Genomic DNA, 59122 nt, shown 5'->3' on the forward strand with positions numbered 1-59122 from the left:
TCAGTGACTGACATGACAAGGGAAAAATGTATGATGCACAACCCAATTTTGAACTAACACCTTGTGTATTCTACTATTCTAACTCTCAACAGTAAGTTGCGACCCCAACTGAGATCTTAAAAATATATATACATTGTTTTTTTCCATTCTTATGCCCAGAGCCGGCTCTGTGTGTCTTGAGTATAATTTAAAATGTTGAGACAAGAAGAAGGGGAGACGTGTGGCTAAGATATGGTGTCTCTCTCCAGTCCAGAATGCATGCTCTCAGAGCTTCAGAATGCGCTAAACTGTCTCCCGTCAATTCTTGTGCATTCATTTTTTCATTGTGTGAATTGTTTGCCCTTTGTTTATTTTTATCACTTCCCCATTATTGTCACCAGTAGGCCTAGTAAATGTATTGTTAATCCCCATCATTTGGTTACATTAATTTCTGTTAATGCGCGTATTAATTACAGAGTTCACAATCTGCTACACTTGTGAGAATCAAGTTTTGGTTTATTTCATAACCATCATTTACGAGTTTTGTCAATTTTTGCATGGTCTTTTGTTTGGAGTGCTCCTTGTGAGCAACGGACATATGTCTGGTTTCTCTGTCCTGATAACGCTGTGGAAGCACACACCTGAGCATGCATAGAAATAGGCCTACTTGGCCTGCTATGTGCAAATGCAGGAAAGTGCCCATTTGGGGATGTCTGATTTCTGTTTGTCTTAACTCACCACTAATAAGCTAAGCTTTTCAGTTTCTTCACCTCACACAGTAAGTCAACAACGTTTATTTTTTCAACATCCATTGCAAATGATAATAGGTTCTCACAATATCTGAAAAAATATTTTTCCAAAATCTCCCGGCCTCGATAATAACCAAGCCTCAGAATGAAAGAACAAAATATCATGATCTGATGATCCCATATATCCAAAAGAAATGTCATAAAACCAGCTGTCTGTCCCGACCTCACTGGACTGGGAAACTCTGTGGTTAAAGAAGGATTTTTAAGCTTTGAGACAATTTAGACATGGATTGTGTATGTGTGCCATTCAGAGGGTGAATGGGCAAGACAAAAGTTTGAAGTGTGGGGTATGGTAGTAGGTACCAGGCGCACCGGTTTGAGTGTGTCAAGAACTGCAACTTTGCTGGGTTTTCACAACAGTTTCCCCTGTGTATCAAGAATGGTCTACCACCCAAAGGACATCAGTTAACTTGACACAACTGTGGGAAGAATTGGAGTCGAAATGGGCCAGCATCCCTGTGGAACGCTTTCGACAAATTATAGAGTCCATGCACCGAAGAATTGTGGCTGTTCTGAGGGCTAAAGGAGGTGCAACTTAATATTAGGAAGGTGTTCTTAATGTTTTGTACACTCAGTGTATGTTTTATTTTTTGGGGTGTCAGTTTCAATTCACCCCAGAATAATTTCTTACAGTGTGGCTGTGTGGTTGAGTGGGTAAAATGTTTATGAAATGTACCATCTTACTGCCTCTCCTGTTTCTGATCTGTCAAAATAAAGCATAAATAATTAAAGGTGGTATTCTACAAAAAAATATTCTCCATAGACCCTCATCATCAATCAACATTTAGGCTATAAACCATTTGTATTTTGATTGTATGAGAAACACCGTTTTTGTGTTTTCATGCAATGAAACTCCAAAAAGGGCATTCACAAAGCTTTCTTAAAAACACTTTTGGTCAGAGTACTGCATTTCTGTTTTAAAACACATTCTGTGTGTAATCCCACTTACATTGGGTTTACATTCAAACACCCTCCCAAGATCTCAGTTTAGGGTCCCTACTTTTCATGATTTCAATACACGGACGGCTACAGATTTTTTTTACAATATTTTATTTTGACTGGAATTGGGTTGGGTCATTGTTAATAATAAGTGCAGCATTTAATGCAGTTCAAAATAGTTTTTGCTAAATACTTAACTCATGCAGCTTTCCTCTCTTAATTTAAAATAATAATATCTCAAAGAGTGACCTTTTTTTGTTAGAGAACATGCCCCCCAAAAGGTCTGTGCACAACCTTTACTATTGACATCACTTCCTTCATTGCCAAAGCTTTGATCCTACTGACTGGAACCAATCAAGGCTAGTCCTTCCTTTTCTGGAACAAATCTGAGATGGTCTTCCAGATAATACAACAATCTACCCCACAATCAACTCCCATTAGCATTGAACTAGCTAGCTCACAAAAAGCAGAGGACACACCACCGGTGCGTTCAGTTAGATTAAACGTTTGCTATATTGCGTGGCTGTTTATAATGAAAGACACGTTTCCCAAAAACGATCTTCAACGTTCTTGAACAGACTTTCGACAGGCCAACATTTGCTCGGTTTGATGGGTGTGGCGGGGTGTGGCTTGAGGCAATTAGTGACGTATTTAAAGGGAAGCAGCCATTCCGAAAGCGTTCCCCAACCCCTCCCCGTTTTTCTAACTGGTCATTCAGGACAGCACCGTTTCCGTTAAATTGAACGTTGCACCCCGATTTTTCGTAGCCTACTGAACGCAGCACTGGGTCACAATGACTTAATCGCTGCCGCTACAGTAAAAAAAAAACCCAGAACCTATAGGCGGACGAACATCAAGGGTAAGGAATATTTTGTTATTGTACTGATGGTAACGGTCAATGTTGTTTACATAGGACAAATTTCGTAACATTATCTGTGACTGTATTTGAGGTTTACTGTAAATTAGCCTACACATTGTTGCCGGTAAGCGATATAGATAAACATTTTAACTTTCGCCTGTCTATAGCCCATGTAACCTGAGCCTCCTGCACTAGCTTGCACTGCTACTGAAGTGTTAATATTTAGTTAGGCAAACACCACATATCTCAATGAGTTTTATGCCCACACATTGTCTAGGCTTTATTCTTTTGTTTAAAGGCAAGAAATATGAAAAGTGGTGGGGATTTCTCAAGTTTGGATAATTATATCACCTATTCCCGCATCTCCTACCCCTCTTCTCAAAAAGAAAATAGGAGAAAATTAGTTGTGAAATGGCTTCACAGGCCATATGAATACCTGGTTAACTGTATGAGTGCCTATTTATTATGTGAGGCAGAGAATTCACACCATAGATTAGCCTTATACTGTATAGCCTATGACTAACGCCTTGAGTTTGTCGATATCCTGTCTAGAGGGAATGTTATTTTTTTAAATGTATATCTTATATTGTAGACTATCTTATAATAGTGTAACGACAATTATTGACAATTACCTTGAACCCCCCAAAAAGTATTGTCATAATCGGGTTTCGGTAGGCCTAGGTTGTTGGGCCATTAACCGAAAGGTACACTAGTTCGAATCCCCGAGCCGGCAAGGTGGAACAGTCTGCCTTTCTGCCCTTGAGCAAGGCAGTCAACCCCCAACAACAACTGCTCCTGGGCACTGATGACGTCGATTAAGGCAGCTCCCCGCATCTCTCTGATTTAGAGGGGTTGGGTTAAATGCGGAAGGCACATTTCGATTGAATGCATTCCGTTGTGCAACTGACTAGGTACCCCTTTCCCTTTCTTGTGGCGGGGTGCGGCTTGAAGCAATGAGTGATGTATTTAAAGGCAAAGCCCATTCTGACAGTTGTTCCCCAACCCACAACCCAACCCCTCCCCATTTTTCAACTGGTCGTTCAGAACAGCACTATTTCCGTTTTAATTGAACGTTGCATACTGTTTTTTTGTACTGAACGCAGCCCGGATCCACAAGAATACAGCTGCCCTAAAAAACACCCATCGACATCCACTATAGAACCAAGGCTGTCGGATGGACATCACTAGGGACAAGCCATGTACACATTGTGACTTATTTCATTACACCGTACGTCATCTTCACGCAATCTTGTTCCGCTACGGAGAGCATAAGATTGACATTTTAGTCATTTAGCAGACACTCTTATCCAGAGCAACACACTACTGTGTGTGCATACATTTTCGTTATTGTTTGTACTGGTCCCCCGTGGGAATCGAACCCATAACCCTAGCATTGCAAGTGCCATGATCTACCAACTGAGCCACACGGGACTGAGCTTCACAATGCAGAACATGATGGAGGAGAGCCTAGTCTCTCGTCAGTGATCACATTTGTTTTGGGAGATTGCAAAATGAAACCTTTTCATTTAAGATAGGAGAAACATTGTTTGAAGTGATTTCTAAAACATGCTTCACTTAGTTACTTTTTCCTCAACTTCTTTCTCTAACTTTCTGCCAAGTCACACTAGCCTACAGAGCGGCAAGGTAGCTAAAAGCTATAAGCTGTGTTGAAGATCCTGTAGCTAGTGACCGCCACCTAATAATTATCATTAAAAACAAACGCCATTAACATTACCAAAAAGTAAAACGTCAGACAACAGTCATATAATATACAGTGCATTCGGAAAGTATTCAGGCCATTTCACTTTTTCCATATTTTGTTACGTTTCAGGCTTATTCTAAAATGGATTAAATAAACAACCTACAGACACAATACCCCTGTCACGTCCTGACCAGTAAGGGGTCTTTTGTCATTGTAGTATGGTCAGGGCGTGGCAGGGGGTGTTTGTTTTGTGTGTTTGGGTTTTTTTGTTCTAGGGTTTTTTTGTTCCAAAACATTTTCTATGTTTTGTTTTCCAGGTTTGGCCTAGTGTGGTTTCCAATCAGAGGCAGGTGTCTTTCGTTGTCTCTGATTGGAAGCCATACTTAGTCAGCCTGTTTTCCTTTGGGTTTTGTGAGTGGTTGTTTTTCATATAGTCCTTGTCCTTACGGAACTGTTGTTTGGCGTTAGTTTATTTTTGTTTAAGTGTTCTCTTAAAATAAATAAAAGAAAATGAGCACGATACCCGCTGCGCCTCGGTCTGTCTTTTATGACGCCCCTGACAACTCCATAATGGCAAAGCGAAAACAGTTTTGTAGAAAGTTTTGCAAACTTATTACAAATAAAAAATAAAGTAAGCTTATTTACATAAGTATTCAGACCCTTTGCTATGAGACTCAAAATTGTGCTCAGGTGCATGCTGTTTCCATTGATCATCCTTGAGATGTTTCTACAACTTGATTTGAGTCCACCTGTGGTAAATTGAATTGATTGGACATGATTTGGAAAGGCACACATCTGTCTATATAAGGTCCCACAGTTGACAGTGCATGTCAGAACAAAAAACCAAGCCATGAGGTCGAAGGAATTGTCTGTGGAGCTCCATGACAGGATTGTGTCGAGGCACAGATCTGGGGAAGAGTACCACAAAAATGCAGCATTGAAGGTCCCCAAGAACACAGTGGCCTCCATCATTCTTAAATGGAAGAAGTTTGGAACCACCAGCCTTGGTCAGGGTAATGATCAAGAACCCGATGGTCACTCTGAGAGAGCTCCAGAGTTCCTCTGTGGAGATGGGAGAACCTTCCAGATGGACAACCATCTCTGCAGGACTCCACCAACCAGGCCTTTATGGTAGAGTGGCCAGATCGATGCCACTCCTCAGTAAAAGGCACATGACAGCCCGCTTGGAGTTTGCCAGAAGGCACCTAAAGGACTCTCAGACCATGAGAAACATGATTCTCTGGTCTGATGAAACCAAGATTGAACTATTTGGCCTGAATGACAAGCCTCACATCTGGAGGAAACCTGGCATCATCTCTATGGTGAAGCATGGTGTTGGCAGCATCATGATGTGGGGATGTTTTTCAGAGGCAGGGACTGGGAGACTAGTCAGGATTGAGGGAAAGATGAACGGAGCCAAGTACAGAGAGATCCCTAATGAAAACCTGCACCAGAGAGTTCAGGACCTCAAACTGGGGGCGAATGTTCACCTTCCAACAGGACAACGACCCTAAGCACACAGCCAAGTCAATGCAGGAGTGGCTTCGGGACAAGTCTCTGAATGTCCTTGAGTGGCCCAGCCAGAGCCCGGACTTGAACCCGATCCAACATCTCTGGAGAGACCTGAATATAGCTGTGCAGAGACTCTCTCCATCCAACCTGAGAGCTTGAGAGGATCTGTGGAGAGGACTGGGAGAAACTCCACAAATACAGGTGTACCAAGCTTGGAGCGTCATATCCAAAAAGACTCAAGGCTGTAATCGCTGCCAAAGGTGCATCAAGAAAGTACTGAGTAAAGGGTCTGAATACTTATGTAAATGTGATATTTCAGTAAATTTTTATGAAATGTGTAACATTTCTAAAAACCTATTTTTGCTTTGTCATTATGGGATATTGTGTGTAGATTGATGATTCTTTTTTTCATAAGCATTTTAGAATAAGGCTATAACATATCAAAATGTGGAAAAAATCAAGGGGTCTGAATACTTTCCGAATGCACTGTAATTTGCTTAACAGCCAAAGTGTATTATTTAACATTACTATTAATATAGTGTTCACTTATAGGAATGGGTAATTGTTTACACATTGCTACTTATTCGATAAAGCCATCACCGAAAACCACATTGTCATCTTGTTCTGAGGTTTGGTAATTCCTGTTCTTTTGACGGACTCTAGCTGCACTAAAGACGACTCAAAGTTTATAAAAAATTATATGTATGCGGCATCCGTTTCTCAACAGAGCCTTCAACTGCAACATTGCGATACGACTCCGTTGCGACGGTCCCCCTTGAAATTAATGACATCCGGCGCCATGCAACGGACTGCTCAGATATAATGTGAATTAAGCATAAGGCACATTTTGTTATTGTATTATGATTGATGGTAAAGGTCCATGTTGTTTACATAGCGCATATTTCGTTAGAATGAGTAGTTACATGCACACAATAATGCAATTATTGTGAATAGTCAGATTAATTTGATAGTTTGATTTAAATGTTTATATCTGTTGCAAGAACAGCAATTGACCTAATAATCCTGTTTACACGGACACATCTGAAATAGGCTACTTGATGGGGAAATCGAAATAAACGTTCTACCACAGCGACCATGTTATTTTAAGAGATATAGATAAAGATTTTTACTTTCGCCTGTCTATAGCCCATGTAACCTGAGCCTTCGGCACTCTGGTACTGCTACTAAAGAGTGCTGATATTGAGTTAGGCATATACCACATAACTAAATTAGTTGACTGCCCACACTTAGCCTTTATTATTTTGTTTAAAGGGTAGAAATATGAAAGTGGTGGAGATTACTCTAGTTTGGATAATGATATCACCTATTCCCCATTTCCTACCCCTCTGCTTCTCCACCCCATGGCTTCACAGGGTATATGATTAACTGGTTAGCAGAATTAGTGCTTATTTATGCGAGGCAGAGAATTCACACCATAGATTAGCCTTATACTGTATAGCCTAATACTAACGCCTTTGAGTTTGTCAATATCCTGTCCAGAGGGGATGGTTTATGGTTGTTGTTTTTTTGGGAAAGACCAATCATAGTATGTGTTTTGAAGTTGAACAAGGATAACAGACTGCTTTAAGATCAGAAAATAGGCTCAGTAGTTTTGATTATGCAGTTGAATAATATTTACCAGTTGTAGCTTATAGTATATTTCCGGTTTCCATTGTACAAGTTATTGTTAAAAGATTTGTCCTACGTAAGTCTGACGTTATTGCATTATTGTTAACATTTAAGACCTATTGTTACAAGTTCACTCCACTATTCTCTCAAAGGGACCCTAGAGTCTAATATTTTCTAGTGTTTTTCCCTGGTCCTTATGAATAACTAATGAACCCATATTGAACAGGATGTGTTATCCTGGGGACTGACTGGGGACTGGGTGTTATCTAGCGCTGGCACAATTGTCATATTATAGTGTAACCGGCATCCATGGACAATAACTGTGAAAAAATAAATAAACGTCTAATCATCTTAAAACATTTATTTTAAGAGAAAGGGAGATTCAACGTTATATTCAAGTAGCTATAGTTTACCCAATAGCAGTTTTACATTTTTTACATGAAATGGGTAAAGTTGGTAGTCCTTTTACTCATGAACTCTTCAAAAAAACAATGAGCAAACACATAATAATATGATTATTGTGGATAGTCAGATTAATATAATTCATATAATAAAAATCAGGCTACCTGATGGGACTTTTGGTAAATGCAGAAAATCCGCAAACAAAATAAAAATTCTACCACAGTGACCATGTTATTTTTGCAAAACCTTTTTCATTCTTAGTTGGGACATATAAGGTTTGTATGTGAAAACTATTTCTAAGATGCATGCTTTCAGTTTTTCCGAACTCACTTCACTCATAAAAGGGAGACTTTGCTAACGGTGCTGGCATATGTGTAGATCAAATACACAGCTGGAATGCCAATTAAGCTGTTTACATGTCCTAATAATTTGAAAGATTGCTTAGAAAACTACATGTTTTAATCGGCTTATGCTTACTTCGATTTTGACATTATGCCAATTAAGATAAGCAAGGTAAGGTGCCCACATGACTATTTCAATACTGGGCCTACTGCTACAAATCAGTTTAACAACTAATTATTAGTCTGCATGTAAACATACTCAATGCTGTGTAATACAATTAGAGATGTTAGTAGTACTGTTTAGACTCCACAGTGAAATGCTCAGAATCTGTGACTTTCAGACAAAGTTGTATGCTGACCAACCCTGGTTAAAGATTATAGTTTTTTACTGGCATGGTGGTCTATTTAAAACAGTGCAGCTGTTTTTAATTGAACCTTTATTTTAAAACAGAGTCATGCTGAGACCAAGTTCTCTGTTTCAGAGCAGTCTTGTAATTACAAAAATATTGATGGAATCTCCAGAGTAAGCCATCCCTTAGACCAGGTCTGGATGCTCTAAATCCACACAACAGATAAATTCATATTTTGGCTTATAGAAACATCTATAACAAAAATGTCAAATATTTGGGCTTGAAAGTGCTAAAATATTAGTGTTATTGGAAGTACTAAAATATTTTGCTGTAGCTCTCTTGAGACATGTTTTGATAGAGTTGTTTAGTGCTAAAGACTATATACACATTAATGGGATGCTGGCCCATGTTGACTACAATGCTTCCAACAGTTGTGTCAAGTTGGCTGAATATCCTTTGGGTGGTGGACACTTCTTGATACACACGGGAAACTGTTGAGCATGAAAAATCCAGCAGCGTTGCAGTTCTGGACACAAACCGGTGCATCTGGCACCTACTACCATACCCCGTTCAAAGGCATTTCAATATTTTGTCTTGGCCGTTCACCCTCTGAATGGCACACATACACAATTAATGTCTCAATTGTATCAAGGCTTTATAAATCCTTCTTTAACCTGTCTCCTCCCCTTCATCTACACTGATTGAAGTGGATTTAACAAGTGACATCAATAAGGGATCATAGCTTTCTCTTGGATTCACCTTGTCATGGAAAGAGCAGGTATCCTTAATGTTTTGTACACTTAGTGTATATGTCAACAATCCTTCGTCCAAAGGACCCTAATATGGATTACATTTCGGGAAAATCTCCGATATCATGGTTTTTCTTTGTCCTGATTTCATATGGAATCATTCAAGAACAAAATGAAAATTATTGTCAAACAATGACCATCTAGTTTGCTAATCTTCTTTCTAGAATATGATAAATCTGTTAATTCTTCAGTTGTTTCCTTATACATGCTATTAGGGCTGGGCAATATGGCCAAAATATATCACAGTATTTTCCAAAAAATGTACAGTATGACGGTATTTTATGTTTTTTAATAATAAAAGTTCTAAATTTGCTTTATGAGTAGTGCGTGACCCTAGGGTGGCAACACATACATTCTAATGGATTTCAATGGGTCTTTCTCCATTCTGATTGTTTTATACTGTTCAATTCAACTTCAACCCCAAAAAAGTCATAATTTTCATTAATTTCTGCATTTGAGATCATTTCCACACTGCCACGTAGGGCTGCACAATATGGGCAAGCAATCTGGGCCTTATGTTTAACCAAATGTTGCAATTTGACTTGCGATTTAGAGCAAAACACTTGGGTTAAGTGTTGGAATCATGGAAATAGAATGTCTATTCTAATTATATAGTTAGAATATAATAGTGGGCATTCAGTGTTTGACATGACAACGAATCAAAATGCCAGGGAGGAGTTATTGTGACAGGGTAGAAACTAAAGTGTTGATAGGTGTTTCCTAGGGGACCCTATAATCTTTGGCTACTTTGAATGTTTTCTCTGAGCTACTTCATGTAGCTAACATATTCTTGCTTTGCATATTCCTCTTTAATTTAGAAGATACTGTTGCACAAACAACATGCTGATTTAGGTCTGCACCATCACTGGTATTATCAGGCTGTATTGCTAATTACGCTTGCTCTTACTCAGAACATTTATAAGCTAGCTAGCGATTAGCATTAGCGGCTAACAAGATTTAGGAACAACTTCCTAAGAAAAGACAAACTAGCTGTTTGCAGATGTAAGAAACACAAGCTAATAGTGATTTATATTAAGAAGCAAAGTGACAACTTCATCGTTGTCATCAACATTGTTGCATATTCTGTATTGACCATGCAAGTGTCTCGTGGTCGAGGAACAACAAATGCACTCCTTGAGTGACAGGAGCCGGGGCTAGGTCTGTGTGGAAAGCAGCATGGAGAGAGAGTGGCGAGAGTGGAGGGAGAGGACTCAAGTAGCGAAGTAAACTATAAAAATTAACGTTACACACTGCGTATCACATTTAACAAACCAAACATTCAAATACCGTTATAGAAGGTAAAGTAAAAACCCAAACCAGTCCATGCATCAATACCGGTATATCGCAAAAAAAATGGTATACCACCCAGCCCTACAAGCTATACACAAACACTTGAACTGGACTGACCACCTGCTCTGTTTCTCCGCATCTTAGCACACATGCACTCACGGAAACACCCAGACATCCACACACACACACACATATATATAAACTCAGCAAAAAAAGAAACGTCCTCTCACTGTCAATTGCGTTTATTTTCAGCAAACTCAACATGTGTAAATATTTGTATGACCATAACAAGATTCAACAACTGAGACAAACTGAACAAGTTCCACAGACATGTGACTAACAGAAATGGAATAGTGTTTCCCTGAACAAAGGGGGGGCAAAATCAAAAGTAACAGTCAGTATCTGGTGTGGCCACCAGCTGCATTAAGTACTGCAGTGCATCTCCTCATCATGGACTGCACCAGATTTGCCAGTTCTTGCTGTGAGATATTACCCCACTCTTCCACTAAGGCACCTGCAAGTTCCGGGACATTTCTGGGGGGAATGGCCCTAGCCCTCACCCTCCGATCCAACAGGTCCCAGACGTGCTCAATGGGATTGAGATCCCGGCTCTTCGCTGGCCATGCCAGAACACTGACATTCCTGTCTTGCAGGAAATCACGCACAGAACGAGCACTATGGCTGGTGGCATTGTCATGCTGGAGGGTCATGTCAGGATGAGCCTGCAGGAAGGGTACCACATGAGGGAGGAGGATGTCTTCCCTGTAACACACAGCGTTGAGATTGCCTGCAATGACAACAAGCTCAGTCCGATGATGCTGTGACACACCGCCCCAGACCATGACGGACCCTCCACCTCCAAATCGATCCCGCTCCAGAGTGCAGGCCTCGGTGTAACGCTCATTCCTTCGACGATAAACACAAATCTGACCATCACCCCTGGTGAGACAAAACCGCGACTCGTCAGTGAAGAGCACTTTTTGTCAGTCCTGTCCGGTCCAGCGACGGTGGGTGTACCGGTGATGTCTGGTGAGGACCTGCCTTACAACAGGCCTACAAGCCCTCAGTCCTGCCTCTCTCAGCCTATTGCGGACAGTCTGAGCACTGATGGCGGGATTGTGCGTTCCTGGTGTAACTCGGGCAGTTGTTGTTGCCATCCTGTACCTGTCCCGCAGGTGTGATGTTCGGATGTACCAATCCTGTGCAGGTGTTGTTACACAACGTCTTTCACTGCGAGGACGATCAGCTGTCCGTCCTGTCTCCCTATAGCACTGTCTTAGGCGTCTCACAGTGCGGACATTGCAATTTATTGCCCTAGCCACATCTGCAGTCCTCATGCCTCCTCGCAGCATGCCTAAGGCACGTTCACGCAGATGAGCAGGGACCATGGGCATCTTTCTTTTGGTGTTTTTCAGAGTCAGTAGAAAGGCCTCTTTAGTGTCCTAAGTTTTCATAACTGTAACCTTAATTGCCTACCGTCTGTAAGCTGTTGGTGTCTTAATGACCGTTCCACAGATGCATGTTCATTAATTGTTTATAGTTCATTGAACAATCATGGGAAACAGTGTTTAAACACTTTACAATGAAGATCTGTGAAGTTATTTGGATAGACTGACAAGTATCAGAATAAAGTTTTTTGTTTCTGGCCATTTTGAGCCTGTAATCAAACCCACAAGTGCTGATGCTCCAGATACTCAACTAGTCTAAAGAAGGACAGTTTTATTGCTTCTTTAATTTTTATTTATTTTTATTTATTTCACCTTTATTTAATCAGGGCAACAGTTTTCAGCTGTGCTAACATAATTGCAAAAGGAATTTCTAATGATCAATTAGCCTTTTAAAATGAGAAACTTGGATTAGCTAACACAACGTGCCATTGGAACACAGGAGTGATGGTTGCTGATAATGGGCCTCTGTACACATATGTAGATATTTGATACAAATCTGCCGTTTTCAGCTATAATAGTCATTTACAACATTAACAATGTCTACACTGTATTTCTGATCAATTTGATGTTATATAAATGGACATAAAATTAGATTTTCTTTAAAAAACAAGGACATTTCTAAGTGACCCCAAACTTTTGAACGGTAATGTATATAAATAAAATTTAAATATAGGACAAAACACACATCACGACAAGAGAGACAACACAAGACTACATAAAGAGAGAGCTAAGACAACAACATAGCAAGGCAGCAACACATGACAACACAACATGACAGCAGCACAACATGGCAGCAGCACAACATGGTAGCAGCGCAAAACATGGTACAAGCATTATTGGGCACAGATAACAGCACAAAGGACAAGAAGGTAGAGATAACAGTACATCACGCAAAGCAGCCACAACTGTCAGTAAGAGTGTCCATGACTGAGTCTTTGAATGAAGAGATTGAGATAAAACTGTCCAGTTTGAGTGTTTGTTGCAGCTCTTTCCAGTCGCAAGCTGCAGCGAACTGAAAAGATGAGTGAACCAGGGATGTGTGTGTTTGGGGACCTTTAACAGAATGTGACTGGCAGAACAGGTGTTGTATGTGGAGGATGAGGGCTGCAGTAGATATCTCAGATAGGGGGAGTGAGGTCTAAGAGGGTTTTATTAGAAAGCATCAACCAGTGGGTCTTGCAACGGGTATACAGAGGAGTATAGAGTGCAGTGATGTGTCCTATAAGGAGTGTGGTGGAAAATCTGATGGCCGAATTGTAAATAACATTTAGCCGCTCAAGAGCACCCTCACCCTTTACTTATAAATTATGTCTCCGTAATCTAGCATGGGTAGGATGGTCATCTGAATTAGGGTTAGTTTGGCAGCTGGGGTGAAAGAGGAGCGATTACGATAGAGGAATCCAAGTCTAGATTTAACTTTAGCCTGCAGCTTTGATATGTGCTGAGAGAAGGACAGTGTGCCGTCTAGCCATACTCACAAGTACTTGTATGAGGTGACTACCTCAAGCGCTAAACCCTCAGAGGTATTAATCACATCTGTGGGGAGAGAGGCATTCTTATTACCAAACCACATGACCTTTGTTTTGGAGGTGTTCAGAACAAGATTAAGGGTAGAGAAAGCTTGTTGGACACTAAGAAAGCTTTGTTGTAGAGCATTTAACACAAAATCCGGGGAGGAGCCAGCTGAGTATAAGACTATCATCTGCATAGAAATGGATGAGAGAGCTTCCTACTGCCTGAGCTATGTTGTTGATGTAAATTGAGAAGAGCATGGGGCCTAGGGTTGAGCCTTGGTGTACTCCCTTTGCCGACAGGCAGTGGCTGAGACAGCAGATGTTCTGACTTTATACACTGCAGTTTTTGATAGAAATAGTTAGTAAACCAGGCCAAAGACCCCTCAGAGACACCAAAACTCCTTAGCTGGCCCACGAGAATGGAATGGTCTACCATATCAAAAGCTTTGGCCAAGTCAATAAAAATAGCAGCACAACATTGATTAGAATCAAGGGCAGTGGTAACATCATTGAGGACCTTTAAGGTTGCAGTGATACATCCATAACCTGAGCGGAAACCAGATTGCATACCAGAGAGAATAACGTAGACATCAAGAAAGCCAGTCAGTTGATTATTGACAAGTTTTTCCAACACCTTTGATAAACAGGGCCAAATAGAAGGCCTATAACAGTTAGGATCAGCTTAACCTCTATGGGCATTGCGGGATGAATTCGCCACCTGAATTCAGTGGCACGATTTTTGAATCGTTTGAAATACTATTACTTCAATTTCTCAAACATATGACTATTTTACAGCTATTTAAAGACAAGACTCTCCTTAATCTAACCACACTGTCCGATTTCAAAAAGGCTTTACAACGAAAGCAAAACATTAGATTATGTCAGGAGAGTGCCCAGCCAGAAATAATCAGACACCCATTTTTCAAGCTAGCATATAATGTCACAAAAACCCAAACCACAGCTAAATGCAGCACTAACCTTTTATGATCTTCATCAGATGACACACCTAGGACATTATGTTATACAATACATGCATGTCTGTTCAATCAAGTTCATATTTATATCCAAAAACAGCTTTTTACATTAGCATGTGACGTTCAGAAAAAGCAAACTTCCGGGGAATTTACTAACAGTTTGCTAAATTACTCACGATAAACGTTCACAAAAAGCATAACAATTATTTTAAGAATTATAGATACATTACTCCTCTATGCACTCGATATGTCCGATTTTAAAATAGCTTTTCGGATGAAGCACATTTTGCAATATTCTAAGTACATAGCCCAGCCATCACGGCTAGCTATTTAGACACCCGGCAAGATTAGCCTTCACCAAAATCCTATTTCCTATAAGAAAAATGTTCTTACCTTTCCTGTTCTTCGTCAGAATGCACTCCCAGGACTTCTACTTCAATAACAAATGTAGGTTTGGTCCCAAATAATCCATCGTTATATCCAAATATCCTCTGTTTTGTTCGTGCGTTCTAGACACTATACGAATGGTAAATAACGGTCGTGCGCATGGCGTGACAAAAAATGTCGAAATATTCCATTACCGTACTTCGAACCATGTCAACCGCTGTTTAAAACCAATTTTTATGCCATTTATCTCGTAGAAAAGCGATAATATTCCGACCGGGAATCTGCAATAAGCTAAACAGCCGAATGAAATTTCTCCACGGGGGCGAATCGTGCACGCGCCTCATTCAATGGTCCTCTGATCGGCCACTTGGATAAGGCGATAATCTGTTTCAGCCAGAGGCTGCCTCGTCATCGTTCAGGTTTTTCCCGGGTTCTGAGAGCCTATTGGAGCCCTGGGAATTGTCACGTTACAGCTAAGATCCTTACTCTTCAATAAACAGATGCAAGACGCACGACTCCTTGTCAGACAGGCCACTTCCTGCATGAAACCTTGTCAGGTTTTTGCCTGCCATAGGAGTTCTGTTATACTCACAGACACCATTCAAACAGTTTTAGAAACTTTAGGGTGTTTTCTATCCAAACCTGAACAATAATATGCATATTCTAGCTTCTGAGTTGGTGTAGGAGGCAGTTAAAAATGGGCACATATTTTTTCCAAAATTCTCAATACTGCTCCCTAGCCCAAACAGGTTAATCTCCCACTTTAAATAAAGGACAAACTGTGGCTGCCTTCAAAGCAATGGCAACCTCCCCAGAAAGGAGAGACAGTTTAAAAGATTGAAGATAGGCTTGGCGATGATAGGGGCAGCAACCTTAAAGAAGAAAGGGTCTTAACCATCTGATCCAGATGTTTTTTTGGGGTCATGTTTCAGGAGCTCCTTTAGTACATCGGACTCAGTGGCCACCTGCAGGGAGAAACTTTGTTGTGGGCAGGGGAAAAAGCGGGAGAAGCGTCAGGGCTAGTCGCAGTAGAAGGGGTGGGAGATGAGGAAATGTTGGATGGGCAAGGAGGCATGGCTGAGTCAAATAGGAATCCTGACTTAATGAAGTGGTGATTAAAGTGCTCAGCCATGTGCTTCTCATCAGTAACAACCACATCATCAACATTAAGGGACATGGGCAGCTGTGTGGAGGAGGGTTTATTCTCCAGGTCTTTAACCGTTTTCCAGAACATCTTGGGGTTAGACCCACAAAGAGAGAACTGCTCCTTAAAGTAACTAACTTTGGCTTTGCGGATAGCCTAAGTGCACTTATTTCTCAATTGTCTGAACGAGTTCCAGTCAGCCTGAGCATGCGTGTGCCGAGCCTTTCGCCAAATGCAATTCTTGAGGTGGAGTAACTCTGCAAGATCACAGTCGAACCAGGTGCTGAACTTTTTTTTAAATCAAATTTTCTTTATGGAGGCATGTTTGTTAACAATACCACTGAAAATATCAAAAAAGAAAGTCCAAGCTTCTTCGACAGAGGAGATCAAGCTGATTCTATACCATTTTACAGATCCCACATTTGACAGTGCATGTCAGAGCAAAAACCAAGCCATGAGGTTGAAGGAATTGTCCGTAGAGCTCCGAGACAGGATTGTGTCAAGGCACAGATCTGGGGAAGAGTACCAAAAAATGTCTGCAGCATTGAAGCTCCCCAAGAAAACAGTGGACTCCATCATTTTGAGATTAGAGAACCTTCCAGAAGGACAACCATTCTGCAGCACTCCACCAATTAGGTCCTCGCTTTGAGGACAATACAGTGCCACCGACACGGCCCGCTACCAAATCCTGCGGACTCTCCACCGCAGCCAACGTGAATAAAACATTTAAACGTGTTAACCCTGCCAGCCCAGACGGCATCCCTTGCCGCGTCCTCAGAGCATGCGCAGACCAGCTGGCTGGTGTGTTTACGGACATATTCAATCAATCCCTATCCCAGTCTGCTGTTCCCACATGCTTCAATAGGGCCACCATTGTTCCTGTTCCCAAGAAGGCTAAGGTAACTGAGCTAAACGACTATCGCCCCGTAGCACTCACTTCCGTCATCATGAAGTGCTTTGAGGGACTAGTCAAGGATCATATCACCTCCACCCTACCTGACACCCTAGACCCACTCCAATTTTCTTTCTGCCCCAATAGGTCCACAGACGACGCAATCGCAATCACACTGCACACTGCCCTAACCCATCTGGACAAGAGGAATACCTATGTAAGAATGCTGTTCATTGACTACAGCTCAGTATTTAACACCATGGTACCCTCCAAACTCGTCATTAAGCTCGAGACCCTGGGTCTCGACCCCTCCCTGTGCAACTGGGTCCTGGACTTTCTGACGGGCCGCCTCCAGGTGGTGAGGGTAGGAAACAACATCTCCACCCCGCTCATCCTCAACACTGGGGCCCCGACAAGGGTGCGTTCTCAGCCCTCTCCTGTACTCCCTGTTCACCCATGACTGCGTGGCCATGCACTCCTCCAACTCAATCATCAAGTTTGCAGACGACACTACAGTGGTAGCCTTGATTACCAACAACGACGAGACGGCCTCCAGGGAGGAGGTGAGGGCCCTCGGAGTGTGGTGTCAGGAAAATAACCTCACACTCAACGTCAACAAAACAAAGGAGGTGATCGTAGACTTCAGGAAACAGCAGAGGGAGCACCCCCCTTTCCACATCGCCGGAACAGTAGTGGAGAAGGTGGAAAGTTTTAAGTTCCTCGGCGTACACATCATGGACAAACTGAAATGGTCCACCCACACAGACAGCCTGGTGAAGAAGGCGCAACAGCGCCTCTTCAACCTCAGGAGGCTGTAGAAATTTGGTTTGTCACCAAAAACACTCACAAACTTTTACAGATGCACAATCGAGAGCATCCTGCTGGGTTGTATCACCGCCTGGTACGGCAACTGCTCCGCCCACAACCGCAAGGCTCTCCAGAGGGTAGTGAGGTCTACACAAGACATAATCCATTTTAGAATAAGACTCTAATGTCACAAAATGTGGAAAAAGTCAAGGGATCTGAATACTTTCACGAATGCACTGTACATTTGAGTTGTCAACAAACGCAAATTTAAAGTGAAATAAACAAATATGTTAACTTTGATTCAATGTCATCACATTGAATGGTATTGTTGAAATGACATTGATTCAACCAGTTTGTGCCCAGTGGGTTTCTATTCTGAGTTGTATTGTTTTACTTAGGCACTAAAGTGCAGACAGAGTAGAATCATGTTAATTCCTGTGAGTAAGAACTTTCCAAAGAAAGGCATCCTTCTATGGAACTCCTGTCAAAAAAATCTGTCTGTTGTGTGTGGCATTTCCTGGAGTTAAAAGTGCAATATGGAGAAACTGTCATTTCCTGGTTGCTAAAATTCTAATAGTTCACCTTATTTCAGTTTCTGTGACAAAACAAGTGTAGAGAATCATTGTACCATGTAAACCGCTGCAAAATATTTTGTCAATAACCCAAAATATAGTATTTTATTTTTAGCTGTTTAAAGCTGGTATAAAAAACGAAAGTAAAAGATAAAAAACTGAACTTAAAAACATGATGCATAGAAATAGTGCACATAGAACAGATCTACCGCTTCATAGACTTTAATGAGAAAATCTATAACTCACGTTTCTATGTGAATTTGGTCTGTCACCCAAAAAGTTACATATTGCAGCTTTAAGCTGAAACGTAGCACACTCTGACATAATGGGCTTTATATAGTAAATTGCACATTATATGGTTGGACTATTTGTGTCTAAAGGGATACTTTGGGATTTTGGCAATGGATCCCTTTATCTACTTCCCCAGAGTCAAATGAACTCATGGATACCATTTTTCTCTGCATCCAGTATGAAGGAAGTTCATTTTGCGAGCCAATGCTAACTAGCGTTAGCGCAATGGCTAGAAGTCTATGGTATTTATTAGCATACTAGCAGTTACCATATACTTCCAGTCATTGCACTAATGCTAGTTAGCAATTGCGCTAATGCTAGTTAGCAACTTCCTTCAAATTGCACGCAGAGACATGCAAATGGTATCCACAAGTTCATCTGACTCTGGGGAAGTAGATAATATCCTCTCTAGGCTAGGCGGGACGAATTCGTCCCACCTACGTAACAGCCACTGGCAGCCTGTGGCGCGATTTTCAAAACCTTAAAAATCCTATTACTTCAATTTCTCAAACATATGACTATTTTACAGCCATTTAAAGACAAGACTCTCGTTAATCTAACCACACTGTCCGATTACAAAAAGGCTTTACAACGAAAGCAAAACATTAGATTATGTCAGCAGAGTACCAAGCCAGAAATAATCAGACACCCATTTTTCAAGCCAGCATATAATGTCACCAAAACCCAGAAGACAGCTAAATGCAGCACTCACCTTTGATGATCTTCATCAGATGACAACCCTAGGACATTATGTTATACAATACATGCATGTTTTGTTCAATCAAGTTCATATTTATATCAAAAACCAGCTTTTTACATTAGCATGTGACGTTCAGAACTAGCATACCCCCCGCAAACTTCCGGGGAATTCGCTAACATTTTACTAAATTACTCACGATAAACGTTCACAAAAAGCATAACAATTATTTAAAGAATTATAGATACAGACCTCCTCTATGCACTCGATATGTCCGATTTTAAAATAGCTTTTTGGTGAAAGCACATTTTGCAATATTCTAAGTACATAGCCCAGGCATCACGGGCTCGCTATTTAGACACCCGGCAAGTTTAGCACTCACCATAATCATATTTACTATTATAAAAGTTTGATTACCTTTTGTTGTCTTCGTCAGAATGCACACCCAGGACTGCTACTTCAATAACAAATGTTGGTTTGGTCCAAAATAATCCATCGTTATATCCGAATAGCGGCGTTTTGTTCGTGCGTTCCAGACACTATCCGAAATAGTAAAGAAGTGTCGCGCGCATGGCGCAATTCGTGACAATAAAATTCTAAATATTCCATTACCGTACTTCGAAGCATGTCAACCGCTGTTTAAAATCAATTTTTACGACATTTTTCTCGTAGAAAAGCGATAATATTCCGACAGGGAATCTCCTTTTCGGCAAACAGAGGAAAAAATCCCAAAGGCGGGGGCGGTCGGGGTCACGCGCATAAGCCAGTGTCCCTTGATCGGCCACTTGAGAAAGGCGATAATGTGTTTCAGCCTGGGGCTGGAATGACGACATTCTGTTTTTTCCCGGGCTCTGAGCGCCTATGGACTACGTGGGAAGTGTCACGTTAGAGCAGAGATCCTTAGTAAATGATAGAGATGGAAAAGAAGTTCAAGAAATGGTCAGACAGGCCACTTCCTGTAAAGGAATCTCTCAGGTTTTGACCTGCCATTTGAGTTCTGTTATACTCACAGACACCATTCAAACAGTTTTAGAAAATTTAGGGTGTTTTCTATCCATATGTAATAAGTATATGCATATTCTAGTTACTGGGTAGGAGTGGTAACCAGATTAAATCGGGTATGTTTTTTTATCCAGCCGTGTCAATACTGCCCCCTATCCTAAACAGGTTAAAGTGCTTCATTGCCAAAATGCTGGAGGGAAAAAATATGGATAGATTTCAGAGTGATACCCGTAATAAGCAGATTGCTGAAGATGACCAGAAAGAGAGAGGGAGGGAGGAAAAGAGAGCGAGAGAGAGGACATAGAGAGAAACTGGGACAAAGAGGCACAACTTTGGGACTTCTAACTGCACAAAGTAGGCCCCCCACGCCCACTGGAGCCTAAGGGGCCATAAACGTACACTTCACACCTCTGTTGCCAGGCCAGGTTGCTAGGATTGCCTTTCAACTGTGGGGTCAGCCAATCACAGCCAGTCATCTGGGGTCACAGATACCCAATTCCTGCCACTTTCTCTCAGTCTTCAGCAAGCAGTGGCAGAGTGAGGAGCTCTCTTATAAACCTCTGCCCTGCACATAAACAGCTGGGCCACAACCAACTGACCTTTTTCCTGAAGCCCTGGACTCTGATAACACACGCTAGTGTTAGTGCGTGCGTCCATGATATAGTACGTGGACTTTGCTAGGTGTGGGTGTATTGAAAACTACTTGTTTATGTTTAGGCCAGCCAGTAGGTCTACGGGGGTGTAGTCATTATGGAAATAATTTACCGTTTAAGAACCAAATGGAAGCAAACAAAGCAAAACAAGTTTCTATTGGACAAATTCAGGTAGGTCCATCCCCGTTTCATTCTGCTTGCTTCCGCTTTAAGAAACGTTTTTCAACAGAATTGGCAGAATGAATACACCCCAGGCGTGGTCATATAGGCCTCAAGATGGCTGCTGTGTTGTGATGGCTGCCCCCATGGCCTTTTTTTGTTTACATAGCATAGTCACATAGTATACTAGCCTTAAGCTACCTGCTATTGTATATTGTCATTCTGTGTGCCGTCTTAGTCCTTTGGTCAATGGTAGCCCTTTGCCCTGGTAGCCATCGCTGTTAGCCTTGCTAATTGTAGCTTCCCTGTATGCCTTGTACTGTGCCTAGTCTACAAGCCCCTAGCCTAGCATGCTAGCCCACTGCTATATTGTTTATACGGAGTGCTAAGTTTAACATAGAGGACTCATCTTTATATCTGTACCATTATAGCATTTGTGACAGCATGGACAGCGCCAATGAGGCTACAACCCATAGGAATCCCAACCCAGTTGACTTCTTTGACTACTTTAAAATGGTGGACGCCCTCAATGGCGCTTCTTATGCTAAAATGGCCTTTTGGTCACTAGAGGCCTATATCTTTCTCTATGCCTATTCTACATTTACATTTAAGTCATTTAGCAGACGCTCTTATCCAGAGCGACTTACAAATTGGTGCATTCACCTTATAATATCCAGTGGAACAACCACTTTACAATAGTGCATCTAAATCTTTTACGGGGGGGTTAGAAGGATTACTTTATCCTATCCCAGGTATTCCTTAAAGAGGTGGGGTTTCAGGTGTCTCCGGAAGGTGGTGATTGACTCCGCTGTCCTGGCGTCGTGAGGGAGCTTGTTCCACCATTGGGGTGCCAGAGCAGCGAACAGTTTTGACTGGGCTGAGCGGGAACTGTGCTTCCTCAGAGGTAGGGAGGCGAGCAGGCCAGAGGTGGATGAACGCAGTGCCCTTGTTTGGGTGTAGGGCCTGATCAGAGCCTGAAGGTACGGAGGTGCCGTTCCCCTCACAGCTCCGTAGGCAAGCACCATGGTCTTGTAGCGGATGCGAGCTTCGACTGGAAGCCAGTGGAGAGAGCGGAGGAGCGGGGTGACGTGAGAGAACTTGGGAAGGTTGAACACCAGACGGGCTGCGGCGTTCTGGATGAGTTGTAAGGGTTTAATGGCACAGGCAGGGAGCCCAGCCAACAACGAGTTGCAGTAATCCAGACGGGAGATGACAAGTGCCTGGATTAGGACCTGCGCCGCTTCCTGTGTGAGGCAGGGTCGTACTCTGCGAATGTTGTAGAGCATGAACCTACAGGATCGGGTCACCGCCTTGATGTTAGTGGAGAACGACAGGGTGTTGTCCAGGGTCACGCCGAGGCTCTTAGCACTCTGGGAGGAGGACACAAGGGAGTTGTCAACCGTGATGGCGAGATCATGGAACGGGTAGTCCTTCCCCGGGAGGAAGAGCAGCTCCGTCATGCATACTCTCTATCTTCTGTTCTATTATAGATACCACCAGCACTACCACCATTACCAGTCCCCTCTTGCTATGTTGGTGTGTGTGTGTGAAATAAAATGTTTTCTATGCATCCGTCTCCTACTGGTCATTGGCATGCCTTCTAACAGAGGCGCTTGGACGATTGTACCTACAGTTGAAGTTGGAGGTTTACATACACTTAGGTTGGAGTCATTAAAACTCGTTTTTCAACCGCTCCACAAATTTCTTCTTAACCGCTCTTGGGTAGAGGGCAGTATTTTCACGTCCGGATGAAAAGTGTGCCCAAAGTAAACTGCCTGTTATTCAGGCCCAGAAGCTAGGATATGCATATAATTGGTAGATTTGGATAGAAAACACTCTAACGTAAAAATGTTAAAATTATGTCTGTGAGTATAACAGAACTGATATGGCAGGCAAAACCCCGAGGACAAACCACCCCCCAAAATAAAATTCGGCCAGCCACAGTTTGATGGCTGTCACTTTTACTATAAGGCGAAATCCTCCCAGATTGCAGTTCCCAGGGCTTCCACTAGATGTCAACAGTCTTTGGAAAGAGTTTCATGCTGGTTTTTGGAAAAATGAGTTTTTCTGGGTGGCTCCCATCTTGGCTGTAGTGTTTCCAAGCACGTGGAAGAGAGTGCGTTCTTTGGTATTTTTCTCCGGTAAAGACAATATCGATTCTCCGTCTTAAATTTTATCGTTTGATTATAAACGTTGTTTGACTTGTTTGGAAAAGTTTATTAGTAAGGTTTGGGATTCATTTTGTATGCATTTTGATGGAGGGAAACTGGGTGGATTATTGAGTGAAGCGCAGCAGCTAAACTGAGTTTTTATGGATATAAAGAAGGACATTATCGAACAAAAGGACAGTTTGTGATGTATCTGGGACTTTTTGGAGTGCCAACAGAAGAAGATCATCAAAGATAAGGCATTTATTATAATGCTATTTTTGACATTCGTTGCGCACCTGCCTGGTTGAAATATGTTCTTTTCATGCTTTTGTATGCGGGGCGCTGTCCTCATATAATCGCATGGTGTGCTTTCGCCGTAAAGCCTTTTTGAAATCTGACACAGCGGCTGGAGTAACAAAAAGTTAAGCTTTATTTTGATGTATTACGCTTGTGATTTTATTAAAGTTAAATATTTATAATTCTGTTGCTTGAATTTCACGCTATGCAATTTCGCCGGATGTTGGCCAGGTGGGACGCTACCGTCCCACCTGCCCATAAGAAGTTAACAAACTATAGTTTTGGCAAGTCTGTTAGGAAATTATGTCATGGCTTTAGAAGCTTCTGATAGGCTAATTAACATAATTTGAGTCAATTGGAGGTGTACCTGTGGATGTATTTCAAGGCCTACCTTCAAACTCAGTGCCTCTTTGCTTGAAATCACGGGAAATTCAAAAGAAATCAGCCAAGACATCAGAAAAAAATTGTGGACCTCCACAAGTCTGGTTCATCCTTGGGAGCAATTTCCAAATGTCTGAAGCTACCACGTTCATCTGTACAAACAATAGTACGCAAGTATAAACACCATGGGACCACGCAGCCGTCATACCGCTCAAGAAGGAGACGCATTTTGTCTCCTAGAGATTAACGTACTTTTGTGCGAAAAGTGCAAATCAATCCCAGAACAATAGCAAACGACCTTGTGAAGATGCTGGGAGAAACAGGTAGAAAATGATCTATATCCACAGTAAAACGAGTCCTCTATCGACATAACCTGAATGGCCGCTCAGCAAGGAAGAAACCACTGCTCCAAAACCGCCATAAAAAAGCCAGACTACGGTTTGCAACTGTATATGGGGACAACGATCATACTTTTTGGAGAAATGTCCTCTGGTCTGATGCAACAAAAATAGAACTGTTTGGCCATAATGACCATCGTTATGTTTGGAGCAAAAAGGGGGAGGCTTGCAATCCAAAGAACACCATCCCAACTGTGAAGCACAGGGGTGGCAGCATCATGTTGGGGTGTGCTTTGCTGCAGGAGGGATTGGTGCACTTCATAAAATAGATAGCATCTTGAGGCAGGTAAAATGTGGATATATTGAAGCAACATCTCAGGACATCAGTCATGAAGTTAAACCTTTGTCGCAAATGGGTCTTCCAAATGGACAATGATCACAAGCGTACTTCCAAAGTTGTGGCAAAATGGCTTAATAAGGACAGCAAGGTCAAGGTATTGGAGTGGCCATCACAAAGCCCTGACCTCAATCCTATAGAAAATGTGTGGGCAAAACTGAAAAAGCGTGTGCGAGCAAGGAGGCCTACAAACCTGACTCAGTTACACCATCTGTCAGGAGGAATGGGACAAAATTCACCCAAGTTATTGTGGGAAGCTTGTGGAAGGCTGCCCGACATGTTTGACCCAAGTTAAACAATCTAAAGGCAATGCTACCAAATACTAATTGAGTGTATGTAAACTTCTGACCCGCTGGGAATGTGATGAAAGAAATAAAAGCTGAAATAAATTATTCTCTCTACTATTATTCTGACATTTCACATTCTTAAAATAAATTGGTGATCCTAACTGACCTAAAACAGGGATTTTTACTAGGATTAAATGTCAGGAATTGTGAAAAACTGAGTTTAAATGTATTTGTCTAAGGTGTATGTAAACTTCCGACTTCAACTGTAATTTTACTCTTTCGGAGATCACCACCAGTTGGTGGAGCTCCTTTTTAAATCAGGGATAGTAAATTATGAGTCATTGTAGGCATGAGAGGCATACACTTATAAGGCCTTCATGATGCTACTAGCATAGCTCCATAAACAATGCATTCGGAAAGTATTCAGACCCCTTGACATTTTCCCTATTTTGTTATGGTACAGCCTTATTATAGAATGTATTGAATATATTTTTTCTCATCAATCTACACACTACCCGATAATGACAAAGCGAAAACATTTTTTTTTTAATTTTATTTTTTAGAAATGCTTGCATAAGTATTCACACCCTTTGCTATGAGACTTGAAATTGAGCTCAGGTGCATGCTGTTTCCATTCATCATCCTTGAGATGTTTCTACAACTTGATTGGAGTCCACCTGTGGTAAATAGAATTGATTGGATATGATTTGGAAAGGCACACACCTGTCTATATAAGGTCCCACAGTTGACAGTGCATGGTAGAGCAAAAACCATGCAAAATTGTCCATAGAGCTCCGAGACAGGATTGTGTCGAGGCACAGATCTGGGGAAGGTTTCCAAAATGTTTCTGCAGCATTGAAGGTCCCTGAGAAAACAGTGGCTTCCATCATTCTTAAATGGAATTTGTTTGGAATCGCCAAGACTCTTTCTAGAGCTGGCCGCCTGGCCAAACTGAGCAATCAGGGGAGAAGGGCCTTGGTCAGGGAGGTGACCAAGAACCCGATGGTCACTCTGAGAGAGCTCCAGAGTTCCTCTGTGGAGATGGGAGAATCTTCCAGAAGGACAACCATCTCTGCAGCACTCCACCAATCAGGCCTTCATGGTAGAGTGGCCAGACGGAAGCAACTCCTCAGTAAAAGGCACATGACAGCACGCTTGGAGTTTGCCAAAAGGCACCTAAAGGATTCTCAGACCATGAGAAACAAGATTCCCTGGTCTGATGAAGCCAAGATTGAACTCTTTGGCCTGAATGCCAAGCATCACATCTGGAGAACCTGGCACCATCCCTATGGTGAAGCATGGTGTTGGCAGCATCATGCTGTGGGGATGTTTTTCAGTGGCAGGGACTGGGTACTCCAGAGCACTCAGGACCTCAGACTGGGGGCGAAGGTTCACCTTCGAACAGGACAACAACCCTAAGCACACAGCCAAGACAACGCAGGAGTGGCTTCCGGACGTCTCTGAATGTTCTTGCCTAGCCAGAGCCCGGACTTGAAACCGATTGAACATCTGGACACCTGAAAATAGCTGGAGTATCTGCAGAGAAGAATGGGAGAAACTCGCCAAATACAGGTGTGCCAAGCTTGTAGCGTCATACCCAAGGAGATTCAAGGCTGTAATCGCTGCCAAAGGTGCTTCAACAAAGTACTGAGTAAAGGGTCTGAATACTGTTTATTGAAATGTGCCATCTTTTTAATCACATTCATGTTCTTAGTATCTCATGTGAGCTGCACTGAAATTCAGTGTTCTGCATTTTAAACTTGTAGTGTACCTGCGTATAAGGCCCTTAGTTGACTTTAAAATGCTGTATTCTATACCCATTTGAAGAGAAACAAGTTATTGTGTTTGTTAAGATTACAGATTCTCTGAGGGGACCCCATTTAAATTTCAGGGGACACCACATGGGTCCCCGGACCCAAGTTTGGGTACCACTGTGACCTCTATTTGCTTGCTTCCTCTCTCTGTGTCTTCTTTGCCTCCTCCTGCTTTGCAGCCTGCCTCAGCATCACCACTGTCTGCCTCACCACTGTCTGTGTCACTACTCTCTGTAAAACCATTTTTTTAAATAGATTTTTATATACTTGAGAATAATATTGAATTGTCTTTATATTTAAATTGTCTTTATATTTCAATAAATGTTAGGTCCCACATGCTGTCCCGAAACATAATGGCACGAAAGTGCATTCTATCAGTGTAAAAGGCCCTTAGTTGACTCTGATAATGTGTTTTTCTTCACATGGGTATAGAATACAACATTTTAGTGTGTTATATAAGATTAAAATTCTCTCCGGGGTCCCTATATATATTTCAGGGGACCCCTCAAGTTAGGAAACCCTGTACTACTAACCTCTCTCTCTCTGCTTGCATCCTCTCTCTGTGTCTTCTTTGCCTCCTGCATTGCAGCCTGCCTCACCACTGTCTGTCTCACTACTCTCTGTAGCTAGGTTTCCATCCAATTGGTGACAGATTTTCATGAGAATATTGTAAAATCTGCATTAAAACAATATGCACATTTTCCCACCGGAGATGTGTTTCCATCAAATTGACTTGCACATAAAAGGCTGTGTGTGATGACGTACTGCACATAAAAATACCGTTTTACGGTTAAATTCCCATGTAACGAATAAAAAATACAAGTTAAATAGGTTTCCATTGCATTTTCAACTCTACTGATGGTTTTCGGGAAAAAAATGGTGCTATATAGCGAGTGTGCCCACTCTGGTATTGGCTCGTGTGCTCTAGCCAACAGCGCGGCAGGGCGTAGATAAAGTACTCTATCTGCATGTTGTTAGCTAGAGCGCATGTATAGCCGTAATGAGATTATTATGGAAAAAAGAGTGAGATGGGTATAGAATACAACATTTTAATGTGTTTGATAAGTTAAAAAATTCTCAAAGATGGCACCAGAGAAGAAGGCTGACGTTTTATGCGTTCCTATCCAATTGTGTTTTAGCGTTGTTTGTAACTTATTTTTTTACTTATTTTTGTACATAATGTTGCTGTTACCTATGGCCGAAAAATAACTTCTGGACATCAGAACTGCGAGTACTCACCACAAACTGTCAGAATCCTTTTTTTCCTTTAACGAGTCCGACGAAAATTACTTACTGCTTTCCCAGGAACAGGCTCAGATCCCCGTCGTTTGCGTGAAGAGAAGGCGGAGAAAAAGGGGCCGGAGGGCGGGCTGCATTCTGAGTTTGTAGGTGATCGAATATACCCCCCACTGCCTTCCATTCTACTAGCAAACGTGCAATCTTTGGAAAATAAAATCGATGACCTACGCGGAAGATTAAACTACCAATGGAACATTCAAAACTGTAATATCTTATGCTTCAAGCAGTCATGGCTGAACGACGACATTATCAACATACAGCTGGCTGGTTATACGCTGTATCGGCAGGATAGAACAGCGGCGTCTGGTAAGACAAGGGGCGGAGGACAATGTATTTTTGTAAATAACAGCTGGTGCACGATATCTAAGGAAGCCTCGAGGTTTTGCTCGACTGAGTTAGAGCATCCCATGATAAGCTGTAGACCACACTATCTACCTAGAGAGTTTTCATCTGTATTTTTTCGTAGCTGTCTACATATCATCACAGACTGATGCTGGCACTAAGGCCGCACTCAATGAGCTGTATTCCACCATAAGCAAACAGGAAAATGCTCAACCAGAGGCGTTGTTCCTCGTGGCCTGGGACTTTAATGCAGAGAAACTTAAATCGGTCTTACCGAATGTCTATCAGCATGTTAAATGTGCAACCAGAGGGAAAAAACTCCACACACAGAGATGCATGCAAAGCTCTCCCTCGCCTTCCATTTGGCAAATCTGACCATAATTATATCCTCCTGATTCCTGCTTACAAGCAAAAAATTCAAGCAGGAAGCACCAGTGACTCGATCAATAAAAAAAGTGGTCAGATGAAGCAGATGCTACACTACAGGACTGTTTTGCTAGCACAGACTGGAAGATGTTCCGGGATTCCTCCGATGGCATTGAGGAGTACACCACATCAGTCATTGGCTTCATCAATAAGTACATCGATGACGTCGTCCCCACAGTGACCGTACGCACATACCAGAAGCCGTGGATTACAGGCAACATCCGCACTGAGCTAAAGGCTAGAGCTGCCGCTTTCAAGGAACGGGACTCTAACCCGGAAGCTTATAAGAAATCCTGCTATGCCCTCAGACGAACCATCAGACAGGCAAAGCGTCAATACAGGACTAAGATTGAATTGTACTACACCGGCTCTGATGCTCGTCAGATGTGGCAGGGCTCGCAAACCATTAAATTGCAAAGGGAAGCACAGCCGAGAGCTACCCAGTGACTCAAGCCTACCAGACGAGCTAAACTACTTCTATGCTCGCTTTGAGGAAAATAACACTGAAACATGCATGAGAGCACCAGCTGTTCCGGACAACTGTGTGATCACTCTCCGCAGCCGATGTGAGTAAGGCCTGTAAACAGGTCAACATTCACAAGGCCGCAGGGCCAGATGGATTACCAGGACGTGTACTGCGAGCATGCGCTGACCAACTGGCAAGTGTCTTCACTGACATTTTCAACTTCTCTCTTTCCGAGTCTGTAATACCAACATATTTTAAGCAGACCACCATAGTCCCTGTGCCCACAAACACTAAGGTAACCTGCCTAAATGACTACCGACCTGTAGCACTCACGTCTGTAGCCATGAAGTGCTTTGAAAGGCTGGTCATGGCTCACATCAACGCCATTATCCCAGAAACCCTAGACTCCAATTTGCATATCGCCCTAACAGATCCACAGATGATGCAATATCTATTGCACTCCACACTGCCCTTTCCCACCTGGACAAAAGGAACACCTATGTGAGAATGCGATTCATTGACTACAGCTCAGCATTCAACACCATAGTGCCCTCAAAGCTCATCAATAAGCTAAGGACCCTGGGACTAAACACCTCCCTCTGCAACTGGATCCTGGACTTCCTGACGGGCGGCCCCCAGGTGGTAAGAGTAGGTAACAACACATCCGCCACGCTGATCCTCAACACAGGGGCCCCTGAGGGGTGTATGCTCAGTCCCCTCCTGTACTCCCTGTTCACTCATGACTGCACGGCCAGTCACGTCTCCAACACCATCATTAAGTTTGCCCATGACACAACAGTGGTAGGCCTGATCACCGACAACGATGAGACAGCCTATAGGGAGGAGGTCAGAGACCTGGTCATGTGGTGCCAGGACAACAACCTCTCCCTCAACATGGTCAAGACAAAGGAGATGATTGTGGACTACAGGAAAAAGAGGACCGAGCACGCCCCCATTCTCATTGACAGGGCTGTAGTGGAGCAGGTTGAGAGCTTCAAGTTCCTTGGTGTCCACATCACCAACAAACTAACATGATCCAAGCACACCAAGACAGTCGTGAAGAGGGCACGACAAAACCTATTCCCCCTGATGAGACAAAGTATTTGGCATGGGTCCTCATATGCTCAAAAGGTTCTACAGCTGCATGATCGAGAGCATCTTGACTGATTGCATCACTGCCTGGTATGGCAACTGCTCAGCCTCCGACCGCAAGGCACTACAGAGGGTAGTGCGTACGGCCCAGTACATCACTGGGGCAAAGCTTCCTACCATCCAGGACCTCTGTACCGGCGGTGTCAGAGGAAGGCCTTAAATATTTTCAAAGACTCCAGCCACCCTAGTCACAGACTGTTCTCTCTGTTACCGCACGGCAAGCGGTACCGTAGTGCCAAGTTTAGGTCCAGGAGGCTTCTAAACAGCTTCTACCCCCAAGCCACTCCTGAACATCTAATCACATGGCTACCCAGACTATTTGCATTGCCCCCCCCCCCCCCCCCCCCCTCTGTTCCAGTACCCTCCTGTATATAGTCTCGCTATTGTTATTTTACTGCTGCTCTTTAATTACTTGTTACTTTTATTTCTCTCTGTTTTTAAACTGCATTGTTGGTTAGGGGCTCATAAGCAAGCATTTCACTAAGGTCTACACCTGTTGTATTTGGCGCATTTGACAAATAAAATTTGATTCGATTAAAAAAAAAAAAGTTATATGTCAAATGGCAGCCAAGCATCGATGATCATGTCACCAGAATAAGACCCTCAATGTTTATTTGAAACGAGCATCTAGCTCATCACCTAGCACTTTCACCACCTTGTAAAGTTAATCATAACTTATTTCATCTTTAGCCTTATAAGACGTCTCGTAGTGGGAAGACCACACATGTCATCACGTGACTCCAAGTTTACTTAGATATGATGGTTATTATATCAATATTTGCACATTAAAAGCATTTCCACTGACGTTTCTCGCATAATTAGTTTCACCCACACAAAAAGATACTACCTTGTCTGGCTATTTTGTTTTGTCAACATTTGTAAAGTTTACCAAAATGTACTATTTCTATCAGACATGTCATTACATTTTTTTTTCTGTCATGTACTTTATTCGCATAAAACGATTGGATTGAAACAGAATACATTTGCTTTACTATCCAGGTTATGAGAATTTATTTATCCTATCTTTTGTTAAGATTATAGCTATCTTAATTTCAGTCAACTGCTCCTGCTTAGGTCAGGCTCCTTTTAACGTTAGGCTCTAACTTCATCCTTCTAGCCAGCTAGTTATAGCTAATGTTAGCTAGCTATCTGGCTAACAGTAGCTAGAGCCCTTGAACAAGCTAGCTAGTTAGCTAGCCACTTGACTGAAATATCAACCATTTTTTGTTGTTGAGGGATGTTTGTTGACAAGGCAGGAGTCGATGGACATTTTGCCTGGGCTGAGGTAGTTTGTTTCACGTCTCAGCCTGTGCCGTGGGCAGTTTTCAGTTTGTGAATGAATGCGCTGCTAACAATGCAAATCTGGGGGGTATCAGGCAAACATTTGTATTTGTATTTACTATGGATCCCCATTACTCTTCCTGGGTTCCAGCAAAATTAAGGCAGTTTATACAATTTTAAAAACATTAGAATGCATTCACCGATTTCACAACAGACTGTGTGCCCTCAGGCCCCTACTCTATCACTACCACATATCTACAGTACTAAACCCAAGTGTATGTTTAGTGCGTATCGTGTGTGTGTGTATGCATGTGTCTGTGCCAATGTTTACGTTGCTTCACAGTTCCCGCTGTTCCATAAGGTGGTTTTTATCTGTTTTTTTTAATCAAATTTTACTGCTTTCGTCAGTTACTTGATGTGGAATAGAGTTCCTTGTAGTCATGGCTCTATGTAGTACTGTGTGCCTCCCGTAGTCTGTTCTGGACTTGGGGACTGTGAAGAGATGTCCAAGCAGTAGTTTAGACAGACAGCTCGGTGCATTCAACATGTCAATACCTCTCATAAATAAAAGTAGTAATGAAGTCAATCACCTCCACTTTCAGCCAGGTGTAACGGTCGTCGTATATACTGGACCAAGGCGCAGTGGGTTGAGTGCTCATCTTAACTTTATTAGAAAACGTAACAAACAAAACAATCACATGAACAGTGTTGCAGGCTAACACACAGCAGTACAACAACAACTTCCCACAAAAGGACAGGTGAAAACAGGGCTACTTAAGTATGACTCTCAATCAGCAACAACGATGTACAGCTGTTCCTGATTGAGAGTCATACCAGGCCAACAAAAAAATACACAACATAGAAAAACATAGAAATACAAAACAAGAACATTACCCAAAAACCCCAGAACACATAAATCAAACACCCCTCTTACATAAATACATATCCCATTAAACCCTGAACCACATAAAACAAATACCCCCTGCCACGTCCTGACCAAACTACAATAACCAATAACCCCTTATACTGGTCAGGACGTGACACCAGGAGAGATTGACATGCATATTATTAATATTAATTAGCTCTCTGTGTACATCCAAGGGCCAGCCTTGCTGCCCTGTTCTGAGCCAATTGCAATTTTCCTAAGTCCTTTTTTGTGGCACCTGACCACATGACTGAACAGTAGTCAAGGTGAGACAAACTAGGGCCTGTAGGACCTGCCGTGTTGATAGTGTTGTTAAGAAGGCAGAGCATAGCTTTATTAAAGACAGACTTCTCCCCATCTTAGCTACTACTGCATCAATATGTTTTGACCATGACAGTTTACAATCTAGTGTTACTCCAAGCAGTTTAGTCATCTCAACTTGCTCAATTTCCACATTATTTATTACAAGATTTAGTTGAGGTTTAGGGTTTAGTGAGTGTTTTGTTCCAAATACAATGCTTTTAGTTTTAGAAATATTTAGGGCTAACTTATTCCTTGCCACCCACTCTGAAACTAACTGCAGCTCTTTGAGTGTTGCAGTCATTTCAGTCGCTGTAGTATAACGAGCATAACGGAATCATGATTCCATTCGTTCACAGAGGCAGGCGTAATTAGAACTCAGATCAATAATATTAGCATTCTGACTGTTGATAAACGCTCAGAACACAATAATATGTGGGTAAACGATAATTAACTAAATAAAAAGGTGAGTAAATGCAATTTCACAAATAAAAGGGGCATAAATGGCATTTACTCTTCCATTAAGTCCCTGGCTGCAACTACCAAACACTTGCTCTGTCTAATTTGTAGACATACTGTATCAACTGTATTAAATTGTACCATTTTTCAATTACACAAATGAACACCCATCAAAATAAAGTTATTTCTTCTCTTTCTTGTGATGTACAGTAAGTGTCGAGACTGTGTGTTAAATCTTAGATGAAGCTTTAGCGTTCTTATAGATTCAACTGAAAGCCAATGTATCCCATGAAACCCATTTCAGCCATTACCGGGGTGTTTTTGACAGATCATTACTTTGACATTTCCGAGGTCGTAACGTTAACGGGAAAAAACAACAGTCACAAGCAAAAGTATGAAAGAGTCGCAGGAGTAAAATGAAAGTAATCAATCCAGCGAGATTTAACTGACAACTGGATTTGGCACCCCTAAACACAGGAAAAGACAGATCCTCAGGTGGGCAAGGCATGCATGTTGCTTTTATCATGCCTCAGTTTATTGATACATCACACCAGTTTAATGAGTTTGGTTGTTGTACAGTCAAATCTTTAACGTTATCAAACTAGTCTGGAAGCTGGCCATATTTGTATTGAGTGCGCTGAGAGTCGGGAAGCAAGTACAGGGAGAGAGTGTTTTAAAAAATAAACAAAACACTACACACGAAACTCAAACAACGCACCGACATGAAACAGAGTCAATAACACCTGATAAAAGAACCAAGGGGAGTGACAGATATAGGGAAGATAATCAAGGAGGTGATGGAGTCCAGGTGAGTGTCATGAGGCGCTGGTGCACATGACGATGGTGTCCGGTATGCGGGATAATCAGCAGCCTGATGACCGAGAGGCCGGAGAGGGAGTATACGTGACAATATTCAACATATAGGTCAGAATCCTCAAGGAAAGTGACAAGGGGATTTAAATGGAGGCTTAAAGGCAAAATCCTTAATTTGTTGAAAAAAAAATCTGCCCTGCCACTTAGTTTGCTCCAGCAAAGGGATGAGGATGGAGAAATGTCACCGCACTTAAATTCATAAATGGAGCTATGGTTGTAATAACTGGCATGTAAGGACTAAACATATTTTTAAGCTATACATTGTTTATTTACAAATGCATTGTTTGCAAACAATCCCAATGTCAGCTCTGTGCCAGCAGGAGCCATGATTCCTGTGACAGAGTTCCGGCAGTTCTCAGAGCAGCAGCCACAGTTCCGGGTTCTGAAGCCCTGGTGGGATGTGTTCACAGACTACCTCTCTGTGGTCATGCTAATGATCGGAGTGTTCGGATGCACCCTACAGGTCAGTAGCATCAGACAGCTTCAAAATCGCTTCCATAAAAGTATCTATGAACAAGCAATTGTTTCTATGAGGTGCATACACATTCTAAACATTTTGTAGCATAGCCTATACCCAGAGGGCAGAACTGGTTGAAGTTATGTTATGTTTCAGATTTCTGGTTGTAATTATGTAATTTTAAGTTTTACTCTTGTAGTTCACATAGTCTGTCTTATGTTCTGTGTATAGTATAGTCATGTTTTTATAGCATATATTATGTTTACTTTATCTGCTAGTACCACCTAGATATTTATTTTATTATATTTGTATTTTATTTCACCTTTATTTAACCAGGTAGGCAAGTTGAGAACAAGTTCTCATTTACAATTGCGACCTGGCCAAGATAAAGCAAAGTAGTTCGACAACATACAAAAACACAGAGTTACACATGGAGTAAAACAACATACAATCAATGATACAGTAGACAAAAATAAGACTATATACAATGTGAGCAAATGATGTGAGATAAGGGAGGTAAAGGCAAAAAAGGCCATGGTGGCAAAGTAAATAAAGTGTAGCAAGTAAAACACTGGAATGGTAGATTTATAATTTGAAGAAAGTTCAAAGTTAAAATATAAATAATATGGTGCGAAGGAGCAAAATAATAAATTAAATAAATAAATACAGTAGGGGAAGAGGTAGTAGTTTGGGCTAAATTATAGATGGGCTATGTAGAAAGAAAGAAAGATAGATAGATATAATTAGAGATATATTGAAATGCTTAAATCAAGTCTTTAAAGTGACTTGCTGAATAGCAGATATTAAAATAAATGGTAAATAAAAAGTAATTAGGGTGACAGCTCTAGACCTTTTATTGTGGCCGGTCCTGCAGTGGCAAACAAGCCAATGTTGGGTTCATGTTAATCTCACCCACCAGCTGGCTCTCTCTGGCGAGACATCTGGTTTCAGATCGCCTCAGAACGGGACTTAAATGGCAGTCAATGGCAGGCACGGAGAAAACATCTGCAGGTTTTAATTGGCTGATCTTTCACTCCAGCACCATTTAGCACCTCCCCCTCTTTGTGGATTTCAATGTTCGAGCATAGCAAGTAATGTGCTAAACAAGGAAGTGAGTTCGGGAAATCAGAAAGTTTTCAAATATAAACTATATATGCCCGAACTAAGAATTAATTGGGCACTGCAAAAATAAATTACGTCCCATCAATTCAAGCCTGGGGAGGAGGTTAGGTTCATATAAGCAGCAGTCTGGCTGGAGTTTACCAGCGGAAAGGGAAGACATTTCTGCACTCCACACAAACACACAGAAACACACACAGACTGCCCCGCGCACCAAAAATGCCCCCCCCCACCTGCCCCACCTCCTCTTCATAACCACATGGGGAACACATGGGAAACACACACTGCACCTCGCACCAAAAATGGCACCCCGCCTGCCCCACCCCCTCTTCATAAACAAATGGCATTTGTCCAAAATGGCACCCTATTCCCTATAGTGCACTGGTCAATAAGTAATGCAATAAATACAGAATAGGAGGCCATTTGGGATGTAGTCATGATTCCAGCGGCCCATAACCTGTCACTTCTCTTCACCACTCTGACCAATTGGAGATGGTGGAGCTCGATCTGCTGATTCTGGGGTGCGTCCCAAATTAACCCTATTCCCTAAGTAGTGGCCTACTTTTGACCAGTGCCCATAGGGGCTCCATCTATATATAAACCCCTGTAGATTAGGACAAATCATTTTTAGAGACCACCAAACACCATTGATAGGAACTTTGTTAGGGTAGAAATATCCCCCGTTGTCCCCTTAAGCTGAGGGGAAGGATCTCTACAAAAAGACAGAATGAGTGTTTAGAAAAGGTGCTTTCACTGTTTGTTAATTTTGGGCAATTTCAAAACAAGCCTGGCCTCAGAGCCACATGAAACATACTATATCTATTTCTGGGCACCTCAAAGACATATGATATGCACTAAAGTTTAGTTAGAAAACAACAGTAGGGAGGTTGGTCAGGGAGGATGAAAGGCCTATCAATTGAAAGGTTGCGTGTTCGAGCCACGTCAGGGACAACTAGTATTTAAGCTTCCCCTAACCCTTATTCTAACTTTAACCCAATTCACCTAACCTGCTACGTAAATTATCTTAACCTTTGGTGTTTAGGAGAACTAATGACAATGTAAATTCTCGCCGAAACTCTCCTTTGTTGTTAAGACACAACAAGCAACCTGGTCTCAGAGAAAAATGTATAATACTATACGTTCTCCAAGATGTATGTTATATTAACTCATCCAATTCGTATGTTATTGTATGACTGGTTAAGACGTTTGAGACTATACGTCCTCTAATTTGTATGATATTGTACGATCACTATTCTATTCATAATGTAACCAAACGTAATATTTCATACTAAATGGAGGGAACAGATTCACTTACCACACACATCCTGCGAATTGCCCTGCGACCAGTGGTGGAAAAAGTACCTAATTGTCATACTTGAGTAAAAGTAAAGATTCCTTAATAGAAAATGACTCAAGTAAAAGCGAAAGTCACCCAGTAAAATCTTACTTGAGTAAAAGTAAAAAAGTATTTGGTTTTAAATATAGTTAAGTATCAAAAGTAAATGTAATTGCTGAAATATACTTAAGTATCAAAAGTATAAACTATTTTACATTTCTTATATTAAGCAAACCAGACAAAATGATTTGTAAGTCGCTCTGGATAAGAGCGTCTGCTAAATGATGTAAATGTAAATGTAATGATTTTATTTTTTTATTTTTTATTTACTGTCAGCCAGGGGCACACTCCAAAACTCAGACATAATTTACAAACACAGCATTCATGTTTAGTGAGTCCACCAGATCAGATGCACTAAGTATGACCAGGGAATTAGACTATTTTCCTGTCCTGCCAAGCATTCATAATGTAACGAGTATTTTTGGGTGTCAAGGAAAATGTATGGAGTAGAAAGTACATTATTTTCTTTGGAATGTAGTGGAGAAAAAGTAAAAGTTGACAAAAATATAAATAGTAAAGTAAAGTACAGATACTCAAAAAAATTACTTAAGCAGTACTTTAAAGTATTTTTACTTAAGTACATTACACCACTGCCTGGGACCAGGTTGTCAAAATGCCCCCCATGTGATAACTTCCATTAGTTTATATTGGCGAACTGTAGCCTTCAAATAAGACAGTGTACTAGCTCTAATTAATACATTTCCTGCCTTTATGGGACTGTGTGTCTGAGTTTAGATTAGTGAAGGTTAACATTGGCTCTGCCAAAGGGACATTTTAACAGAGAGAAGCCAATGAATAGCTCTACACACTAGCTACCATATATAGGGAGAGAAGGAGGGAGGGCAGAGAGAGACAGAGCAGGAGAATGAGTGAGAGTAAGCGAGGGGAGAGGGAGAGGGAAAGGGATATAGATATAGAGCGTGAGAGTGAGAGAAAGCGAGCAAGAGGAGAGATTGAGAGAGAGAGAGAGTATATATAGAGAGAAATAATTCTGCTGCTCCTCTTTCCAGAGATTTTACTCAGCAGGTCTGACTGTGTTTCTCCTTTCCTGCCCTGTACTGCTGCAGCACAACCATGAGCCTAATTTCCTCTGTCCCATAAACCACGTCACTGATCTGGATCTATGTAAAACCTTTCGAAGCTGAAGAAGAAAAAAAAGATATTTTGTTTTTCTCACTGTAATTTCATCACCACAATGTGGCTCCATGATTCATCTATGATTTCAATAGAAAAAAATATCTATATGTTTTAAGTGTTATAAAAGATGCAATGGCAGGTCAAAGCATAACAAATAATTTTTTGGGTACAGTATTGCATTGCATTAGATTTAGTGTCTCCCTCTTCAGTCTGCGGTTGGCTAAAGCACTAATTGGTTATTTCCTGTCTGAGTCACATCTCTACCAGTGACGTCAGAGCAGAAAATGAGACATGGCCTGGTTTCCTGATAACAATGGAACTTAGGCTTACGAGTGTTTTAACGATGCATCATTCCTACAACAGCTGAAGATGTAACATGCGTTTCCCAAACACCACGTAGAGAGAACATTCGCTAAATGTGTTGTTAGACCATGTGTCGATACTGATAAGATCAAAAGAAAAGCATCCCTGCTCTCGGATCAGCTTTCTCCATTCAAATTTGACCATAGAGAATTATCATTAGAATTACGCCACAATACTGATGACGGATCAGCTCCTAGAGATATTACCACATATGGCTTAAAATATTGAGGCGGCTTATAATGCTTACCCAATAAGAATGCGCTAAATTACCGATCGGGGACATCCTCGTGCACATGTTACACATGCAATACACTGAGTCATAAATTACAGACAGTAGCCTATTGTCAAAATAGAACTCAATTGATTGAATATACTGTAGAATTTATTTCAATATGATTGAAATATATAGGCCCATGTAATCTATTTATCTTCCTCTATGGGATCGGTGTCCCCTCCACAGGACGGTTGAGCTAACGTAGGCTAATGTGATTATCATGAGGTTGTAAGTAACAAGAACATTTCCCAGGACATAGACATATCTGATATGGGTAGAAAGCTTAAATTCGTGTTAATCTAACTGCACTGTCTAATTTACAGCAGCTATTACAGTGAAAGAATACCATGCAATTGTTTGAGGCGAGTGCATAGTTATGAACTTGAAAATGTATTAATAAACCAATTAGGCACATTTGGGCAGTCTAGATACAACATTTTGAACAGAAATTCAATGGTTCATTGAATCAGTCTAAAACGTTTCACATACACTGCTCCCATCTAGTGGCCAAAATCTAAATTGCGCCTAACCTGGACTAGTACATTATGGCCTTTCTCTTGCATTTCAAAATGATGGGACAAAATAAATATAAAAACACATGTATTATCTTTCACCAGATCTAGTGTGTTATATTCTCCTACATTAATTTCACATTTCCTCAAACTTCAAAGCGTTTCCTTTCAAATGGTATCAAGAATATGTATATCCTTGCTTCAGGTCCTGAGCTACAGGCAGTTAGATTTGGGTACATGTATGTCATTTTAGACGAAAATTTAAAAAAGGGGTCCGATCCTTAATTAATGCAGTCATCTAGGCTTTCATTTGAAGCATATTTGTATCCTTCATTTTGTTATAATTGAAGTAATCAGCATCATTTTCAGACAGATAGGATCAAGATGTTTATGTTTAGCGGAGATCTTCTGTGAATAAAGTGACAAAAAAGCATCTAACAATGCACTTAGCTGTAAATAACAAGTGTTTTCAAGTGCAACTTTAATAACTATGGTTTTGGGAAACAGCTCAGAGGTTTAATTATCCTCCGACAAAAGGTTCAGTGATAATACAAACAACGGGGGGAATATCTGATAATCTGGCCTGGTTTCCCAAAAATTCATCATAATGATGAATTTTTGGGTAACCAGGCCAGATTATCAGATATTCCCCCCGTTGTTTGTATTATCACTGAATCTAACTAACTTAATGTAATAGACTAGTTTCAAGTTCCAAGTTTTGATGTTGCTGTGTTGCTAGCTTGATTCTTCACAGAAAACCGGGAACATTCACAGAACTTTAGCTAAGGTTCCCATTAAGTTTTAGTTAGGGGTTTATCTAACATTAGGATGATAACATCCCAATAACATTCAAGGAATGTTTTTGATAACAAGATGTATTTTTCATTCAGATAAAAAAAAAATGAAGTAACATCTGTAACAACATCTGTAACAAGCACCACAGAACATTCCCCAAACATGCTCATTAGGTTTCGAGGTAATGTAATAACACAATGCACCAGTAATGTTTTAGAACATACTGCTGCATCAAAATGTGAGAGCAACTTTCTGTCGACATCAGTCAAATGTTTTATACAAACATTGTATAATCATCAGCACAACTGGACAGTTTTGTGTTATGAGAACATTTGTCTTGACCTAACGAATGTTCTGGGAACTTTCACAGAAACAATTTTGGTTTGTGGAGTTATTGTTTGTTCTTTGTTTTCTTTCAGGTGAGGCAGGACAAAATAATCTGCCTTCCCCAAAAAATGACCATGTACAACCAAACAATACTCTTACCAAATAAAACTGCTGTGCAGCCAGATGTCCCCGAGATGATGGGCCGGAAAACGAACCTGGACTTCCAGCAGTATAGCTTCATCAACCAGATGTGCTATGAGAAAGCTCTGCACTGGTACGCCAAGTACTTCCCTTACCTAGTCCTCATACACACCCTCATCTTCATGGTGTGTAGCAATTTCTGGTTCAAGTTCCCAGGTTCCAGCTCTAAGATAGAGCATTTCATCTCCATCTTGGGAAAGTGCTTCGACTCCCCCTGGACTACCAGAGCTCTGTCCGAGGTATCTGGAGAGAACCCAGAGGAGAAGGTATTGTTGGTATGTGTTTGTATGTACTGTATTTATGTATGTCTTGTATGTATTTACTGTGTGTGGGTGTGTGAATGCGTAAAATTATGTTTTGTCCAGGACTAGGCTCAATCTATATCCCGGAAAACAGCCCTATATTGTATATATTTGAAATAAAATGCATTAATCCATTCATTCATGAATTAATTCAAGGACACCAAGAAGAGTAGAGCGATCCTCAATGTGTCTATAGAGGGGAACCTGGACAACCTGGAGAAGACCCAGTCCCTCAAATCCGTCCCAGAGAAGATCGTAGTGGACAAGCCCACAGCCAGCGCCCTGGATAAGAAGGAAGGAGAACAGGCCAAAGCTCTATTTGAGAAGGTGAAGAAGTTCCGCCTGCACGTCGAAGAGGGGGACATCCTCTATGTTATGTATGTTCGCCAGACTGTTCTCAAGGTGTTCAAGTTCCTCCTCATCATCGCGTATAACAGTGCTTTAGTCTCTGAGGTGCAGATCACAGTGAAGTGCAGTGTGGACATACAGGACATGACGGGATATAAGCATTTCTCCTGTAATCACACCATGGCCCACCTGTTCTCTAAGTTGTCGTACTGTTACCTGTGCTTCGTGGCTGTGTACGGATTCACCTGCCTCTACACTTCCTACTGGCTCTTCTACCGCTCGCTGAAGGAGTACTCCTTTGAATACGTGCGGCAAGAAACGGGAATCGATGACATCCCAGACGTAAAGAATGACTTTGCCTTCATGCTGCACATGATCGACCAGTATGATCCACTGTATTCCAAGAGGTGTGAAACTTTTTCTTAAATTAGACAATTGTAAATTCTTTCAAGTGATTCAGCTCTTTGTTCTTATTGATAAGTATGTAATGCCTCCAATTGTAAAACAAACCATTCATCTGCCAATGTATGGCTGCCCTCTGCTCCAACCCTTCGAAGGGGTTATTGTGTTACTATTTTTCCTTTAGTTTATTTAGCACATTTTACAAATTTACTTTTTAAATACTCTGCATTGTTGGTTAAGGGCTTGTAAGTAAGCTTTTCATGGTAAGGTCTACACTTGTTTTATTCAGAGCATGTGACAAGTATAATTTTGATTTCAATAAAGCAGAAGACAAGTTTCCATTGCACATCCTTTTACATCGTTTTTTTGGACAATAAAGTAATCTTCTTATTCTCTCTTTCTGTCTCTCTCTCAGGTTCGCAGTGTTCCTGTCTGAGGTCAGCGAGAACAAACTGAAACAGCTGAACCTGAACCATGAATGGACGCCAGAGAAGCTGCGTCAGAGACTGCTGACCAACCACAACGACAGACTGGAGCTGCAGCTGTTCATGCTGTCTGGGCTCCCGGACACCATCTTTGAGGTGACTGAGCTCCAGTCCCTGAAGCTAGAGATCATCAACAATGTAACCATCCCAGCTTCCATCACCCAGCTGGAAAACCTCCAGGAGCTGTCTCTGTATCAGTGTTCCTTAAAGATCCACACCACAGCCACTTCCTTCCTTAAGGAGAAACTCAAGGTATGCCATTCTGGTAGTCTTTTGGTGTGGCATGTTTTTTTTTATGTCTCTTGACTTTGTATTCTGTATTCTGTTTTTGTCTCCTACAGTATGTGGGTCAGCATTCCGGGCTCAAATCACCCAGTTTATAATGTAGTACCGTAATTTCTGGACTATTAAGTGCACCTGAATATAAGCCGCACCCACTGAATATAAAAATATATTATTTTGAACATAAATAAGCCGCACATGTCTATAAGCCGCAGGTGCCTACCGGTACATTGAAACAAATGAACTTTACACAGGCTTTAACGAAACACGGCTTGTAACAAAAATAAATAGGCTTTAACGAAACACGGCTTGTAACAAAAATAAATAGGCTTTAACGAAACACGGCTTGTAACAAAAAATACAAAAATAGCAGTAAGCTTTAGTTGTCTTTTTGCACTGAGTCAATTGCTCACGCTGCTGTTTCCAACGTCTTATCATCGACTCATTAAGACCAAGCTCCCGTGCAGCAGCTCTATTTCCTTTTCCAACAGCCAGATCAATCGCCTTCAACTTGAAAGCTGCATCATATGCATTTCTCCGTGTCTTTGCCATGATGAGGGTGACAAAATGACTACCGTAATCAGAATGATGGGAAGTTTGAGAGCGCTCGATTTAATCTAAACAGTAAACAAAAAAGTTGTTTGACCTTAACCCGTTTGGCAATTTCATTGGTCTAATGAAAGCTTCATGCCGCCCAAAAACTGAGCACGTCACAGAATGTGTTTTAAAAAAAATAAAAAAATTAATTGAAAGCGGGAAAAGTCCATATATTAGCCGCGTCATTGTTTAAGCCGCGAGGTTCAAAGCCTGGGAAAAAAGTTGCGGCTTATAGTCCGGAATTTACGCTATATACTATAGTTATTACTGTAGTGTTTTGCGGACTGTAGTGTTTTTGATGACATTACTGTAGTATTTACTGTAGTGTTTTTGGAGTCAAGTATTGTTATGAACCCAATTACTAGCCTATGGATATTGATGCACTCGCTTTGTCTAGAGGTCCTATGCCTAGTTACAGAGCCTTCAAAAGTTATTCACACCCCTTGTCATTTTCCACATTTTGTTGTGCTACAAAGTGGGATTAAAATGTATTTAATTGTCATATTTTGTCAACGGTCTACACGAAATAAGTGATAGAAGAAAAATTCCAACAATTTGTAAAAAAAAAAGTTAACATTTGCCCATTATTCTTTTCAAAATTCAAACTCTGACAAAATGGTTGCTTATCATTGTTAGTCAACCACTTTCAGGTCTTGCCATTGATTTGTAAGCAGATGTAAGTCAAAACTGTAACTCGGCCACTGATGAACGTTCACTGTCTTCTTAGTAAGCAACTACAGTGTAGATTTGGCCTTGTGTTTTAGGTTATTGTCCTGCGAAAGGTCAATTAATCTCCCAGTGTCTGGTGGAAAGAAGACTGAACCAGGTTTTCCTTTATGATTTTGTCTGTGCTTAGCTCCATTCTGTTTTTTTATCCTGAAATCTCCCCAGTCTTTAACGATTACAAGCATACCCATAACATGATACAGCCACCGCTATGCTTGAAAACATGGAGATTGGTACTCAGTAATGTCTTGCATTGGATATGCCCCAAACATAACACTTTGTATTCAGCACAAAAACTGAATTGCTTTGCCACATTTTTTGCAGTATTACTTTAGTGCCTTGTTGCAAACAGGATGCATGTTTTGGAATATTTGTATTGTGTACAGGCTTACTTCTTTTCACTCTATCAATTCGATTCGTATTGTGGAGTAACTACAATGTTGTTGAACTATTCTCAGTTTTCTCCTATCACAGCCATTAACCTCTCTAGGGGGTGTGGGACGGTAGCGTCCCACCTGGCCAACATCCGGTGAAATTGCAGAGCGCCAAATTCAAATTAAATGACTATAAATATTTCACTTTCATGAAATCACAAGTGTAATACATCAAAATAAAGCTTAACTTGTTGTTAATCCAGCCGCCGTGTCAGATTTCAAAAAGGCTTTACGGTGAAAGCAAACCATGTGATTATCTGAGGACAGCGCTCAGCACACAAAACATTACATACAGTTACCAGCCAAGTAGATTAGTCACGAAAGTCAGAAATAGCATTAAAATTAATCACTTACCTTTGATGATCTTTGTATGGTTGCACTCACAAGACTCCCAGTTACACAATAAATGTTCGTTTTGTTCGATAAAGTCCCTCTTTATATCCAAAAACCTCCATTTTGTTGCTACATTTTGTTCAGTAATCCAATGGCTCAATTGCGGTCACAAGAGGCAGACAAATTCCAAATAATATCCGTAAAGTTTGTAGAAACATGTCAAACAATGTTTATAATCAATCCTCAGGTTGTTTTTTAGCCTAAATAATCTATAATAATTAAACCGGACAATAGCGTCGTCAATATAAAAGAAAAACAAGAAAGGCGCACTCTCAGACGCTCGCAGGAAAGAGCTCTGGGGACATCCCACTATCCACTGACTCAAAGTTGTCATTCTCCCTCATTTTTCAGAATAAAAGCCTGAAACAATGTCTAAAGACTGTTCACAACTAGTGGAAGCCATAGGGAACGGAATCTGGGTCCTATTCCTGTAAATGGTGGATAGGCTTTCATTGGAAAAACAGCCATTTTAAAATAATGGCACTTCCTGGATGGATTTTCCTCAGGTTTTTGCCTGCCATTTCAGTTCTGTTATATTCACAGACATTATTTTAACAGTTTTAGAACTTTGGAGTGTTTTTTTATCCAAATCAACTAATTATATTATTATCCTAGCCTCTGGACCTGAGTAGCAGGCAGTTTTCTTTGGGCACACTTTTTCATCCAGAGGTAAAAATAGTGCCCCCTACCCTAGTGAGGTTAAACTCTGTAACCATTTTAAAGTCACCATTGAGTGGTTTCCTTCCTCTCCGGCAACTCAGTAAGAAGGACACCAATATCTTTGTAGTGACTGGAGGTATTGATACACCTATCTAGCAATAGGTGCCCTTTTTTGCGAGGCATTGGAAAACCTGGCTGGTCTTTGTGGTTGAATCTGTGTTTGAAATTCACTGCTTGACTGAGGGAACTTACAGATAATTGTACGTGTGGGGTACAGAGATGAGGTAGTCATTAAACAAATCATGTTAAACGCTATTATTGCCATGCAACTTATTTTGTGACTTGTTAAGCACATTTTTACTCATGAACTTATTAAGGCTTTCCATAGCAAAGGGGGTATATACTTATTGACTCAAGACATTTCATCTTTTCATTTTTCATTAATTTGTAAAAAGAAAAATATAAAACATAATTCCAGTGACCAAAACATCTTAATTTAATCAAGTTCATATTCAGGCTGTAACACAACAAAATGTGAAAAGTCAAGGGGTGTGAATACTTTCTGAAGGCACTGTACATGGTCTGTAACCTGAAGGAATGTGTGCATCTATGTGAGTAATTAGCGTATGTGCCTCGGTGTTGAATGTACACTACCGTTCAAGAGTTTTGGGTCACTTAGAAATGTTCTTGTTTTTGAAAGAAAATCTTTTTTTTGTCCATTAAAATTACATCATATTGATCAGAAATACAGTGTAGACATTGTTAATGTTGTAAATGACTATTGTAGCTGGAAACTGCAGATTTTTTATGGCATATCTACATAGGCATACAGAGGCCCATTGTCAGCAACCCTCAATCCTGTGTTCCAATGGCACGTTGTGTTAGCTAATCCTAGTTATTCATTTTAAAAGGCTAATTGATCATTAGAAATCCCTTTTGCAATTATGTTAGTACAGTTGAAAACTGTTCTGATTAAAGAAGCAATAAAACTTCTTTAGACTAGTTGAGTATCTGGAGCATCAGCATTTGTGGGTTCGATTGTCCAGAAACAAAGATTTTTCTTCTGAAACTTGTCCGTCTATTCTTGTTCTGAGAAATGAAGGTGCGAGAAATTGCCAAGAAACTGAAGATCTCGTACAACGCTCTGCACTACCATCACAGAACAGCGCAAACTGGGTCTAACCAGAATAGAAAGAGGAGTGGGAGTGCACAACTGAGCAAGAGGACAAGTACATTAGAGTGTCTAGTTTGAGAAACAGATGCCTCACAAGTCCTCAAATGGCAGCTTCATTAAATAGTACCCGCAAAACACCAGTCTCAACGTCAACAGTGAAGAGGCGACTCCGGGTTACTCTTAAAATTCAACATTTGTGTACAATTTCTACTTAAAATATCAAAGGGACTCAAAAGGCATTCATTTTATTGGAACAACACATGTGTATTTTGTCTGCTGTTGTTGTTGACATTTCATTTCCATGCAGGGATTAATGAAGTATCTATATATCTATCTATCTCTATCTAAGGTGCTCAGGGTGAAGTTTGATGACAGCAGGGAGCTACCTCATTGGCTGTACCACCTGCGGAATCTAGAGGAGCTCTACCTCATTGGCTCACTGAGTCCTGACGCTTCGAAGAATGTGGGTCTGGAGTCCCTGAGGGAGCTGAAGCATCTGAAGACCCTCTCGATCAAAAGTAACTTTACAAAGATCCCCCAGTCCATTGTGGACGTGTCCAGCCACCTGCAGAGGCTGTACATCTACAATGACTGCACCAAGCTGGTGATGCTCAACAACCTGAAGAAAATGGTGAACTTGACTGAATTGGAGCTGGTGCACTGTGACCTGGAACGCATCCCACATGCTATCTTTAGCCTCACAAATCTACAGGTATGATATACTATACTATGACTGCCTGATATGATCGTCTACAGTGTCTAAAAACTCTGAGTAGTCGGCCTACAGGTGTGATTTACTGTAACTGCCTGCTATGATTGCATACAGTGTCACACAACTAGGGTTGCCAAAATATATATGTATGGCCAATTGCTATAATATTGTGGAATTACACTTATAATAAAAATGTTTTACTCTTAACTCTACAGGAGTTGGACCTGAAGGAAAACAACCTGCACTCCATTGAGGAGATAGTCAGCTGCCAGCACCTTCGCAAACTGACGTGCCTGAAACTCTGGCACAACAGTATCTGCTACATCCCTGAGCACATCAAGAAGCTGGGCAGCCTGGAGCGCCTCTACTTCAGCCACAACAAGATAGGGATCTTGTCCCCACACCTGTTCTTATGCAACAAGCTTCGTTACCTGGACCTGTCCAACAATGACATCCGGTTCATTCCACCAGAGATCGGCGTCCTACAGAGTCTTCAGTATTTCTCTGTCACGTGCAACAAGATCGAGAACCTCCCAGACGAGCTCTTCTTTTGCAAGAAGCTCAAAACCCTCAAGCTGGGCAAGAATATGCTGTCGTTGCTCTCACCAAAGATCTCATACCTGGTTCTATTGACACATCTGGAACTGAAGGGCAACCATTTTGAGCTCCTGCCTCCAGAGCTGCGGTTCTGTCGGGCGTTGAAGCGTGGCGGCCTAGTAGTGGAGGACGTCCTGTTTGAAACCTTGCCTTCGGATATCAGAGACAAAATGAAGGCTGAGTGAAATGCTTTACAGTATCTATGCAAAGGACCCTGCCATACACTAGCGTCCTGTCCAGGGGGTGTACTTGTACATCAAGCTGCCTTACATAAACAGGAGATTGGCTTCTGCCATATGGGCCATTCTGGCTTGGACAAGCCAATTTACATGTCTGTGCAAAAATAAAATGCCAATTTTGTCTTAATCTGACAATCATAGTCAACCAAAATTGTAGATTTTACTGTATACTTAGCTCATCATGATCAAACTCTAAACACTATACCCTCAGTTCGTAATGGGGAACTGTTATGATATTCATGGGTGTATGTTTTTGAGTATTATGTCTAAGTGTTGCTATATAACAGAAGGAAATATGTTGTAATTTAATGGTTCTTAACAATATAATTAGTCACAGGCATGGTATACTTAGCCCTGGTACCAGCCTATTTGTGCCAGGGGACAACAAATGCCCACTTTCATTGAAGCCACGGAAGTTCATGGCTGACTGCAGTTTTGCAGGCATTGATAGCAGAAAACAGGATCCCCATTATAGTGAATGAAAAAATGTCAATCTTTGTGGTCAATGCGCTATTGCATCTTCACATAAGAATGAATGGTGTCATGTGATGGATGTCTTTGTCCATTCATATATACAGTCATTGATTTGTGCTAACATTCGACTGCTTGTACTCGTAATGTTTTGCATGACATGGAGTGTAGTGGCAATGAGTGGAATGATAGCATAAACAGATATGGGACCAAGCTAAGGTATACTGTCCATCAGATGATATCAATTACTAGATTGCTTGTTCTTGTATTGTCGATACTGTTATTTATTACACTGTAATGTATTGTGCAGTTTGTCTAGCACGCTTCATTCAACATAAACTGGATAGAATGCAGGCTTATAATCAGAAAGATAGAATGCATACTAGAATGAAAATTGTTAAGAATTCTCTAGTCTGTGGGGTAAAAGTGGGGAGAAGCATTCAAGGCAGGTGTCCTCTAGCCATCTCTATGGTCACTTGAGGACAGACGGCATTCATGACAGGTGTGCCCTCTAACCAGCTCTATGGCCAGGTACAAAAACAGGCAGGTTTGAGGGCACCTCCTTTCAATTCCGGCAGAGACGGTAGAGAAGCAAAACATCCCACACCCACATTTTTCCTGATCGAGGCGGGGCCACTCTGGTCTACTTATTGCCCTGACCCCGCGGAAGGGGTGCCCCAGAGACTAGGGAAAGGAGATATCTCACTGGCTTTTTTTTTCTGGTCGGGGAGGGTGGAGCGAGTGGGAAGGGGACAATAAGTAGACCAGCGACAGCTGTTCCCTCTTTCATGTGAGCATGCCAGATATTATAGAGGCAGTGAGCTCACACTGGAAAGCATGCTTAAAGTATTTTTAGCATATTTGAGCATATTAGCGTATGTGCTACTGTGCATCTGCTGGTACAGTGTGAATATCTTTGAATGCATCAATGTTAACTCTTTAGGGACTATTGTGATGAGTCCAAAGACCAACATTGGAGTGAATCTGACTTTTGTCTATGAGAATATTTTTATGATAAGTTTTACATAGTTAATTGTTAGTAGTTCAAAGGATTAAAATGGACAGACACATAAAATCTGATTTCCTGATTTATCAATAAGTCAGACATCTCCAAACCAATCCCTTAGCTTTTCTCAAACTAAGTATTTAAGATATGTACCATGAGGCCCGGGGGTCATGGGAGCTACCTTGCTTGCGACGCCTTTCCGGCGACACAGTGGTGCTCACTCCGACGGCCCCCGGGGAACGCCCCAACCCGGCGCTGCCCCTGCTCTCCCTGGCCCCGGGGCCCAAAGGATTTCCAAGAGGGAGGGAAATCTATCCTGACGGATCTTATGGGTTCTTGAGGCAAATTGTTCAGCATGAGAAATGACACGTAGGTACAAAGTTTTTTATTAAGTCTCTAGGTCAAATGGGGCAGGGGAAATGAGGGTTTAAGTGAGACTACTTATAACAGTGCCACCTACAGGCCAATTGGTGCCATTATTTTTTATCAAGTTCCTCATGGCCTCTAGTTTATGTCTGCCCAGTACCACGTACCTATAGAAGCATTTTAGCCACAGACTGTTATACTAGTTGTCTTTGTTTTATACATTTGCAATTATATAAGGAATCGGTAACTCATTCTCCTTCTAAGAAATAAGGTTGTCCACTTGATTTCAACTTCTGAACAAAGTGGACAGGCTAGAATGCTGTTCAAACAGTTGGAGATGTACAGAAGGGTATGTTAATAATAATTCAACTGTTCTACCTTGCTAGCTAGCAAATAGATCCAAGTTGGCTTGACTTTAATTATAAAGATGAGCCGTCTACTCACTAGCACGTGGGGGCTTGTGCTTGGTAATAGAGCTGGGTGGCAAAAATCTATATCGTGATAAATTGCCTGAATTGATGTGATAACGATAAATATAATGATACGTTTATAACATTAACCTCTACAGGATCGGTGTCGTCCCCCCTCACAGGACGGTTGAGCTAACGTAGACTAATGTGATTAGCATGGGGTTGTAAGAACATTTTCCAGGACATAGACAAATGATATAAGCAGAATGCTTACATTTTTGTTAATCTAACTGCACTGTCCAATTTACAGTAGCTATTACAGTGAAAGAATACCATGCTATTGTTTGAGGAGAGTGCACAGGTATGAACTTGAAAATGTATCAATTAACCAATTAGGCACATTCAGGCAGACTTCATACAGAAATCATACAGAAATCCAATGGTTCATTGGATCAGTCGAAAACTTTGCTCATACACGGCAGGTAGCCTAGGGGTGGCAGGTTAGAGCGTTGGGTCAGTAACCAAAAGGTTTCTGGAAAATGAACGCTCTCATCCACGCTCGTCATAACACTACAGCCAAAATGGGAGCCACCTGGAAAAACTACAAATTCTAGCTCATTTTTTCAAAAAACAAGCCTGAAACTCTTTCTAAAGACTGTTGACATCTAGTGGAAGCCCTTAGGAACTGCAATCTGGGAGGAATTATTTTTATATTCCCATTGACAGCCATTCTAATCAGTGATGAGCTGGGGGGGAAAATGCTGGATGGATTGTCCTCCGGGTTTCTGCGTGCCATATCAGTTCTGTTATACTCACAGACATTATTTTAACAGTTTTGGAAACTTTAGAGTGTTTTCTATCCAATACTACCAATTATATGCATATCCTAGCTTCTGGTTCTGAGTAACAGGCAGTTTACTTTGGGCACTTCATTCATCCTAACTTCCGAATACTGCCCCCTAGCCCGAAGAAGTTAAACTATTTCAATAAAATAGTGCATTTATTAGTGGGTCTTATGCTTGTGGAAGGCTTATATTGAGCCTAAATATAATTATGCAAGCCCTGAATTCATTAGAGTATTGCTGACTGTTTAAATGCTGTGTATTTTACTGTTAATTGTACAACAAAGCATATTTAGAGAACTTTTTTTTTTTAATTGAAAGATATATCGGGAATCACCCACAAGTTAAAATAAATCGAGATATAATTTTTTGGCCATGCCCAGCCCTAACTTCAAGTAGTAGAAGAAGAAAATGTACTACTTCGAAATGGAGATGCCTTCAATGGCGCTGCCCTTAGTCCACTCTTCAGTACATGACACACTCACATCAGGCAAGGATGCACAGGTTTCTTGGAGGCAGAAATACCCCATCGTCAACTGCGGCCATTTTTGTTTAGAAGTAATATCTAGATTTACGTCTAAACAAAAACCCTACTTTGGGTTCTTGTATGCTTACAATGTTGTTTTGATTATTGCTTGAACAGTCGCTAAGATTAAATTTGTTTGTGACCTTTGCAAAAATACCTATTTTGGATCCAGCAGTTGTTAGCTAGAATGCTAACGGACATTTTACTGGTTGAAGTTGAAGAGCTTTTTAAGTATAATGCCGTTTTTACATTATATTAAGCATACGCAGCATACGAGTCTTAAAATCCAATTTTAATCCTAAAGTAGTCTGAAATGCACTCATAAGCAACATGTAAATGGAGGCTTCTTTTGCTGGTGGTCTATGAGAACTCCCCCGTGTTTGCAACCAATATAATAATAAATGGTGGGTTATATTTTTCCTATTGGAAATGTGTTTTTTTGAGTATCCCAACTCCCCCTGATACACCCTCGGAGACTGGGGTCATGGCCATTATCAACGGCGACCCTGGAGCAATTAGGGTTAAGTGCCTTGCTCAAGGGCACATCCACAGATTATTTCCACTTTCTAGGTTAGGTTACCCTTGTGCAGCAATGTTTGCAAACGCAGAAAGGAGTCTGTTCTCTCACAGACAACATAATGGGACATATACAGTGTTTCGTCCTCTAACTATCTCTGTGGTACCAACACCAAGTCAAGTAGCCATTTTGATTAATTGATCTGTTTTTTCTGTTACATGTAGTTGCTAATTGACACACCTTAAATCACTGTACACACCTTTTGAGCATTTGCTTATATTATGCTAATTAAGGCCTCTTTTTTGTGGCTATTGCATTGCTGCTTGAAATCTTTTCGTGAGCTTTATATTGTTTGATTGCCTGCCATATGCTATGCTATGTAGCCACAGCTAGCTTGCTCTAGCTTTTGTCTTCTATGCCACATGCAATTGCAGCCTCTTTGCCATGAGATTTGTTGTATTGCTGCACTAATTATGTATAGCTTTACTCATTTACATTGTATTTGTATATTGTCATTGCATTGATATTCATATTATACAAGTTAACAGCCACATAATTATGCACATTATTGCGTGTTATTATTTGTAGATTTTACTTTTGTAGATAAACCACACATACCTGCGTACCAGTAACTCGAGACCTCGGGACTATAAGGTTCTAACTGTCATTTTTGATAAAATAAACTCAGCAAAAAAAGAAACTGTCAACTGCATTTATGTTCAGCAAACTTAACGTGTAAATATTTGTATGAACATAAGATTAAACAACAGACATAAACTGAACAAGTTCCACAGACATGTGACTAACATAAATTGAATAATGTGTCCCTGATCAAGGGGGGGGGTCAAAATCAAAAGTAACAGTCAGTATCTGGTGTGGCCACCAGCTGCATTAAGTACTGCAGTGCATCTCCTCCTCATGGACTGCACCAGATTTGCCAGTTCTTGCTGTGAGATATTACCCCACTCTTCCACCAAGGCACCTGCAAGTTCCCGGACATTTCTGGGGGGAATGGTGCTAGCCCTCACACTCCGATCCAACAGGTCCCAGACATGCTCAATGGGATTGAGATCCGGGCTCTTCGCTGGCCATGGCAGAACACTGACATTCCTGTCTTGCAGGAAATCACGCACAGAACGAACACTATGGCTGGTGGCATTGTCATGCTGGAGGGTCATGTCAGGATGAGCCTGGGAAGAGGATGTCTTCCCTGTAACGCACAGCAGTGAGATTGCCTGCAATGACAACAAGCTCAGTCCGATGATGCTGTGACACACCGCCCCAGACCATGACAGACCCTCCACCTCCAAATCGATCCCGCTCCAGAGTGCAGGCCTTGGTGTAACGGTCATTCCTTCGACGATAAATGCAAATCCAACCGTCACCCCTGGTGAGACAAAACCGCGACTCATCAGTGAAGAGCACTTTTTGCCAATCTTGTCTGGTCGAGCAACGGTGGGTTTGTGCCCATAGGCGACGTTGTTGCCCGTGATGTCTGGTGAGGACCTGCCTTACAACAGGCCTACAAGGCCTCAGTCCAGCCTCTCTCAGCCTATTGCGAACAGTCTGAGCACTGATGGAGGGATTGTGCATTCCTGGTGTAACTCGGCAGTTGTTGTTGCCATCCTGTACCTTTCCCGCAGGTGTGATGTTCGGATGTACCGATCCTGTGCAGGTGTTGTTACACGTGGTCTGCCACTGCGAGGATGATCAGCTGTCCGTCCTGTCTCCTTGTAGCGCTGTCTTAGGCGTCTCACAGTACGGACATTGCAATGTATTGCCCTGGCCACATCAGCAGTCCTCATGCCTCCTCGCAGCATGCCTAAGGCACGTTCACGCAGATGAGCAGGGACCCTGGGCATCTTTCTTTTGGTGTTTTTCAGAGTCAGTAGAAAGGCCTCTTTAGTGTCCTAAGTTTTCATAACTGTGACCTTAATTGCCTAACGTCTGTAAGCTGTTAGTGTCTTAATGACCGTTCCACAGATGCATTTTCATTAATTGTTTATGGTTCATTGATCAAGCATGGGAAACAGTGTTTAAACCCTTTACAATGAAGATTTGTGAAGTTATTTGGATTTTTACTATATATCTTTGAAAGACAGGGTCCTGAAAAAGGGACGTTTTTTGTTGTTGCTGAGTTTAGTTATTCACATAGAGTTGATATTTTAGAGTTCCTTCATATGTGAGATATGTCAGATTTGTGAAAAGGTCAATTTACATTGGAAAAAAAAGTCTATCTGCACAAACACTTTTGAACTTGGTGCTATAAGGTTCTATCTGCAATCCAATCACACAATGCTATGTTGTCAATAAAAAAAATATTGTTTGTAAGGTGATGTACTTTTTGAGTCATGAAAGAGGAAGAAATCACAAAGCAGTTCTAAGATCTGGGACTTTAAAAATAAAATCTCAAAACCATACATTTTGCAAATAGAATCTTAGAGTCTTTGATTATTCATATTTTTTTTATTTAACTACGCAAGTCTGTAAAGAACAAATTCTTATTTACAATGACAGCCTACCCCAACGACACTGGGTAAATTGTGTGCTGCTCTATAGGACTCCCAATCACAGCCGGATGTGATGCAGCCTGGATTTGAACCAGGGACTACAGTAACGCTTCTTGCATTAAGATGCAGTGCCTTAGACCACTGTGCCACTCAGGAGCCCAATATCATAGTTTCGGCTCCTCTTCTACAATTACCTAGATTTTTTTCACCACTTTTTCAGAAGAATGGCCATCACTTAAGCTCTTTATGGTATAAATAAATCAATACAGGTGCCTTAGAGCATGTTTCAGGCCCGTTGGAGAGGCATTGCTGTTTTTGTCTTGTTCTATATCAGGGATGGGCAAGCCCGCAGATCTCATTCAGGGTCTCAACTTACTGTGGAGAGTTAGAATAGTAAAATACACAAGGTGCAATTTCTAATTTGGTTGTACATCACCAGTTTTTTCATGTTATTTCAGTTACTGACAGTCACTCCATTAGCCCATGTCGGCTAAAATATTTTAGATTGGTAAGTTAGTGTATCCACCGACCTACAGTAAACTGCCCCCTTTTATTTTGTTAGTCACTCTCGACTCTGATATCATAAAAAAAGGCAAAATGTGTAGAATTGCAGGAAATATCTGTAGCCCTTTCCTGCAGTGAAATTACCTAGTGCCTCATGGGTGGAATGTGATTAATATTTTTCAGAATTTCATAACTAATAAACATTCAAAAAAAAAAACAGTGAACATCCAGTGTTTCTATGTCAAACGGGTTGTTATATTTCAGTCTTCTGTGATGTATATAAAAATACCCAAAATGTAGTACATTTCAACTCTATATCTGACAAGGTACAGTTGTCTTCTTTTTTTAAGCCCATAACCATGTGTGTGAGGTGTATACTTTTGTTTCAAAGTAGATTTGTTTAAGACTACCAAAAAACACTCGCTGTGACCCTGATTCAGCCCACTGCAGTAAAAGTTTAAAGGGGAACTTCACCTGCTGATTTCACTTTGTTTATTTGGCTTGCTCTTCAAGAAATGCTGGCGGCCCATGACAGAAGCCAAACGTGAGTTAGCTTGGGGGTGTGGTTTGATGTGGGTATTTCTTGGGTGTGTCCTGTCCGGACCGATCGTGATTTGGCTCAAATGTTTGACCGAACCAAATATGAACCAATAATAGACATCAATGACGGTAGGCCGTCATTGTAAATAAGAATTTGTTCTTAACTGACTTTCCTAGTTAAATAAAGGTTAAATAAATAAATCTATGTTTCACAAATTTGGACAGCAAAGTACAGCACATGAGAGTACATTACAATAAAGAAAATAAGAGTATAATACAGTAACATACAATACAATAGAGCACAGTAGAGTACAGTAAAGTATAGTTCAACAGTCCAGCACAGTAGATTATAGTACAGTATTCAGGGGAGAGGGACTGCCCCCTCATTCAAACCACGGAAGTTCAAGATAACAATGTACTGCAGACATTGTTATCAGAAAACAGGATCCCCCATTATAGTGAATGGAAAAATGTCAATATTAGTGGTCAATCTTCGTGTAAATAAAAAAATTTTCGAGACAATCATGGTACCAATAATTTATTCTAATACACCAGATTATCTTTTTGACCTGCACTGTTGGAGCTTGGAGTTTAAGAATTTCACTGGACCCTGCAGTTACATCTGCGACCCTGTGCGTGTGACTAATAAAGTCCTCTAAACTAATCCGATGTATGTCCTTGAACAAATCATTTTAAAATCCCACACAGAATAAGTAATAAGGATAATTTAGTTGCTAATGGTAGCCTGCAGTACCCTGGTTGGCTTTCAACTTGAGTTACTCAATGAGCGGGAGCAGCACTGAGCTAGCCTGCAATGGCACTTTCTGAAGTAGCTTCAAACTACGCATGTTATGTTTCTATGAGAAGCCATCTTAACCAACTTCATTTGGCTTCAATGTACAATTGAGTCTTCACATAGGAGTGAATGGTGTCACGTGATCGATGGCTTTGTCCATTCATATATACAGTCATTGACTGCTTTGTATCCTACTTTACTCTAATGTACTCTACTCAATATGTCTTTAAAACATTTATTCAGAACCGGAAATTAACCTGATTTCAAATCCGGAAAATACATATTTCCAACATCTGGAAAATATATATTTTCACCTTTCATTAAAAAACTAAAATTAACCTAACTTCAATGTCTAGAAAAATATACTGAACAAAAATATAAACGCAACATGTAAAGTGTTGGTCCCATGTTTCATGAGCTGAAATAAAATATCCCAGAAAAGTTCCACATGTACAGTTGAAGTCGGAAGTTTACATGCACCTTAGACAAATACATTTTCACTCAGTTTTTCACAATTCCTGACATTTAATCAGAGTAAAAATTCCCTGTCTTAGGTCAGTTAGGATCACCACTTTATTTTAAGAATGTGAAATGTCAGAATAATAGTAGAGATAATTATTTCTTTCATCTTTTATTTCTTTCATCACATTCCCAGCGGGTCAGAAGTTTACATACCCTCAATTAGTATTTGGTAGCATTGCCTTTAAATTGTTTAACTATGTCCAACCGACCTCACAACCGCAGACCACGTGTAACCATGCCAGCCCAGGACCACCACATCCGGCTTCTTCACCTGCGGGATCGTCTGAGACCAGCCACCCAGACAGCTGATGAAACTAAGGAGTATTTATGTCTGTTTTTGGAATATATGCCTTTTAGATGTCTTTTCAGCATCATTTTTTGCTTACTGGGACCTTTCTAGTTTTCCTGGGCGTGTAGGAGGGCGGTCTCGCCTAGGGCAGCAGAATGGACAGGGCCGGGCCTGTTTGTAGTCTACATTAATGTGATAAATGTTGTCTCCTGTGAACTGGAACTAGCTAGCTAAGTGCTAACGTTAATGGTTTGCATATGTCAGACGTTGACACGACTAGCCTTCTTTGCCTCAGAAGCTGCTACTTCATGGCACTAGTATTCCACGAAATGTGCATTCTATCTGACACAAACTGATTAGATTTTCATTAATCGATAGCTTCAATACCAGAACCACTTTCCGACCACATACCAACCCTGTATTACTACGCACTTGTCACTAGTAGTATAAGTGTGCGGGACTACACCCCCTTTTCACTCTTAAGGATATCAATAAACATTCATGAAAAATATTATTTTGGCTAAATAAACTCATGACTGAAACTGTCATAATTTCAAATAAAATACTAACTTAATGTTTCTATTCAGCGTGAAACAGATATTTCATTTAACTCCGTGTTCTTCTGTTACAGGTAAGTTTCAACTGGTTACTTTTTCTCTATACATACAATTCAGAACACTTGTGATAATGAGCTTTCTTTTCACATTCAGTTCAATTTTCTTCAATGTCTCTTTTCTCTTTTTTGTTCAGTCTTTTCATGAGAGTATATACATTTATATTTAGCTCTCTTTTCAAAGTCATTTTTCATGAGAGAATGGAAGGAATAAGGCTATAGAGTCAGAGGTTACTGGCACTTAACCCTTTGGTGGAGTTCAACCTTTACCACCAGCTCAACACAACTGGACCTCGAAGCCAGTGCCACTGGGTTCTTTCATTGTTCCCCTCTAATCAGGGACTGATTTAGTCCTGGGACGCCAGGTGGTTGTAATTAATTATCAGGTTGAACAGAAAAACAGCAGGCTCCAGAACTCAAAGGGGAAACCAAGTCAGTTGTACAACTGAATGCCTTCAACAGAAAATGTGTCTTCCGCCTTTAACCCAACCCGTCTGAATCAGAGAGGTGCAGGGGGCTGCCATAATCAACATCCAGGGAACAGTGGGTTAACTGCTTTGCTCAAGGGCAGAACAACAGATTTTTACCTTGTCAGCTTGAGGATTTGATCCAGCAACCTTTCGGTTACTGGCCCAACGCTCTAACCACTAGAATACCCCTGCTTTATACCTTACCAGTGGTTTGATTTCTTTGCCATTTCTGGTGTGTGTGGTGCTTGTGGTGGATGAGAGCTCTGTGTTCTCTGGAAATTAAATGTGAGGCTCTTCTTCAGGTAAGTCAGTGTACACATGTTGTGTTGCTTGGTGTGCTTCTCAGGTATCTCATGTTGTGTCTGTACTGCTGACCTGATAACGATTCGATGGTGTAAGACCGTGGCTCACTTCTCTGGGCCATGACTACAGCTGGATACCATCCTTGTGGAGACTCCAT

The 59122-nt window shown here is 41.2% G+C and overlaps 1 protein-coding gene across 2 annotated transcripts; it reads left to right on the plus strand.

The window, feature by feature from the left end:
• The first annotated feature begins 2307 nt into the window (after positions 1 to 2307).
• Positions 2308 to 49826, plus strand: LOC106560306 (volume-regulated anion channel subunit LRRC8C). Of its 2 annotated transcripts, none has more exons than XM_014123066.3 (7): positions 2308 to 2586; positions 34669 to 34811; positions 40821 to 41204; positions 41388 to 41986; positions 42397 to 42718; positions 47082 to 47444; positions 47660 to 49826. In XM_014123066.3, exons 2-7 carry the CDS (start codon positions 34674 to 34676, stop codon positions 48224 to 48226), a joined length of 2373 nt encoding a protein of 790 aa, XP_013978541.1. In that variant the 5' UTR covers positions 2308 to 2586; positions 34669 to 34673; the 3' UTR covers positions 48227 to 49826. The 2 variants fall into 2 exon arrangements, with proteins under 2 accessions (XP_013978541.1, XP_013978545.1); XM_014123070.3 differs by having other exon boundaries at positions 2309 to 2586; positions 40821 to 41195.
• The last annotated feature ends 9296 nt before the right edge of the window (positions 49827 to 59122 follow it).

The sequence above is a fragment of the Salmo salar genome, chromosome 10 (genome assembly GCF_965601325.2).
Source record: "Salmo salar chromosome 10, fSalSal1, whole genome shotgun sequence".
Lineage (NCBI taxonomy): Eukaryota > Metazoa > Chordata > Actinopteri > Salmoniformes > Salmonidae > Salmo > Salmo salar.

Excerpts from the sequence above, each read along its gene's own strand:
- LOC106560306 (XM_014123066.3), top strand. The coding sequence starts at position 34,674 with ATGATTCCTGTGACAGAGTTCCGGCAGTTCTCAGAGCAGCAGCCACAG. Across the intron at positions 41,205-41,387 it reads CAGAGGAGAAGGTATTGTTG|GACACCAAGAAGAGTAGAGC; the intron begins GTATGTGTTTGT and ends AATTAATTCAAG. Across the intron at positions 47,445-47,659 it reads TTAGCCTCACAAATCTACAG|GAGTTGGACCTGAAGGAAAA; the intron begins GTATGATATACT and ends TTAACTCTACAG.